Source organism: Quercus lobata, chromosome 4 (genome assembly GCF_001633185.2).
Source record: "Quercus lobata isolate SW786 chromosome 4, ValleyOak3.0 Primary Assembly, whole genome shotgun sequence".
Lineage (NCBI taxonomy): Eukaryota > Viridiplantae > Streptophyta > Magnoliopsida > Fagales > Fagaceae > Quercus > Quercus lobata.
The window spans coordinates 89,195,733-89,266,626 of NC_044907.1; the positions used below are offsets into that span (position 1 = coordinate 89,195,733).

The 70,894-nt window shown below is 36.9% G+C and overlaps 8 protein-coding genes, 3 long non-coding RNA genes and 1 pseudogene across 13 annotated transcripts; 3 read left to right on the top strand and 9 right to left on the bottom strand.

Annotated features, from left to right (window-relative positions):
* Positions 1-15,905: 15,905 nt before the first annotated feature.
* Positions 15,906-20,051, bottom strand: LOC115986105 (annotated as a pseudogene).
* Positions 20,052-27,074: 7,023 nt separating this feature from the next.
* Positions 27,075-27,425, top strand: LOC115986106 (putative F-box/LRR-repeat protein 23). Its single transcript, XM_031108965.1, has one exon. It carries the CDS (start codon positions 27,075-27,077, stop codon positions 27,423-27,425), a length of 351 nt encoding a protein of 116 aa, XP_030964825.1.
* A 2,662-nt stretch (positions 27,426-30,087) lies between these two features.
* LOC115986107 lies at positions 30,088-34,624 on the top strand. The gene is made up of 3 exons (XM_031108966.1): positions 30,088-30,381; positions 31,491-34,249; positions 34,348-34,624. Exons 1-2 carry the CDS (start codon positions 30,375-30,377, stop codon positions 34,247-34,249), a joined length of 2,766 nt encoding a protein of 921 aa, XP_030964826.1. The 5' UTR covers positions 30,088-30,374; the 3' UTR covers positions 34,348-34,624.
* Positions 34,625-35,839: 1,215 nt separating this feature from the next.
* LOC115986108 (26S proteasome regulatory subunit 8 homolog) lies at positions 35,840-37,564 on the bottom strand. The gene is made up of 4 exons (XM_031108967.1): positions 37,538-37,564; positions 37,103-37,327; positions 36,545-36,631; positions 35,840-36,100 (listed from the first exon to the last, which is right to left on the bottom strand). Exons 1-4 carry the CDS (start codon positions 37,562-37,564, stop codon positions 35,840-35,842), a joined length of 600 nt encoding a protein of 199 aa, XP_030964827.1.
* Positions 37,565-38,953: 1,389 nt separating this feature from the next.
* LOC115983670 lies at positions 38,954-39,364 on the bottom strand. The gene is made up of 2 exons (XR_004090157.1): positions 39,123-39,364; positions 38,954-39,007 (listed from the first exon to the last, which is right to left on the bottom strand). It is a non-coding gene; the product is annotated as an uncharacterized LOC115983670 (long non-coding RNA).
* Positions 39,365-40,155: 791 nt separating this feature from the next.
* On the bottom strand, positions 40,156-40,666 carry LOC115983212 (ABC transporter F family member 5-like). The gene is made up of 2 exons (XM_031105855.1): positions 40,535-40,666; positions 40,156-40,335 (listed from the first exon to the last, which is right to left on the bottom strand). The coding sequence occupies exons 1-2, from the start codon at positions 40,649-40,651 to the stop codon at positions 40,171-40,173; spliced, it is 282 nt and encodes a 93-aa protein (XP_030961715.1). The 5' UTR covers positions 40,652-40,666; the 3' UTR covers positions 40,156-40,170.
* Positions 40,667-43,372: 2,706 nt separating this feature from the next.
* On the bottom strand, positions 43,373-45,473 carry LOC115983213. Of its 2 annotated transcripts, XR_004089913.1 has the most exons (4): positions 45,371-45,473; positions 44,091-44,161; positions 43,671-43,780; positions 43,377-43,541 (listed from the first exon to the last, which is right to left on the bottom strand). It is a non-coding gene; the product is annotated as an uncharacterized LOC115983213 (long non-coding RNA). The 2 variants fall into 2 exon arrangements; XR_004089912.1 differs by having other exon boundaries at positions 43,373-43,780.
* Positions 45,474-46,461: 988 nt separating this feature from the next.
* On the bottom strand, positions 46,462-48,062 carry LOC115983211. Its single transcript, XM_031105854.1, has 3 exons — positions 47,764-48,062; positions 47,339-47,575; positions 46,462-46,956 (listed from the first exon to the last, which is right to left on the bottom strand). Exons 1-3 carry the CDS (start codon positions 47,824-47,826, stop codon positions 46,723-46,725), a joined length of 534 nt encoding a protein of 177 aa, XP_030961714.1. The 5' UTR covers positions 47,827-48,062; the 3' UTR covers positions 46,462-46,722.
* Positions 48,063-48,533: 471 nt separating this feature from the next.
* LOC115983210 (vegetative cell wall protein gp1-like) lies at positions 48,534-50,934 on the bottom strand. 2 transcript variants are annotated; one of them, XR_004089911.1, is made up of 3 exons: positions 50,131-50,934; positions 49,201-49,291; positions 48,534-48,629 (listed from the first exon to the last, which is right to left on the bottom strand). XR_004089911.1 is itself a non-coding variant. In XM_031105853.1 (2 exons), exons 1-2 carry the CDS (start codon positions 50,868-50,870, stop codon positions 49,288-49,290), a joined length of 744 nt encoding a protein of 247 aa, XP_030961713.1. In that variant the 5' UTR covers positions 50,871-50,934; the 3' UTR covers positions 49,050-49,287. The 2 variants fall into 2 exon arrangements, 1 of the variants encoding a protein (XP_030961713.1); XM_031105853.1 differs by lacking the exon at positions 48,534-48,629 and having other exon boundaries at positions 49,050-49,291.
* A 50-nt stretch (positions 50,935-50,984) lies between these two features.
* Positions 50,985-51,768, bottom strand: LOC115986109 (serine/threonine-protein phosphatase 7 long form homolog). The gene is made up of 3 exons (XM_031108968.1): positions 51,683-51,768; positions 51,177-51,569; positions 50,985-50,990 (listed from the first exon to the last, which is right to left on the bottom strand). The coding sequence occupies exons 1-3, from the start codon at positions 51,695-51,697 to the stop codon at positions 50,985-50,987; spliced, it is 414 nt and encodes a 137-aa protein (XP_030964828.1). The 5' UTR covers positions 51,698-51,768.
* Positions 51,769-56,637: 4,869 nt separating this feature from the next.
* On the bottom strand, positions 56,638-58,649 carry LOC115987677. Its single transcript, XR_004091186.1, has 3 exons — positions 58,627-58,649; positions 56,856-56,946; positions 56,638-56,742 (listed from the first exon to the last, which is right to left on the bottom strand). It is a non-coding gene; the product is annotated as an uncharacterized LOC115987677 (long non-coding RNA).
* Positions 58,650-60,266: 1,617 nt separating this feature from the next.
* On the top strand, positions 60,267-61,102 carry LOC115986110 (high mobility group B protein 3-like). Its single transcript, XM_031108969.1, has 5 exons — positions 60,267-60,333; positions 60,441-60,594; positions 60,674-60,781; positions 60,869-60,926; positions 61,040-61,102. The coding sequence occupies exons 1-5, from the start codon at positions 60,267-60,269 to the stop codon at positions 61,100-61,102; spliced, it is 450 nt and encodes a 149-aa protein (XP_030964829.1).
* The last annotated feature ends 9,792 nt before the right edge of the window (positions 61,103-70,894 follow it).

A 70,894-nucleotide genomic window follows, 5' to 3' on the forward strand; every position in this document is an offset into this window, starting at 1 on the left:
TTAATTTTGAATCCTTCAATCTGACGCACATTTCCAGGAGTGCAAACACCCACGCAGACTCACTGGCCACTCTCGCCACATCCTCGGCACATGACCTGCCGCGGATGATCCTGGTTGAAGATCTAGCCCAGACCAGTCCCATCAGCAGAAGCCCGGCCAGAGTCCATCAGATCAGAAAGAGTCACAGCTGGATGGACCCCATAAAGAACTTCCTTCAAAACGACATCCTGCCGGAGGAAAAATTGGAAGTCGAGAAGATACGTAGGAATGCTCCTCGGTTCTGGCTATCAGAGGACCACAAACTGTATCGGCGCTCATACTCTGGACCGTACCTACTCTGCGTGCATCCAGAAGAATCCGAATCTCTACTTGAAGAGTTACACGAGGGGATTTGTGGAAGTCATACTGGAGGAAGGTCGTTGGCGCACAGGGCACTCACCCAAGGGTATTGGTGGCCGAGCATGCAAAGAGAGGCCCAAGAATACGCTAAGAAGTGCGACCAGTGCCAAAGATTCGCCCCGAATATTCACCAACCCGGAGGGGTTCTCAACCCCCTCTCTAGTCCATGGCCGTTCGCACAATGGGGCCTCGATATAGTTGGACCCTTCCCCAAAGCTGCGGGGAACAAGCGGTACATAATTGTCGGAACTGATTACTTCACTAAATGGGTGGAAGCTGAACCCTTGGCCAACATTAGGGACGTGGACGCCCAAAAATTCATCTGGAAGAACATCATCACCCGCTTCGGGACTCCGCGCACACTCATTTCCGACAATGGTCTGCAGTTCGACAGTAAGAACTTTAGGGAGTATTGTAGCGAGTTTGGAATCATTAACCGATATTCCACCCCCGCCTACCCTCAAGGAAATGGACAGGTCGAAGCCGTGAACAAGGTCATAGTGAACGGACTGAAGAAGAGACTGGACGAGGCAAAGGGGAGACGGGTAGAAGAACTCCCCCACGTCTTATGGACTTATCGGACGACGCCGCGACGATCGACCGGTGAGACCCCCTTCTCGATGACTTATGGGGCTGAGGCCGTGCTCCCAATCGAGAATAACTTTCCCACACTAAGGTCTAGATCGTTTACCCCAAGCGATAACGATGAGTTATTGGAACGAAGTCTGGACCTAGCCGAAGAAAGAAGGGAAAAAGCGATGATTCATATGGCCTATTATCACCAGAAGCTGAGACAAGGGTATGATTCTAATGTCAAACTGCGGCCTCTGGGTCCAGGTGATCTCGTGATGAGGAAGATTCTTGGCAGCGTAAAAAACCCCTCTTGGGGCAAGTTGGGGCCCAATTGGGAGGGACCATACCGTGTCACATCCGTGGCCGGAATAGGCGCCTACTACCTAGAAGATTTGGATGAAAAAGCTGTACCTCGACCATGGAATGTAAATAACCTCAGAAGATATTGTTATTAATGAGAATGGCTTAGCATACGTTTTCTTTCATGACTATCCGCTGCTTGCTGGTCTACTGACAACTATTCATAGTTTTAAACAGAACCTAGTCCTGCATGGCTTCACGGACCACAGACTTAGGGGAAATTAATACTTAAGGCAACCATTCATAGTTTTAAACAGAACCTAAGTCCTGCATGGCTCCTCGGACCACAGACTTAGGGGAAATTATTACTCACGACAATTTTTATAAGTTTTAAACAGATCTAGTCCTGCATGGCTCCACGGACCACAGACTTAGGGGAAATTAATACTTAAGGCAACCATTCATAGTTTTAAACAGAACCTAAGTCCTGCATGGCTCCTCGGACCACAGACTTAGGGGAAATTATTACTCATGACAATTTTCATAAGTTTTAAACAGAACCTAGTCCTGCATGGCTCCTCGGACCACAGACTTAGGGGAAATTAATACTTAAGGCAACCATTCATAGTTTTAAACAGAACCTAAGTCCTGCATGGCTCTTCGGACCACAGACTTAGGGGAAATTATTACTCATGACAATTTTCATAAGTTTTAAACAGAACCCAAGTTCTGCATGGCTCCTCGGACCACAGACTTGGGGGAAATTATTACTCACGACAATTTTCATAAGTTTTAAACAGAACCTAAGTCCTGCATGGCTCCTCGGACCACAGACTTAGGAGAAATTATTACTCATGACAATTTTCATAAGTTTTAAACAGAACCCAAGTCCTGCATGGCTCCTCGGACCACAGACTTGGGGGAAATTATTACTCACGACAATTTTTATAAGTTTTAAACAGAACCTAGTCCTGCGTGGCTCCACGGACCACAGACTTAGGGGAAATTAATACTTAAGGCAACCATTCATAGTTTTAAATAGAACCTAAGTCCTGCATGGCTCCTCGGACCACAGACTTAGGGGAAATTATTACTCATGACAATTTTCATAAGTTTTAAACAGAACCTAGTCCTGCATGGCTCCTCGGACCACAGACTGAGGGGAAATTAATACTTAAGGAAACTATTCATAGTTTTAAACAGAACCTAAGTCCTGCATGGCTCCTCGGACCACAGACTTAGGGGAAATTATTACTTATGATAGATTGGGGGATTATTACTTAAAGGAAATCATCCTAATGCGAGCGCGCAGTCTGGCACCATTGCAACCCACAAATGCACAGCCCAAAAACCCATTTTATTTTTACTGTTTACCTGTATCTACATCGTTGCAAATGTTTAAAGAAGAGCGTTACTGACATACATCCATAGTAAGCAAAACGAACATTTTATATTAATATTCCGAGTACATTAGAAAGAGAGGTCCTTACAAAAGAATGAAAAAATAGGACGACTCTCATTCAAAAAAAAAAAAAAGGGAAAAGAAGGAAAGAGTACAAAGATCAAAAGCCTAAAAAGCTAAGCCTTAGCAGGAGGATCTTCTTTTGGCTCGGGCTGAGGGGGAGGAACCTCGATGGAAGAGTCCGTGATAGGATCCTTCACCATATCAGGCACAGGGGCGGCATCAGGCACCACCAGATCCTGCTCAGAGACCGCTTGGACACCATCAGGATGTTCTCGGATCTCCTGAGGATAGAAGATGTTCTCGGGCAGTCTTAGTGCCGAATCCGCAGGAACTCCTGCAGCATCGAGAGCATGAGCCCATGAAATACTGCAGTAATCCCTGCACACCTCTGGGATCTCCTCGGATAGCCTGGCCTCCGTCTCTTCGGCCCCGAGCTGGCGAGCGGCACTCTTCTCAGCCTCTGTGGCCTCTCGGATCAGCTGGGCCTCTTCTTTGACCCGCCGCAGCTCATCCTCGACCTTTTGCATAGCAGTCTTGAGGTCCTGCACTGCCTGCTTCTCGGTGGCGAGGTTAATCTGGGTCGTGAACAGCTCCTTGCACTGGTCCTCCACCTGGGCCTCAGCACTCTTCAAACCAGCCTCTGCAGATTTGCGCCGGTTCTCCGACTCCTTGAACTTGTCCATGAGTTCAGTGTGATCGTGCTTGAGGGACCCCAAGGTTTTCTCCATCTCCGCCCGAGCCTGGTTCTCGACCTCAGCCCGACTACTGTTATCGTGGCAAAATTCCTCAGCCACAAATACCTGCTGAGTAATCTACAAGCGAAACAAGATTGCTTTAATCTAACAAGGTCAAATAAATTAATGAAACAGTAAAAGGATTACTTACCATCGCGAGATCCCTTTTAAGGGATAGGAAGATCTCGGCTGAGAAAACCGCCTATAAGCCTCCATGTCCCGAGGAAGGAGTAGGGGTTGCTCTAAGGCCTCAGCCACGTACCCTGCCCGGCCTCGGTTGTACTCTCGAACCGAAGCATTGTAGGGGATGGCAACCCCATCCAGCTCCAACTTGGGGCTCCATGTACGCGGAGTAGCGCGCACCTCAGCAATGTTCTCCTCGTCCCGTCTCTCCGAGGAGTTACCCCTTCTGCTCCTTGGAGCACGAGTGGTTTTTTGCTGTTTGGTCGGCTGGGCAACCACCTCACCCTCCTCAGGGGTGTCAACCGGCCTCTTCTTCTTCAGGTCCGGATTAACCTTAAGGCCAGGTTCCGAAGTGCCCTGAGGGACCACAGGAGGAAGGGTTTGACTTGTGATGGAGGTGGTCCCTTCGATGACTGACCCTTCGATGACTGACCTTTCCCTCGGGAGGCCATCAGCTCCTTTAGAGATTTTCCCTTTCCTGCCATGGGCTCCGTCTCTTCGTCCGAAGTATCGTCCGAGCAGATAACGATGGAAGGAACGCCAACTGCAGAATGTCGGTCCCGCTCTCCTTCAGGATCGGAAAGTTCCACCAAGGGGGTCTGCTGAACTTCCTCCTCAAAATAAAACTCGTCTATCTCTTCCTCAAGGGAAAGACGAGATGATTCAGCTTCCTCTTCAACCTGAACGGCAACACCAGGCTCGTTTGGCGGAGGTAGCTGCTCTGCTAAGTAGGGATTTCTAACACCGGGCAACACGACTGGTGGCAGATCGTGTTCAGCTAGGAACCCGTCCTTGGACACGTCAATCCTAGCCAACCTCGGACTGCCAGCCCTTATAGCGTGACCGATAGCCTGGAAAGAGCTGCTCAGAGGTTGATAGCCCAGAACCAGATGGGCCGCACGCAACTATCCGTCCTCGGAAACGTAGATCTTCGACCTAAGAAGGTAGTTCAACGCGGGCACGTTCACAAAGTTTAGCCGAGGGGCGACGTGGACTTTATCTGCAAACAACCAAGGAAAATGGGGTTAGTTCAGGAAATTTTCCAATTACAAGGAAAGCAAAAAAATAATAATAACCCCTCAATACTAAATCCTTTCCCAAAAAGGACCGATCCTAAAGACGCCGCACCTGGGTTTCCTGCCTGAGTTGGACAATGAATACCGTCGAACCACTCCCCAGAAGCAACAAGGAAGTCATTCTTCACGGTCTTATTGGATATTGGGAGACAAGAGATCAACCTAACGTCCTCGTTCCGGGATTTAAGATAATACCCCTCATCCCCGAGGCGGTGACATTCGTACAGATAAGCCACATCGTGCCAAGTAAGGCCTAGATTCATCCGCTCGTCTAAGACATCTACACAGCCTAGTATCTTGAACATATTCGGGGCACACTGATACGGCGTCAACCTATGGTTGAACAGGTAGTCCCTTGTAATCCTACGCATGGGAAGTGTCATCCCTCCCTCTATGAAAGCAATCATGGGGATAACGACTTCTCCCTCACCTCTATCTGTCAATACTCCTTCAAGAGGACAGTACTGCAGCCCAACCCCCGGGGGAATGTGGTATTTAGCCCTAAAAGCCTCCATAGCGGCTGGAGTTTTTACTAATTTCTGAAATCTACCCATCTGAACTGAACTGGGGAAACGAAAGTAAAGACTGAGAAGAAAAGTAGAGTCCGAGGAGGGAATTGAAACGGCGAGATGAACGAAATGTACCGATACCTTCACAAAACGCTCAATGGATCGCCTGGAAATCTCTCTTGGGCGAAATGCTTCACAAAAACGGCTACGGCGGCGTAACGGACGCAAGTGCTCGTATATCTCTGGGATTCGCTGGAGTTCTCTGGAGTCCTTTGAGGTTTATGAGATGCAGATAAAAAGAAGGAACTGAACCCCTCTGACGTCTTATATAGCCAGGAGGAGAGAGAAAAGATCACTCCTGCCTAAAAATAAGAGAAAAAACGATGGCCGTTCGATCCATGCCACACCGTTGGATGAAGGGAACATAACGCCTCCAGAAGTTAATGGCCGCGCCTCGTAAATTGTAGCGCGTCAAAAGTAACGGTCCGCACGCGCGCCTCATGCTCTCCTTATTTCCATCCTCTCACTGACATCAAAACCCCGCTTTTCTCCTCGGAAGGAGATAAAAATTGGAGTTTTGAAGGGCTATTGTGGGGCTCGGCCCAAATATAATGGGCTATTCCAGATTCAGGCCCATCCGAGGAGCGTCCTGTCCGAAGAAAAACCATGTATGAAGCGTTACTCAATCCCAATAACGCCAAGGAAACCTGTCCGAGGAGTAACTCCTCCTCGGACATCATGAAGCCCAGACGAGGAACTCTCCCCACCCATCTCAGTTCATCCTCCCAACATATAAAATGAATAAAATCCAAAATATCTGACAAAAGCTACCACCACATTAATTGCGCCCCAACCACCCTCTTGGCCGCATTAATGAGGAAAAGACCCCTGAACAGTACCACCTTGGCCTCTGCAACTCACAAAAGGAGTGATGAGGGCGGCTGATGGGACAGGTGCTCAAGTAGATGCTTAGATGATCAACAAGTGTAAAGTGGAGATGAGAGGAGGAGAGCTATATAATGTAGTGGAGTCCCTCAAAGAAGGGGACGGAAAAACTGTATTAGGAACGGAAGGAATAGAATCATACAGGAGAGATCCATTCTTGTTTTTTCATTTTCTGCAACAATACTGTCCATGTATTAGACCGAATAGGCTCACTGAGGCTAAATTCTTTGACCCATCCTCTACAAATATTTATTGTGGGTTGCGCTTTGGGCCAAGGCCTGATCAATAGAATTTGGGCTAGGAAAATCGTGCAACTACAAAAATATTTTAATTATATAATTAAAATTGACAAAGTTTAGCTACAAAATTTGTTGTAATCTAAGGATCTGTTTGGTTAGAGGAGTGGAAAAGTGAGAGGATAGAAAATGGTGGGAAGATAGAAAAGTGAGAGGATATAAAAAATTTTAATTTCTCTCTTTTTTTGTTTGGTTGGGAGTGGAAGAGTAGAGGGATGGAAAAAAATGAGTTTGAATGAATTTACTCATATACCATTGTTAAAGAATGATGTCCAATTAAAACAAAAAAGTGACAATTAACCAAAAAAAAAAAGAGCAATCACCCAAATTTATTTTTTTTAAAAAAATCATTGCCCCCCCCCCCGCAAAAAAAAAAAAAAAAAAAAGAGAATAGAAAAAAAGGGGCAACGTTATTGCCCAAAAAAGAAAAAAAAAAAAAAATATATATATATATATGTTACTGCCCAAAAAAAGAAAAAGCAACTAGACGAAATCCATGTGCACATGCACATGGGCATTTTTATCAATCAAGAAAAAAAATGCATTTCTACTCATTTTCTCTCTATTTTGGGGAGAAAATATTTTGGTGGGACTAGGGAGAAAACACCTGGACCCCACCATTTATTTTCTTTCCTCCCTACTCAACCAAACACACTCTAAAAAAGTTTTCATTCCCATTTTCTCTCCAAAGTTTTCCATTCATCCTGTTTTATCTCCAAACAAACACATCCTAAGGTTACAACTTTACTCAATATCATTAACATTATTACATATTTTGAAAATAACAAAATTTAGCTATAAAACTAGTTGTAGTCTAAAGTTACAACTTTACTCAATAAAATTAACATTCTTACATATTTTGAAAATCTAACAGTTGAATTGCATATTCTTTACACTCTTAATACATAAATCAAATTTTGTGTCAATCGGATATTATTTACTATATAATCTATAAGCTTATATTTTTTGCATAATTTTAAACTACAAAATTTTGCAATTTAAACAATTTATTGATGACATACTTATTGATTTTTAATTTTCTAGAAATTTTGTAATCATGAAAGATATAAGAAGAAATGTAATCTAATGGTAGATTTATCAAAATTTACCTTCAATAAAAAGATATTAAGTAAGGTTGTAGTCTAAAATTTTAACCAATTCTGTAGCTAAACTTTATCCTTTTGAAAATCTAACCGTTGGGTTCTTTAATCTCTTAATACACATGTCAAATTTTGTGCCAATCGAATATTATTTACTATATGATATATATAAACTTATATTTTATGCATAATTTTAAACTACAAAAACTTGCAATTTAAACAATTTATTGATGACATAGCTATTGATCTTTAATTTTCTAGAAATTTTGCAAGCATGGAGGATATAGGAAGAAAATGTAATCTAATGATGAATTTGTCAAAATTTATTTCCAATAAAAAAATATTGAATAAGGTTATAACCTTAGGCTACAACTAATTTTGTAGGAAAATTTTGTCCAATTAAAATCAAACAATACAAAATAATAAATAACTAAAATTACTTCATGTTATATTGCGAAAACAATTATCTAAAAAAGTTATATTGTGAAAACACATTAAAGTTTTAGTGTATAGATATGACATTAATATAAATAATTATAGACAAAAATACAAATGATACCATTTAATATGGGAAATTGTTATTTTCATCATATAAATTTTATTTTTGACATTTTGGTTTTATAAGTTTGAATTGGACTTTTTTTACCCTTTAACAATAGTTTTATAACAATTTGGTTAGTTGTCAAGTTTTTTAAACTATTTTATAAGCTAAGTGTCTTGAGATATTAGATTAATTACAAAATAGTTTCAAAAACTTGACAACTAACGAAATTGTTTTGAAAATCCTGTTAAATGGTAAAAAATAGTCGTTTGAGTTTGTTATTACTGTTAGTCCTTCCATCTTTTATATCGGTTAACTATTAAAAGGCAATTTATAATGCTAACAAATTATGAAAATTTCTTTCTTTATTTTTAAATGCAATATAGAATAAAGAGCAATTATCAATTTATCATAGAGCATATGTCATAAGTTGAAATTCTATTCTATCTACAAAAAATATTTTTTTTTTAAAGTGCTACGTCCACAATATTTTTACAATAAATTATAGGTAATTAGTTGTTATTGGTTCTAATTTGAACCTACCATTGAAATTACGTATTTGCCCCACCAATAACAACTCAACCCGCAACAACTTGCTACTTAGATTTTTTTTTTTTTAGAAACCTGCTACTTAGAATTTATTGTAAGAGTATCGTGAAAATGTTGTGAATATAACATTTCTCTGTATATACATTCTTGTAACATCTATTTTTTGGACTAGGATTGAATCAACAAGTGTCTGAAATGTTAATCAGATATGAGGAAGGGTATGGGAGTTTTAAATAGCATATGGTGATTAAAAAAATGGTTTACATACCATATGGTTTACATGCCCCTGAAAACCGGCATGCAAGGAGAGGGTACCCAAAAGCTTATAAACACATGGTAAAGCTTATATTTAATCCATGTGAGACACTAGGATTATAACATGTTTGTAGAGGTGTGCATCAATCCATCAACTCAACGAAACTGACCCAACTCAACTAATTAATCTTTACATTGAATATCATTTAGGCTTCTCCTTGCATTCGATTTAACAAGGTAGGGATACCGTTAGCTGTATTGACAAGAGAGAATGGAATCAAAATACTTGCAAATGCTGATGGTCTACGGCTTTTGCGTTCTATTGAAAATCGTGCAGTTGATGCCTCCAGAGGATAGAAGGCTTATAGTTCATGATGGGGGATTTTTTGAAAGGTATGTTTGTTTGTAAAATTCATGAGGTTGAGGACGCATTTTCAAGCTCTTATTAGTTAGCAGATTATAGAAGTTAAGGACTTTATGGACTTATTATGCACTAAAGATTTTTATTAAGTTGTGTTAATTATTTTCTTGGAAAATAGTACCTACACGATGTTTGAGCAAACAGCTCTACAATGCCGTTAGATAGGGCATTCTCATGGAGATTGATAATGATGTAAAGGGATAAAAAAATGGATAATTTTTTTTTTCGTTATGGTTGTCATCTGCTTTGTGCCAAAACTTCAAAACTTGCTAGGTCCCAATCTATTGTTGTCACATTAATTAACAAGGTAATGTGACAACTATCTTCTCAAAAAAAAGAAGAAGAAAAAAAAAAAAAGGTAATGTGACAACTAGAAAATCTCAAGGTAATGTGACAACTATCTTCTTTCATTACATAATTATTTGTCCTCAAATATCGCTCTAGCCCTTTCAAAAGAAAAATGCCTCTAGCCAGCCATCATTTAATGAAAGAATTAAACATTTTTGGTACTATAGTGAAAAACAAAACAGGTTAGTACTACCACAAAAGCTTCATCAGACAACACTTGCTGTCAGTATTACAAACTCACAAAACTTCCCTTGTCCAGCTATATAAACATGTAGGAGTGTTCTACGATGGTTGCTAGTGCACTGAATTCCCTAAATAGCTGTTGGTCAATGGTCTTGAACCATACGTTTTGCAGCAAAACAAATACTGCTGATATGCCTATCCTCTAAGGTATAATGTTGGCCTCTCAAATCGCCAAGCAGGTTGCCATAGTCTTATCTTGTACATTCTAATAATCTAATTTAAACACCCGGCCAAACATTTATGCCCCTCTTTCTTTGCCCACATCCTCTGCTTTTGGAGTGCCTTAAAATAATCTTCCTTCTTACATAGTATGCAAAACAATGATCTCAATTTAATTCTCTTTGCAAGGTCCCTTACAATAGTCCTTGCACAATTTCCCCTATATAAGTTAAGACTTAGTTAAAAGTTCAATGTGGACTAACACTGTGTATGAATTAATGTCACACCCATCATACACAACCCAAAGAATTTCAATAAATACAAAAATTAGATTGATGTAGGACAAGCCAGAATTTTGAAACAAGAAATTGAAGAACAGGGAAAATCATGATAAATAACCTAGGAGCCGATACTTAGGCTTGCTTGAAGTCAACATCAAGCGAAAGAAAACCACTAGGAGACCACCTACTATTGGCTAAAGTCGGTATCAAACCTACTGTTGCCTAATTCTAATCTATATCTATCTATATCTATATAATAACTAATAGTCGAAATATTTGACTTTTTATTGACCGTTCTTCATTGCGTCACGTGGCTACATAAATTACTGACACGATTACTTTAAAACACTAAACAATTGTATCTTTTTGGTGAGGTGACTTTTGGAGAAAGAAAAAAAAAATACAACGTTTTGACTCTTGGGTAGCACTTTACTTTGTCTCTAAAAACCTCTAAAAAAAAAAATCAAACACTTTACTTTGTCTCTCTCCCTATACGCTCCTCTTTCCCTTTCTCTCTCTCTCTCTCTCTCTCACTTTCTTCTTAAATGTATTTCCTATGCACAATTTTGAAACAATTTCTCTCTATTTGGTTGAAAAACTCAGAAAAATGGCTTCATTTCGTCAAAATTTCCCGGTTCAATTTCTCCAAATGACTCCACCAGCTTTGAATCTTTCTACTCAAGATGCCCCAAACGAATCAAATTAGATCTCCTTGGTAAGATCACCTTGAATACTCAATTTTTGTTGTTGTTGTTGTTATCCTAATTTATTTGCTAATGAATAGTTTGTGGTTTTTTGTTTCCATTCTGAACATTCTTGAATTAGGACGAAAGACATAATAAATTTGAGGCTCAAATGGTTGGGATTTGGGGTTTCTAATTAGGGTTTGCTGTAATTATAGATTTCACTTCCTAATCTGTTTTCCTCTTTGTACTTTTTTTGTTTTTCCCAGGGAAACACCATTACAGTGGGTAGATATAGATTTTATACAGTTACAAATAAATTTCACTTTATATTTCTTTAGACAAAAATCAAAAACAAAAAATTCAACTTCCTTCTGATTCTTCACCCTCTCTTTTTAAACGGTGGTGAACCTTTGGTTTACACAAAAACATTTTGGGGGGTTGTAATGCTATGTTCCATTTTAGTTTTTTGATTCAAGTTATTGTCAAGTTTTTGAGTCATATTTCAGTCTAGGAAGTTTTAATTCTCTTTTACTGGACTCACTTTTTTCAGATCTCCAATTGAAACTTCCAAATTGGGTGAAGGTGCGTTGTTCAGAAAACTTTCTCAAACACCTCACACAGTCGCATATCTTTAGAGAAACAAAAGAATGCCTAAATTAATCTATAGAAGCAACATTTTGCCTGGGTAGTTACAAAAAAAATTCTGTGGTTTCATATCTTTTCCCAAAAAAAAAAAAAAAAAACTTCTTTTCTTCTTCCTCTGTTTCTTTATATTCCTCTCTCTCTGTTTCCTTACATTCTTTTCTCTCTCTCCCTCTCTCTCTGTACTCTATTCCTGCAACAACTTTGAAACATTTTCTCCACACAAGTTTTTCCCTGTTTGCAGAAATACTCAGAAACAAGACTTCTTTTCTACTTTTTAAAAATAATTAAAACAACTAAATCAATATACATAGCAGCGAAAATTATCTGAAAAAAGAAAAAGAAAATTGAGTGAGAGAGAGAGTCTATAAGATTTTGAAAGGTAAGTTTTTACAAATTTTCCCCTTTATATTTCTGGTTCTTAATTTATTCTTCTGTTAATAAATGGTTGATTTTGTATTTACATAATTTAAATTTTACTATTAATTGGCTAATGAAATTTGAGGGCATTTGTCGAGAAGGAGGAGGATAATTTGTGCTATATGTTCAAAGTCCAGCAAGATTTGGTTTTTGAGATTAGTTTATGATTAGTTTTACAAAAGAAATACAGTTGACAGAAATCTGGATAAATAATTAATGAAATAGAAAAAAAAAATATATATATATATATATATATATATAGATATAAGAATTTGTTTTTGTTGCATGTAATACTATAGGTGTTGAACAATTATTGTATTACAATGTTAGGGGTGAATTCATTGAATTTTGTGTCATTGTTATTCTGTTTTAGTACAATGCAGCCATACAGATGCATTGAGAGTTGAAAAGAGTTTTAGTTTCAATTGTTTCAAGCATTCGAATTTAGTTACCTGCTTGGTAAATCTTTGTTTTAAGGCATTGAAATAAAAAAAGATATGTTATCTATTTGTTTATTATTTTGACTCAACCTATTATTTGAGGATTGAATATAGTGAAAATGGCTGCTTTCCTAATTGTTGCCAAAAAAAAAAAAAAAAAACAGCAATTGTTCACTTTTTTTTTTTTTTTTTTTCATGGGTTTGGTTTGATACTCTTCAAAATTTGTATTACATGCTGAAATTGGTAACATAAATGCGTATATGTATGTTTTGTTTGAAATGTAATTTTCCAATTAGTTTTTGTTTAGATGGTTTTCCTCGCCCCACAGTGTTCACATACTTGTGTTGGAGGTCCTAAATTCATTGCCTCCATAAATTTTGTACGCATTTTATCTTTGCATCTTATAAGCCTTGAAAGAAATGAATGGTAATATCCCTTCTCTGATCTTGAAAAATTGCTGGTATGTCAAGTAGCGATTAATTAATTCGTCAATCTTACTTATTTTAAGATAAGTGCTAATCAAATTTAGAAGGTTTGCATATCAAGCCAAGAGCAGCAGCTTTTGTAATTAGATTTTTTTGAGATTAGCATGGAGTATTTCAGTTACAAAGGAAGTGGGTCTACCATAAGCCAAAAAAATATATAAATACATAAATAAAGAAATTTGTTTTTGAGATTACATCTGATGTAATTTGCTGGAGCTTAACATCTAAGAGAATGTGGAGTGCATGATATTGCTCCAATATTCATGTTAGCTGTAAAGGATTAGGAGTTAAGTTTTAATTTTGGAAGCTAATAACCTGTTGTTTTACTAATTTACTTTGTTCAAACACAATCTGTATTTTGTATGTTTCATTCAAGCCATAAATTGAAAATTGTTGTAAGACCACTTTTTTGTTTCTTTCGTAGGAAAAAAAAAGATTCCATCATTGGTATTGATTTTTTTATTTTTTTTGTATCATCCAACTTAAAATTCATTTAAAAATCTGTAATATGTCTTTTAGTTTTGCATAGTGATAAAGGTGTTCATTAAAGCTTGCTATTTGTTAAGTCTCTCTCAACCCTCTCGCTGAATCTTTGCCTCAAATTTATAATATCTAATACCATGCCCATCCTACTTAATCATATATAACTAAGTTATATAATATTTTAGACCAAGTTGCAATTTCAACAACTAATACTATCATAGGACTCCTCTAACATTAGATAGGGTAATCAATGAGACCGTTTTATTAAATCAATCTTCCAAAGTGTGTTGGTTCTCCCAAAAAAAAAAAAAAAATCTCTAACAGGATGTTTAGGAATCAGATGTATGGATCTCACATGTATGGTATAATAGCAAAAACAAGGGAGGAAAGGAAAACCCAACCATCAACCAAAAAAATGCTTGATAAAACCCACCTCCTTAAAATGTGGGGACCTCCATTTGTTGCATCAAAAGTCCAAATAAATTGGTAGGTGTTGATGGTCATTTCACTAAAAAAAAATAATTCTACAAGTCTGTGTAAGCCAAGTCCAATTATTTTTGACCCATTATACATATTTTGTATCATTTTATTTTTCTTTTGCATGGCTTATTCCCATTTATCTATCTATTATCTATTATAAAATTTGAATCCTTACCACCGGTGGATGCAAAAGAAAAATGATATGTCGATAACATTTTCACACTATTTTCATAATAAATTGTAAGTGGTAGGTTGTTATTGGTTGTTATAGGTGAAAAAAATGCAATTTAATTTGTTGATACAAATTAGAACCAACAACAACTTACCACTTATGATTTGTTGTGAAAATGTTATGGTTGTAGCACTTTTTTACACAAAATGGTGACATTAGTATCTTTGATAATGCATAAAATAGTGACGCATATAATATTTTGTAATAAATATCCACTATGAATTCTATCATTATAATAAATATCTACTATAAATTCCTTTAAATACTCCGACAATTTTTTTCCATTTCTTTTTCTATGTGCCAAAAATAAATGAATTTTTTTTTTTTAAAATGTCTTTAAATGCACACAATAAATTCCACAATTATAATAAATATCCACTATAAGCTCCTCTAGATACTCCATCAATTTTTTTTTCACTTTCTTTTTCCATTATCTATTATTAAATTTGAATCCTAACAATTGGTGGATGCACAAAACGGTGACATGTGTACTTTTAGTGGTGAAGGTGTTTATTAAAGCTTGCTATTTGTTAAGTCTCTCTCAACCCTCCCTCTGAATCTTTGCCTCAAATTTATAATATCTAATGCCATGCCCATCCTGCATAATCATATATAACTAAGTTATGTAACTTATATTTTAGACCAAGTTGCAATTTCAACAGCTAATACTATCATAGGAATTATATCTGTAGCCTTTTTATAATTTCCTATATTAAAACAAAGTTCCAAACATGTTTATATCTATAATTATTTATAGCTGTGAATTGATTTTCTCATGCTTAACCTTTACCACTCCAATGCAAAGAATTATTGTAGTTCTTAGCCTGTATGGATCGTATCATTTGAGTTTGCTTTTGCCTTCATCTCTATTCTTCTGCTTGCAATATTCCAGCTAAATATAGGCATTTTTTGTTTCCCTATATTACTGTAGTTCTTAGCATGTATGGATCATTCTTCTTCAATTGGTTTATAGGAAAGATATGAGATTTTGTAAGGAGAATGCTTGGGTCAAGATTGTCATAGCATTGAGTAACTGTGATAGCTAATTGCGGTTGCTATTGGTTTATGTGTAAATTAAATGTCTAGAACTAAGATAGATGTGACAATAGTGTTTATTGAAATTCTTTATAAATTGAATCTTTAGCTACATGATTTACAATTTATATGAAGTTGTATGTTTTTATTGTTGCAAAATTTTATTTGGATTCTGGCTTTAAGCCTAGCTAGGTAAACATACAACAGTTGCAATTCTTTGTAAATAGTTTTCCCTTTCTTTTTTTTTTTCGTTCTTTTAGATTTTCTCTTCATGGGCAAATCAACCTCTTAATGATTCCTTTAGCCTTTTCTTTTTATCATAAGGTTGATTAATTATTTTTTTATTTAATTATCCCGTGCATCGCACGGGTTAGCGACTAGTTGTTATAAGAGTCAACACCTAGAGTTGGTTGGAGTAAACACATTATAGTTCTTTAATAGGCTAGTAAACCCTAATAATTCTAATCGTTGTAAGAAACCCTCATTGAATTATTACAAAAATATCCTTGACTTTAAATAAAAATACTAATAAACTGTATTAAATACTATGGCCTAAAATAAAATACAGTTAACTCTAAAAAGCATTTAAAATAAAATTATCCCAATTATATATATTTTCTTGTTGGATGATTTCACAACTACCATTGTAAAGATTAGGCACACCAAGCATCTGTTGATTAGCATGGCTCATCTCAGATCTTGCAACAAATTATCCGAGTCTGATCAGTGTTTGAAAAGAAATATAGCAAAGGTACAGGAAACCTAAGTTAGGAAAATGCAGAATACAATGAATGCTTCCATTTACCATAAACCATCTCTCATGGTTAAAAGTGCAACTCCACAATAGATATTTTGAACTTTTTTTGTTATCCACTCATATCCCAAAGGATTTCTAGACCAAAATTTACAGGAAATAAAATTCACCAATAGTTTTTCATCTTTAGGATTTAACAACCTTGTCCACATCCATAGTGTGTTCCTTCTCATTGCTATTGCTAGATGACCAATGATTATTTTTCCGATCATGTGATATGGTTGCTATGTAACGCTCATCACCTACATATACATCTAAGGACGTGACTTTTGCTTAATGTCCATCGAGTGTCTTCACAGGCAGACCAAATCTTAGTTGTCATGTCATTAGAAGCAGTTAGCAAGAAATATCCTTGTTGAGGCTCAAACTTTACTTGTGAAATCTGGTTGGAATGTGCTGGTACGGAATGCAAAGTATTTCTCTATATTAAATCCCAGATTCGACAGGTATTGTCCTCAACCCAGGTGGCTAAATGATAGCCATTGGGAGAGAAGCTAACTCCCAGAATTGGCTTGACATGGCCTTCCAGGGCAAGAAACTTTTCCCATTTGAAGGTCCCAAACACAAGCGATCACATCAAGTCCACAAGATGCAGCTAGTGATCCATCACGACGGTAGTCTAGCCCATAGACACTCCTAATGTAACCTTGAAGAATTGATTCCATCCCAGTTTTCACATCCCATAACCTCCAAGTCTTGTCGAAGCTAGTAGTACCCAAGTATTTTCCTGATGGATGGAATGAAATGCGTGCAAGGCAGTCCAAATGGCCCTCAAATGTCCACAACAAAGATCCTTTAGTGCTCCACACAACCTTACAGTAGAATCAGCAGAGGCAGTAGCTAGATGATCATGCATAGGAGAAAATGTGACATCAGTAGCATGCTATGTTTTCCCTTTAATGCAGAGACCATTTCAAAATCTGTGTCCCTTTGATGTAGAAACCAAACCTCTTTAACTTGCCTTGATCCCCAATAAAAATCTCTTGATGCTTCAAACTCCAATCCAACTTTGCATTTATTTCCCTTTTCCTCTGCGCACGTGTAATACGCTTAGCTGCCCGCAGCACAAGGGAGTACTTAGCAAGGGTAAAATCTGTTACACTGTTTTCATAACTAAAGATGTCAATATAAAAGCTATGTGTGTAACAACCACCGCCCGCTTTGCAATATCAACTCTGGCATTCCTGAGAGCTGAAGTGACTTGTATATAAAAGGGATATTGAATAGTTTCTTCATCAATGTCTGCTTTTGCTTTTGCAGAAGAAGCCACAGCCTCTTCCTTCTCCTCCTCCTCATGAGGAGCTTTCACCAACAACTTTTCATCAGCATCTAGTTTTGCCATAATCGTCGTCAACCTCTCATATCTTTCTATCTCGTTTTCTCTAAAAAGGGTGACAGGTTCACCAAGCTTGCGAAGAAGACAAATCTGGACAACCATGTCATAAGTAATAGTAGGCACGGCTAGAGCTTTAACACACGACTTCATCATAAGCCTCTGTATCAATTTTTCCTGCCACTCTCTCACCAGTCTACTCTCCTTGCGCTGTTGATGAAACGGTGATGCCTAAGAACAAGAAATTAGAGAACAATAGAAATAAAGATACATAACTTAGGAATATGGTACCTACATAATCATGTCCTGCACAATGGAGGCCAAGCTGATGTTTATGGGTCCATTCATCCCATTCATCAAATTCACTACAGGTTTATGGAGTTTTCAACTCTAACAAACCAATCTACTCGCCTCCCTCCACCCCTATCGCTTGTAAGTTGGGTTCCCCCTCCTACGGATTGGGTCAAGCTTAATGTTGATGCTACCATATCAGCTGCCAAGGTAGCTCTAGCAGTAGTTGCTCGAAACCACAGTGGTTTGGGCTAAGTTGCAAAATAATTGCTCGCCTCTACTAGTTGAAGCATCATCAATGCTTTGGGCTGTCCAGTTAGCAAAATCAGAAGCATGGTCCGAAATTATTGTTGAGGGTGACACTAAAATTTGTTTCGAGTCCTTATATGCTGACTGGTCAATCAAAACTGTGCTGGATAACTCAATGTTTAGCTGAATCTTTTTCTAATTGTTCCTTTAGTTGGGTTAAGAGAAACTGCAATGTCGCATCTCACAAAATCGCTATAAGTTTGCTTGAAATTCCAATGTTTCCTTTTGTTTCAATAATGGCAATCTGCCCCCTTTTTACATTTTTCTTTTCTGCCTGTAAGGTGGATTGCCCCTTTGTAGTTCCTTTTGACTAATACAAATTGCAGATTATCAAAAAAAAAAAAAAAAAAAAAAAAAAAAACATAATTTAGGATTATGTAAAAGCGAAAACTCAAATACTAAGATGTAGTGTGGACAGTGGACTCGTCTCAAAAATAGTACAACCATAGCTTACAATAATAATAATAACCTCTACTAAGAAACTAGAATAGAAGGCATTGTCAAATGACTCAAATCCGTTCACTTTGTTAACACAATAATGTCTCTTGTCTCCGGAAGTTGAGTTTACGGCTTTTTGCGTAATGGAGAATGCAAAAACAGAGATAAGAGGTAAGGTAGACATATGTCAAAACTAGTACAACCATAACTTCAATAATAATAATAATAATCTATACTAAGAAAATGGTACATTAGGCTTTGTCAAATCCATTCACATTACATAAGATCTAAAGCACTTGAAAAAGAAGAAGATATTCTCCAATAATAATCCATGTGGTTAATATATATATATATATATATTGCACTATTCATTTTTGTTTTTTCTTTCAAATTGGAAATGTGAATCTTAATTGTCACACCCTAATAATGCATAGGGTGGCTACTTGATCTCTCTCTCTCTCTCTCTCACCCCTTCCCCCCCCCCCCCCCTTTTTTTCTCTCCTGCTTTGTGGATTTGGTTTAGATCATTAAAGGTTGTGGTGGGCCTTTTTCACAATTGCAAGCTAGGCTACCTCCTGCCATGCTATGGCCCAATGGTTCTAGGTAGGAGAGTTAGGACTGACTTGACTGCAATACACCCCAAGCCAGCTTGTGCACAAGCTAAAACTCCTTTGCTAAAACTTTGGTCACATGCTCATGACAGAGGAAACTGTTACAGAAAAGTTATGGCAAGCAAGTATAATATAACAACAACAAAAGGAATATGCTTACTGTCAGCTAGAAAACAGAAAATACTAAATGATGATCTCAATAAAGGAAGAAGCAATGCAACAATGTAAATGCAACATAAATAAGATGATAATAATAATGAAAAAGGAAATAACACCAATGCGTGATCAATAAAATGAAAGGAAGAATAGTTAGTCTGCCATGCTTGATTTCCCTACGGAGTTAAGTCCAGGAATGGAACCACTCTTCAATGTAGGCAATCTCACAGGAAGATCCTGCCACGGAAATTACCCACTTTGAGAGAATGGGCCTAAATGACTTATCCTCAAATTCCTTAATCCTTACTAAAGGGTAGGCTTTTAGAGGGAGAGAAGGGAATAGCCTATTGGTGCATGCCTACACTCTTACTCACTCTCTATTTTTCTTTCTAATCCCTTTTTCCTTTCTAAGTTTTTTGCTCTTATTTTTCACTCCCTTGTTCTGTTGTTCTCTATTGTGTTGTTATGTTCCCCTTGCTGTTATTCACTATGCACGACTAAGGCTCCTTTTATACTGTCTGCCGTGACTGAGATTTTACTATTTTGCCCCTTAACTGCTTTTGTCCCGGTATGAGTATCCTTTCTAGACCACCCTCTGGTCTGTCAGCTACCCAGCCATCACCACTGACTTGTGCTCGCCATGCCACATCTCATTCCCAAACAAAGAGTCTTATTTTCTTTGCTTCTTATCGTGGGATTCCCATCCAGATAAGGGTGGGTATTCTCTTGATTATGGGTTTTTCCTTCTCTAATCCATTCCTTACCAATTTTGCGAGTCGATTAACACTTCTGCCATGCCGTTTTGTTATTCCTGTCATGCTATTATTTGATTCGTGCTTGCTGGGCCTCTTTTGGGCCTGTTGTATGTTTTCCCTTTTGCTCAATTCCAACAACCCATCATTATTGGGCTAATAGTCATGTTGTTTTGGACTCCCTAGGCCCATTTCATTGCTTCTGGGCTTCCTTGGCCCATTCCATTCTTTTGGGCATCTTTGGCCTGTTCCATTTCCTTGGGCATCCTTGACCCATTCCAATTCTTCATTCTCACGAGCTTTTGCTAAGTCTTTTGGGCTTCCCCAGCCCAAATTACCATATCCTTTACTTTCAGGGTTTATGGGTGTAGGTACCTCGGATGGACGGATCTTTAAGCCAAGGGCTTTGCCTTGTAGCCTTTTACACCGCACCCTTTGGAATCCCACATCGAAAGAAAACCCCCCCACTTGCTGCCTTATAAGCTGTGAAGTTAAGGGAGTAGTGTACCATCAGTCTTAATACAAGGTAAAGCCCTTGGCCCAAAGATCTGTCCATCCGAGGTACCTTAAGACTAATGGTACACTACTCCCTTGGCTTCACAGCTTATAAGGCAGCAAGTGGGGGGGGGGTGGTTTTCTTTCGATGTGGGATTCCAAAGGGTGCGGTGTAAAAGGCTACAAGGCAAAGCCCTTGGCCCAAAGATCCGTCCATCCGAGGTACCTACAGTGGGCTTTTCCATCAACCCCTTACTCACTTAATTCTTTACTTTGGGCTTCTCTGGCCCATTCTTGCTTGCTTTCTATTTCTCGTAATACCCATGAGTTTACTATGCTTGCTTTCTATTTCTCGTAATACCCATGAGTTTACTATGTCTTTCTCTGGGCTCCTTTGGGCCCACTTGCTTTCTTTGAGGCACTTTTGCTATTTTTTAGGCCTATGGTCCATTATTTCTGCCATTCGGGTTTAATGGTTTTCTTCTCAATTTACTAACTCTTTTTCTCCCATATTGTTGGGCTTCTTCCTGTTATTGGGCCTACTTGCCAAAGTGGGCAACAACATTCAACTCCCTGAGCATATGAAGTGCTCTTGCAGTTCATATGCGAATAAAAAAGAAAGAGACTTTTCTTCTTCCCTTTTCTTTGTCTTTTCTTCTCTTTTTTTTTTTTTTTTTTCTTCACAAGCTTTTTCGAACAGTGGACCCCGCTTTATTTTCTTTCTTGCCGTGACCAGTGTTGTTTCTTTGAATTTCCCAGTTTAGCAGTTATTCTGAAACACAACTTCTGTTCATTAATACCGTGCTTTATCTGATAGATGACCCATTGCATCCTTTTGTGTCAGCGTTAATATCATTAGTACTTAAGCAAATTCCTTTCACGCCACTGACACAAAACACCTTTCTCTTCTCCCTTTTTACTGCGTCTTCTCCCTCAAACACTTTCACCCATCCACTCTGATCAATCATCCTACCATGTCGCCGGCAAAAGGCGATGGTTCTTCCCGCCGCAAGGGAAAAGAAATTGCCTCCGATGATCCTGCCAGGAAAAACGTAAGCGAAGACGCTCTTCACTCCAAATTGAAGTGTTCTGATAAGGAAGAAGGATGCCGTGACCCAGATAATGAATGCGCTCCTTTCATCGATCCTTGGTACGATGTCCATGCCCATTTCCTAAAGGTGTCCTATGAGTACTTGCCTCTGTCGCCGGGTCGCATGTGGCTCACCGTTTGCCTCGCAACACGAAGGTGTCATGGGCTCTTTTGGCTTCTTCGTTCCCCGATCTTGTCATTCGCCAAGATACTTCACTCCCTGTGCAAATTCTCTTCAAGTTTGGGTTGGGTACTTTTTTGGGTTGGAAAGAATGGGTAGACGATGAGTTGTTCGATAGGGTTTCATGGCGACATTACAACGGGCCGATGTGTTGAAGGCCATTGTATCGTCACGCTGCTTGTCCAACTATAGAGACTTGTTCAATCTCCACCATTTGGTCTGTTGGTAATGCACTGCTACTCACACCTTCTTTCTTTCCTACAACGAGATCATCGTGACCTTGGAAGACGTGGCAAACCAACTACTTTTGCCCATTCTTAGTGATGTTGACCTTGGTGCTTTAGAGCTTTCTCCGAAGGAGGAGGCTGTGGAGGCTAAGTTGAGAAAGGGAACGAGTGGCAATGCTAAGTTGTCACATTGGGTTAGGGCTTTTTCCAAGGCTTCTGATGTGGCTTGCCATGCGGCCTTTGTCACATTCTGGCTCTGTAAGTTCATCTTTGGCTCTCATCCTCAGTATGCTGTGAAACCTTTATATTTTCGATTAGCTATTAAGATATCTGCTGGGGTGAGTCTGCCATTGGCCTCCATGTTTCTGGGTCACCTATATGTGCAGTTGGATATTTTGTAGAGTGATGAGAAGTGGATGGGTTCTTGCCATATTGTCTCTACTTCTGCCCATAACACTATCTTACAGCATTTGTTATGGGAGCGTTGTGCTAGGCATTTGGCAAGATGTAGGCCTGTCCGTTTTTCCAAGGAGAGGAACCATTCATGCCCAAAGGTTATTACTGATTTTTTTGGTCGTTTTGCGTCTGATTTTTTGTTGGTTTTCCGTTGGATTGGATTGAAGCTATTCAAGTTCGAAAGGAACATGAGGGCCTTAAGAAGATCTCCAAGAGGAGCAAAAGAGGATGGAAACTAATTCTGGTTTCTAGAAGAGAGCATACTATTGCTTTGTTGAGTGGCTAACCATTTGTAGAAATTTGGACGGGTATGCCCTGAAACTCCACAGTGATGACAGAAATGTAGCTTCTTTTTTTGAGACTTTTTGTTGTTTTCCCTTTTAGTCCTTGGGTTTCTAGCCTCTTTCTTTTCAATGTTAGGGGGTGCTCCTAAAATGGATTTGCCTTTATCTAAGTTCTCACTAGCTATTTTAGTTTTAGATTCATTGTTTTCAGAATTAACATTATCAGCAGGTGAGACAAACACAATTGTACTAGAGGAGGCAATATTAGGAGAAGAGAAATCATACCCCTAACCGGTTTTGTCAGAAGCAGCTTTCTAAAAGCTTAGCATCTCATCGAGATTTTCACTCAAAGTCCTCTCCAATTGAGCTTTAACTTAAAACAGCTCTGTTTCAAGCTTCTTGGTCCTTTCAACCAAGAAATTGTTCTCGAATCGCAAAACTCCAATAGTTTGATTTGCTTCATCAACCTTGGTAGAGAGCTCCTCTCGATCTAGTTCCACATCACTCAGCTTCTTGGTGGCCAACCTATCCAGTTTCTCATGCTTCCCAAAAGCCTTGTACAATTTTGCATAGGTTGTATGGATGTCATCTTGTTCATCCATTTTCTCAAACTTAGATTCCACCAAGTTCACTTCTTCATCTACTGCTTCTACGATCCCCTCAGTAGGATCCACTGTGGCAATGAAGGCATTCAAGATTCCCTCGTCATCACTGTCATCTGACTCAATCTCATGCTTGGTGTCACTCAAGGTAGCAGCAAGAGCCTATACAGTTTCTCATGCTTCCCAGAAGCCTTGTACAATTTTGCATAGGTTGTATGGATGTCATCTTGTTCATCCATTTTTTCAAACTTAGATTCCACCAAGTCCTCTTCTTCATTACTGCTTCTACGATCCCCTCAGTAGGATCCACTGTGGCAGTGAAGGCATTCAAGATTCCCTCATCATCACTATCATTTGACTTAATCTCATGCTCGGTGTCACTCAAGGTAGCAGCAAGGGCCTTGTTTTTCCCAATTGACTTTAGATATGTTGGACATTTTTGTTTCATGTGTACAAAACCTTGACATCCGAAGCACTTTGGTCCGAAGGGAATAGTGTACTGACCACCATCCTTAGCATCCTTCTTTCCTCTATCTTGGTTTTTGAATTGAGAAGAACTGAATTGCTTACGGTCCTTATTAAATCCTTTCGCATTGGTATTCTTCATGAACTTCTTGAAATGCCTAGTGATGTTGGACTTCATCTTAGAATCTTCATCATCTAAAGACTCATCAATCTCATTACTTTTGGCCTTCAGTGCCATGCTTTTATTTTTGCTTCCTTTCCCAATTCTAGTCAAACCCAATTCATAATTTTGCAAGTTGCCAACCAGCTCCTTCAAAGGAATTTTGTCAATGTCTTTTGATTCTTCAGTGGCAGTGATCTTGGCACAGAATCTCTTAGGCAGAGATTTGAGCACCTTTATCACAATCTTGGGTTTAAGAATCTGTTCTCCAAGATTTAATGTTGAGTTGACTATGTCCTTCAGTTTGGCATAGAACTCATCAAATGACTCATCCTCCTCCATCTTAATCTCCCCAAAGCTTGTAGTAAGCCTTTGGAGCTTAGAATCCTTGACAGCTTTAGTTCCTTCATAGGTAGTCTAAAGAATGGTCCACACTTCCTTAGCAGTTTTAGTTGAGGATATTTTCTTGAACTCCTCATTGGTCACCGCACTGAATAGGGCATTCAATGCTCTGTTGTTGAAGTTTGCTACTTTGATCTTGGCCCCATCCTAATCAGCCGGCGCTTCCTTTGGCTTAATCTAGCCAATCTCCACAGCTTGCCACACCTTCTCATCTAAAGACTGCAAGAAAGCTCTTGAAAGTTCAATTAGTGTATAAAACACTATGAATATTTAGACCCCTAATTAACAAATTACCAATTCAAGCTTAATATCAAACAATTAATGTGCGGAATATGAATAAGAGCTTAATACAGAATTGATAAACAATCTCAACCAAATAAAATCACATCCACAGCAGAAATTAAATGGCAAAGATTAAGGGAAGAGAGATGCAAACACAAGGACAACATAACGATGTGTTATCGAGGAGGAAACCGAAGCCCTCGGCGTAAAACCTTTCCGCCGCCCTCCAAGCGGTAAATAATCCACTAAAGAATGTAGTTGGGATACATGAGTAACAGAAGACCCTCCAAGCCTAATCTACCCAGTGTACTTAAGCCCTTCAAGCTCCTACTCCAACGAGGTTACGCCGAACCTATCTACTTGACCATAGCATCAACCAACATGAAATTGGTCCCTTCTTAATTTCTTTCCAAAGCACCAAACAACCTTCTCACAGATATAGGTATGGTGAGAAAAGGTTTTGGTAATGTACCTCTCAAGGATGTAACAATGGAGAGGAAGAGAGTAGAGGAATTTGAAAAGTCTCTATGTGAAAATTGTGGATGAGTCAATCTTGTTTTTCTCTAGGGTTTCTCTCTCAAAATTCTCTTTGGAAGCTCTCTACATTTCATGGGTATAAGGGATATATATACTAGGGTGAGAGTGGAATGCGAAGAGTCAGGTTTTTCAAAACAAAGCTAGCTGGCTGCTTGACTGAGTCGCGAGTTCAAGCCGCGAGGTAACTGAATAACCAGTCTGTACTTTTTATCTTGTAGTGCTCTAGTTGGCATGATGCTTTAACTTTTGGCATGCTTGGCACGTGTGCAACTTCTGGTGGCTTGCAAGCCGCAAGCCACCAGCGAGATCCAGTCGTGAGTCCCTGCTTCTTTGCACAATCTTAAACATTTTTTCACACTCTCTTACACACTACCCTCACATGATTTCCACCTAAATACAGGGTTACTAATTGCTAAAATACAAGCAAATTTGGCACGGAATAAAGCCAACAAGATGGTTGATAAAATTCAACCTTACAACTCTCATGCATACTTTCCAGTATGCATAGTTAGTGCCATCAAATAAAGAATGTATAATAAGATATTGTCCTCTATTCATGACAAATAGGGATCAATGGATCACATAACAAAGATTAAACCTAATCAGAGTTAGGATCTTCACTTATTTTATGAATGGACATTTAACTCTGCACACCTCTTCAACCACCAGCACATTTTATCAATGTCCCTCCCTTGAGGGAATATTGGATTCTGGAGCACTGAGAAAAGCAATTATCAGTTCTAACTCCTAATCATTAAAGTCTTGAGGAAATTTCACACCCCAGCTCCTCCTAGCCTCCATGGAATGACTCACCAACATGGAACCGACCAATGCCTCTTTATCTAAAGAGCACTCATACAAAGCTGGAAGCATCTCCCTAATGGTTGATCACCACACCATTTGTCATGAAAAAACCGAATACATTTATCATTACCAACTACAAAATGAATTTACTCAAACACAATGAACCAATTATCAATTGACTAATAAGGTAAATTTGCATTTCCAATAATTTGTAATGTGATTTGGATCAAATTGACTGTTCAAACGAATTTTGCATAATAGTGCCTATTGTTCAACTATATGTACATTTAGGTTCCCTTCATCATCTTTAAATCAAAGAGTTAAAAATCCATGAGGCTTTTGTAATTCATTACAATCTTACTCTATTATAATTAGGTGTAATTTGTGCAGAAGTGATTTCTCTAAGATGGTGCCAAAAATACAATCTCATTATATAGTATTGTTATTTTTTCGATAATTCTATAGTTACAACAGGGGAATGGGGGATTTGAACTTTAGATGTTTATGTGGAAACACCAGAAGGTTGAGTTACAAGGCTCTAGTTAACCTCCCCCCCCCCCCCCCCCCCCCAAAAAAAAAAAAAAAAAAAATCATTTTATCTGCGAGGTATTTTTCAGTTGGGGGGATGGGGGCTAAGGAGCAGATATGTATCCTTTGTTTTCTACAGAGTGGTTACAAACTTCAAATAGTTTGCTTGTGTTTTTCTTTTTTTGAACAATTTTTGTGTGCACAATAGAAAATAGACAGCACACCAACATAATTATATGATTTTTTTTTGTTTGAGAGAATTGATTTTCTAAAAACCTATCAAAATGGACTAGAGGTCCTAAAGAATATTTCTTTGATGACTTTCTACAGTTCACAATTTGGTGGGTTCAATCTATTTGTTTCTAATAAGGAATTTGTAGATGCAGAACTCTTCTGCATTATTTTATTTCCTTGTCTGTTTATAACTCCCGGTTCTTTTTATTTTATCACATCCTTGGTATTTTTGCAGTTCAAGTCAGCTTAGACGCCTTCATCTTGTATGTTGCTATGGTCCATTGTCAAAAGAATCTCTGGAAGCTGTGGGGCGCTGTTGTCCTCTCTCTCAAATGAAGTGTAATGAGGAGGCAGCTGATGAATGATGGCTTGCTGGCCATACTTGATGGTTGTCCTCAGCTCGAATCACTTGACCTAAGGAAATGTTTCCATGTCACTCTGTCAGGAAATTTGGGAAAATATGCTGAACGGATTAAAGTCTTGTCGCATCCCGATGATTCCCCTGATAACTATGAATTCGATGCTGATGATGGATCTTTTGATGAAGGCTCGTATATTGTCTATTCCTTAGATTCCACTAATGGTGATGAATTCGTTGATGACATTCATGATGATGGATCTTTTGATGATGATGATGGATCTTCTTTTGATGATAATGATGACTCGGGCTACGATCCCACCAACTCCTACTAATGATTTAGGATATTTTTATTTTGACTAGACCTTTTGTATAGTGTATCTTAACAAAATGACTTTTGTGCTGTACTTATTTTGAATATTTAGGGTCCGTTTGGATACAGCTGAAAACTGAAAATTGAAACTGAAAACTGAAAAACACTGTAGCGAAATAATTTTTAAATGTGTGAATAGTATCGTGGGACCCATTTTTAATGAAAAAGTTGCTGAAAAGTGAAATTTGTGGGTCCGTAAACAGTACACAATGTGCTGTGATTGGTCCAAAAAAATTTGAAAAGTCAAAGTTTGCGGCTACTGTTCATTGAACAGTGCATGAACAGTAGCCGCTTGTGGGAAAATCGCGTGAAAAAAAAAAAAAAAAAAAAAAAAAAAAAAAAAAAAACTGAAAAACGCAAACGCGGATTGGGCAAAAAACGCCCAATCCAAACGCACTCTTAGTATCAGTAATACTTTCCTGATTAGATCTGAAATTTTAATTTATAATCTCTATCCTTGCAAACACCGTCTTACATTTCAGCAAGTTTTATACATCTACTTTTGAAGGTGGGAAAATTAGAGTCAAACAAATAGTGTAAATCCTCCTAGTTGGATTTACTTGAAAAAATATTTGGGATCCATCTTGTGACTTGAGTTTTATGTCAAGCAAATTTCACGGAGCCTACTGTTCTCAGTAATTCATGGATATATAAGTCCTCCTGTTATATTTTGTTTTAAAATCTTTTTTGGAGAGACTTTCGGGTTTATATGAACTACAATAACATTCTTTTTCCTGCTATTACTTTGCCCCCGATAATTCAATCACTTTTTTAACTTCTCTTAGTGGTTGTTTTATTGGAGATAACTTTAATAGATCTACATTTTGATATTTTTTTTAAATAAAAAATAAAAACATGTCATCACTTATCATACATTTTAATTAAAAGGGAAAAAAAGGCGTTGTAATTATCCTTTCAAGTAAGAAAAGAAACAAGTTTGCAATTATGCCATGAATTTTCTCACAACAAAAAGGAATCTTGTTTAGAAATTCTCATCCACAATAAAGAAGCAAATGATCAATAGTCGCCTCACTCGTACAATATTAGTCTATTAAACCGATATGTGTTTCCATAAATTCTCTATTGATAGAATTTTTTTTTTTTTTTTAAAGTGTGGGTTCAAATTAGTTTAATTAGTAAAATCTCCAATTTTCATATAAAAAATCTAGGATTCGAACATTGCTTATACTAAAAATTAATTTGTGTTTTAACTAGATAATAGAAAACAATTATCCCATAAAAAAAATTAAAAAAAAAAAACAATTACTATGAAAAAGACTCTTTAAAAGTATAATCCATATAGAGAATGCCACTCTAGTTGACTGGCAGATTTAAAAAATATCATTGCAAACATCATGTCTCTTGCTAAAGATTTTGCTGTTTGTAACTTTAATTGGATCTCTCAAGTACTTAAAAGATGGGTTCTAAAAGTTTTCTTTCATTGGCCCATTAATTCTTTATTTTCCTGATAAAAGCCCATGGGCTACATGTAATAATGCTATTGTAAAAGCTTTGAGGACTCCTCTTTTCTGTGATTAACTTTATTACCGAATGCTATAATACCATTATGTTCTTCTTCTTTTTTTTTCTTTTTTTGTTAAGAAAAATAGGAGTGTGCAGTGCGCTAGGTTATGCTAGCCCCTAAGCAAGACGCTAAAATTGGACAGGTACAACCAACTCATGTGGATGTCCATCAATAGACTCTTGTTGACAGCGGGACTCAAACCTAAATGGGTTAAATGAAATGTCTGAACCTTACCAACTAAGCCAAGATCCGTTGGCTCATTACGTTTTTTTCCGTAATTGAAGGTATATTTTTGGAATTAATTTTTTTTTTCTGAGAAATGGAATTAAAAAATTACACCATATTTATTCTTTAAAAAATCAAATCAAATCAAAGGCGAAAATGGGTAATTACCCATAAAACCCCAACTATTTAGTTAGTAGGGTCCGTTTGGAAACTAATTGCCAAACTAGCAACTCGAGCCTCAGAGGCTCGATTTAGGGGCCCAAAATCGAGCCTCTGAGGCTCGGTTTACGTCCTTTGAAATGGCCTTGACGTGGCAGGAGTGTACGTGGAACTCGAGTTTTTAAGTCTCGAGTTCCACGTAGGTGCCACCTAAACTCGAGTCTTTGAAACTCGGTTTACGTAAAAATTTAAACCGAGTCTCAAAGACTCGAGTTTTAACCAAAAAGAGACACGCGTTGAACTCGAGTCTTTGAGACTCGGTTTTAACTTTGAAACCGAGTCTTAGAGACTCGAGTTTCAAAGCATGATTTCCCTACTGTGTGGTCTTATCAAGTGTCTTTGCTGTGTGCTCTGTGCTAGGAACGTGCTCTGTGCTAGTCTATTAACTGAATACGTGCAGTGCTAGTCTATTAAAGCTTGTGTTGAAGGACATGTTTTGTCTTTTGTCTGTTGCTTGTGCTTGTCTATCTACTATTTTTGTGCTTTTGCTAGTCTTTGTCTGTTGCTTGTGCTAGTCTTTGTCTTTTGTCTGTTGCTTCCTATTTTTGTGCAGTGCTAGTCTTTTGTCTATCTACTACAGTCTTTGTTGCTTCCTGCTTTTGCTAGTCAACAGTCTTTGTTGCTTCCTCCAGCAGGTAAGATGAGTACGTTGCTGAAGAACATGTGAATATAATTTGTCTGTTTTGAAACATATTCAAAAAATATGTTAAACTAGCACAAGCACCAAAAACTTCTCTCAGACTATGTTGAACCTAAAAAAACTCTCACACAACTCTCTCACATGAAGAACAACTTGTCTCAACAACTCTCACCTTCAGCAACTTCAATCACAGAACCTCTCTTAAGAACTCTCACAGAGACTCAACCTCTCATATATATTTAGCAGCAAAACATTGCTTCTCTCACTCTCATACAATCTCAGCAGTACATTTGCACATCATTATGTCAAGTAAGGGTCTCCTCACTCTCTAATTAGTTGTTTAGTGTATATAGCTGCTTTAAAAAGTGTTGCTTGCATTGTTTTAGTGTATATGCCATTTCCTAATAAAATATTTGTTTGTATTAGGCAAATATATTTGTTTCCTGATAAGATATTTGTTTGTATTAAAATATGTATATTTGTTTCCTTATAAAAAATACGTATATATATTTATATTTATACAACTATATAATTAAATATTTATATATACATATTTTTATATTTATATTTATACAACTATATAATTAAATATTTATATAAATATATTTATATTTTTATATTTATACTAACTATATATATAAATACTTATAGAAATATATAAATATTTAATTATATAGTTGTATAAATAGGCTAAATATAAATATATTTATATAAATATTTAATTATATAGTTGTATAAATAGGCTAAATATAAATATATTTATATAAATATTTAATTATATAGTTGTATAAATAGGCTAAATATATAAATATATTTATATTTATATAAATATATTTATATTTATACAACTATATATATAAATACTTATATAAATATATAAATATTTAATTATATAGTTGTATAAATAGGCTAAATATATAAATATATTTATATTTATATGTTAAATTAGATGATATGTCTAATTTGATTGATCATGATTATATTCACATTAGTGTTTTTCTTTTTCTTTTTTTGTCTGATGAACCCTGCTCTATGTTATTTCATCAATAGTAGTGTAATAGGGTATGGCATTAATTTAAAATTACTTGAATGATGTTGTTACATAATTGCACTCATTCATTTGCACATCCTCATGACTTTTGTTGTTTGGTTTGATATTTTTATTTATATTTTTGTTAGAGCTGAGTTTCAATTTTGTAATGGGGGTGAGTTTTGTCTTCAGTTTTTTTATTTGTTTGAGTATGAAATTATAATGATTGAGTGTGTTTGTATGTGATGTGGGGTGAGTATATGCAATTGTTACACTTTTAGAAGTTGTGATTCTTGTACTTTGAGTAGATAGAAAAGTTTTTGTAATTGATGTGAAATGAAAGAGATCAAATATGTCACTAACATAAATTTAGTTGGCTCTCTAATAGGTGCACAATCTTTGAAGAATATTGACATAAATGTATACTTCGGTGGACACCTTTACAATCCTGAAGGGATTGACGGATTCCCATTTAGAGGGGAGGGTATCGAATGCTACTACATGATGTTACGTCGTAAGTTGAAGACGTTGACTGATTTGAAGAGGAAAATAATGGACGAATTGAAATTGAACCCTGCTTGGTATGACATCAAGATTATTTATCGTTGCCCACAAGAAGTTCTTCATGAACGGATAAATTATGGGTATATGGCGATTAAAGAAGATAAACATGTAAAGATGATGTTTAATAGGATCCAGAAAATGCCCCAAGTAAATGCTGCTGAGTTGTATGTAAGTTTGGAGGCGAGTGTAGACAACAGTACTGAGGTGGTGCAAGAAACATCTACGGCTTTACAATTTACAACCCTAGATGATGGATGCACTACAATGGGAGGGTATGCAATGGGAGGTTATACGCTGTCATCTCAAGATTATGTTGCGAATACTGGTGGAACCCTCTACTCTCAAGAGACACATTTAGAGGAGGAAGACGAAGACGAAGACGAAGATCATGCTGCGAATGATGGTGAAAATAATGATGATATGGATCAGTACGAAGAGAGGATTGAGCGAGGTGACTTTGAGAACGATGTGGATGAGCATGAAGTCGTTCCTAATTTTGAAGAGGAAAATATGGAGTACCATAATGAAGGTGATGCAGATGATGATGATATTGGTGTCCAGCATGATACAGATACGACCACTGGCTACAGACCTCCTGCGGACTCATTCTACGCAAATACTTGGGAAAATATGGTTGATCCTTCACGTCTTCAGATACCATATCTTTGTACTTGGCAAGATGGGATGCATTTTTGTAAAGGGTTGACTTTTGCAAATAAAGCTGCGGTGAAGCGTGCATTGATAATATATGCAGCAAAGGATAATAGAAATTTCTCCATCCAAAGGTCGAGCACAACTGAATTGTGCGCCGCATGCATTGACGACAATTGCAAGTGGTACGTTGGGGCATACATGAAGCCTAAATTCAATGGTCTGTGGATGGTCACGTCTTATGTGGGTCCACACAGTTGTATACCCTTTGGGCTGCGAAGAGATGGTAGAATGATGGATTCTAATTTTGTTGCATCAGAAATTGTGGGAAGATTGCGAAAAAAGCACACTGCTACTGTTGATGAGCTTTGGGAGATCATCCGTACTAAGTATGATCATGAGCTTTCTTACTATAAAGTATGGGACGCAAAACAAAAGGCAATTGCTAAGATTTTTGGGGATTGGGAGGAGTCTTACCAAAGGTTGCGAAAGTTGTTGGCATACTTGGATCAGGATTCGGGTACCCAGTATAGCTATCACACCATACCTAAGCCATTAGAAGGTACTACGTTACTGCGCTATGTATATTGGGCATTCGCTCCATGCATTGCTGCATTCCAGTATTGCAGGCCAGTGATCAGTATTGATGGAACTCATTTATATGGTAAATACAAAGGGGTATTGATGATTGCAATGGCAACCGATGCTAATCAAAAGGTTTTGCCTATCGCCTTTGCTGTTGTGGACAAGGAGTCAGGGGCTAGTTGGGGGTGGTTTTTAGAGTGTCTCAGGACTTCGATAGAGCGTGTTATTGAAAACAAGGATATTTGCATTATTTCTGACCGACATAAAGGTATCAAATGCGCCATTCGAGAGTGGCCTAGAGGGCAAGGCGGAAGAGAACGGGTATATCATCGATATTGCCTTCGACATGTTGCTAGCAACTTCAACACACATTTTAATAACCCGACTCTAAAGGCATTGGCCTTGAAAGCTGGATATGCGACTTGTGATGCTAAATTTGTGTCTATAATGCAAACCATTAAGGAGGCCGAGATTAATTTACTGAGGGGTGTAGACCCTACTGATCGCCGGATTATACGTTATATGCCATACACATATCTAATGAGTGAGGATGTAGACAAATGGACCCAGTCACATGATGGTGGAAGACGGTACGGGGCAATGACAACCAATATCTCTGAGTGCTTTAATGGGGTTCTTAAAGGTGCCCGCGGTTTGCCAATTGCTGCAATGGTTGAGTTCACTTATTTTAAACTTGTTGCATATTTCCACGATCGACATAAACAAATTACTTCTGATCTCTCTCGAGGTAAGGTGTGGAGTGATTATGCAATGGAGATCTATAGCAAAAATGAACAGAAAATTGCAGGACACACTCTGAGGAATTATAATCATGCAGAGGGTATATATCAAGTGGTTACCCCGTATAACGACCATAGAGCTGGAGGGGGAAATCACAGTCATGATGTGCGCGTATTTGATAGAACCTGTGGTTGTGGAAAGTGGCAAAACTTGAAGATCCCTTGTTCACATGCAATTAAAGTTCTTAAAAGTCTGCATCTCGATGCGCCCAGCTACATTGACCCATGTTACAGTCTGAACAACGCCATTCTCACATATTCACATAATTTTGTGGTGCCAAAGTCAGAGTCATTATGGACAGACGTTCGCGGACCACGGTGGGTGCCTGACCCACGATTGTTGCGGGCCAAAGGTCGTCCTACGATGTCAAGAATAAGGAATGAAATGGATGGGGTACGGCGAGAACGGGGAAGCCGGAGGGAAGATCCGGAGTTGAGGGAGATTCAACCGAGGCAACGATGTGGAGTGTGTCATCAAGAGGGGCATAACCGTAGATGCTGTCCCAATTCCCATGGGGCTTCGACAAGTGGTAGTGCTATGAACTAGGCAAGTGACGTCACTGTTTTTATATAATATACTCAGAATGTCATTTGGTTTTTGTTCTTTGCATTTGGAAACTAATAACCGTATTTCATGTTTGTCAGGCAAGCGGAGACTTGATTTTCGTAAGTGACATTGTACGTGGGACTTGTCGTTATCTTCTGTATGGACAAGCTAGGTGATTATGTAGAGTATGTTGTATCAGTATGGACAAGTGTTAGGTGACTATGTATAATATGTTATATCCGCTAGGCGAATATGTAGACTATGTTGTATTAAAGGTTTTGTTATTTTGTTTATTGTTGTAAATTACGAATAATTGAACTCTTTGCTATCCATTTTACTCGTTACATTAGTTGCGTGATGCAGCTCTTTCCTATAATACGAACAATGATACTTTGGCAAGTTCAACCACAAGGCCCTTCTAGTATTGAACTGCCATTGTGTGCTAAGACTTTTGTCCAACAATAATTTTATTGAATAGTTACTGTTTTAATTTGGTTGTAGAACTTTAATGTATGCTCCCTTCGCCTATCATATGCTAGTATGTAGTTGTTTGATGTGTTCTGGACCCTGCAAAATTTGCTGTAGGGGAGAAAACTAATTCTGGTCCATGCACCTGCGGCAAAAAAAAAAAAAAATTCCATCCAAAAGAACTCAAGTATCTAAGACTCGATTTCTATTTATGGAAACCGAGTATAAAATACTCGAGTTCTATTGGGATTTTTTTTTCCTTTTTTTTTTTACCCCAATTTGAGAACTAAAAAACGTATAAAATACTCGAGTTTTATCGGGATTTTTTTTTCCTTTTTTTTTTTACCCCAATTTGAGAACTAAAAAACGTATAAAATACTCGAGTTCTATTGGGATTTTTTTTTCCTTTTTTTTTTTACCCCAATTTGAGAACTAAAAAACGTAATTTAATGTGGTAAATAATTCTGGTAACCTGCGGCCAAAAAAGAAAAAAAAAAATTCCCAGTGGAACTCGAGTATGTTATACTCGATTTCCATAAATGGAAATCGAGACTCTAAGACTCGATTTCCATTTATGGAAACCGAGTATAAAATACTCGAGTTCTACTGGGATTTTTCCTTTAATTCCCAGTAAAACTCGAGTATGTTATACTCGGTTTCCATAAATGGAAATCGAGTCTTAGAGTCTCGATTTCCATTTATGGAAATCGAGTATAACATACTCGAGTTCCACTGGGAATTTTTTTTTTCTTTTTTGGCCGCAGGTGACCAGAATTATTTAACCACATTGAATTACGTTTTTTAAATTACTCGATTATTTACCACATTGAATTACTCGATTTCCAAAAGAGTTGACATTGTTTAAATTCAATAAAATACTGGCAATCTTTACAAGAATGAAGCTTATTTTGACATGCTTGCCAAATACTTACAATAAGAGATGAATCTGTTTAAATAGTTGAGGTCACAATAAAGAAAAGTACCAAAAACTAAACAACCCAAGCTGCATAATGAAAACACACACGATACCTTTATTTTATTTGATGCTTCAAATCCATCCAGCTGGTTGAGAAGCTCCAGCATAGTCCGCTGCACTTCACTGTCACCATTGCCACTACCAGTTTAAATGCAGAAAGTAAAACGGTACACGAGGCAAACCTCCTTTATCTCTTTAATTTGCTGGTCAAGACCGCCAACCATGTCATATGTGGAATCTGGAACCTTTTCAACTTTCATGAGGTTGACCAATGGATCAACTTTGCTTTGCAAGATTAAATGAAGCACATAACTGTCATTACGGAGAGCAACTCTTGTTGATGGAGTTATCTTGGAGATATCGATATTTTTATCAATGTCAACAACATATTTCCGTTCAAGATGAACCTGGGAAAGAAGATGAGATTGTTTAGATAAAAATGTATTCAAACTGTTTTCAAACCATCTCTTATTAACAAAAAGGCACTCCTTGTGCATGTAATACTCTATTCTCTTGCTAAAATATCATGACGTTTCAAAAAAATAAATAATTAAGGCACAGCTGCAAATTTACAATAATTAAACACATATTACATAAAAATGTATCACAAAAGAATATTTAACAAAATAAACAGAGATGCCAGTGGTATTTAAAAAACTTCAACAAAGTGTAGGCACCCCCATGTGCTTCATAATCCATACAAAGAACAGAGCTGTTGGCTGTGTGTGAAGAACAAAGCCACGGATCAATTATATTCAGGGTGGTGGAGTGAAACAAAACATTAACATGGACACACACTACTTCCATAGCTTCCGCAATGACATGTTTTCCTCAGTCTCCTTCTTCATTACCTTTGCCACTACCATCTCAAAATCTTCTTGTGTTACATTAACCCTCCTCTCCCACAGAGCAAACATCCCAGATTCTGTGCACACAGCCTGCAACAAAAATAAAACGAAAAAAAATCTGTGACAATATGATTATGCACAGAGAAAACACACAATCTTTCACTTTTGAAGACTTTAATAGCCCAGTGCAAAATCTCGTTATGGAATTAACAAGACTATACTTATCATTCTATCCAAATCCATCCAAAAGAGTTGAGATTGTTTAAATTCAATAAAATACTGGCAATCTTTACAAGAATGAAGCTTCTTTTTTACATGCTTGGCAAATACTTACAATAAGTTCCAAAATCTGTTTAAATAGTTGATGTCACAATAAAGAAAAGTACCAAAAACTAAACAACCCAAGCTGCATAATGAAAACACACAGGATACCTTTATTTTATTTGATGCTTCAAATCCATCCAGCTGGTTGAGAAGCTCCAGCATAGTCCGCTGCACTTCACTGTCACCATTGCCACTACCAGTTTAAATGCAGAAAGTAAAACGGTACACGAGGCAAACCTCCTGTATCTCTTTAATTTGCTGGTCAAGACCGCCAATCATGTCATATGTGGAATCTGGAACCTTTTCAACTTTCATGAGGTTGACCAATGGATCAACTTTGCTTTGCAAGATTAAATGAAGCACATAACTGTCATTACGGAGAGCAACTCTTGTTGATGGAGTTATCTTCGTGATATCGATATTTTTATCAATGTCAACAACATATTTCCGTTCAAGATGAACCTGGTAAACAAGATGAGATTGTTTAGATAAAAATGTATTCAAACTGTTATCAAACCATCTCTTATTAACAAAAAGGCACGTACCAGGCACTCCTTGTGCATGTAATACTCTATTCCCTTGCTAAAATATCATTACTTTTGAAAAAAATAAATAGTTATGGCACAGCTGCAAATTTACAATTGAGTGCATTCATATAGGAATATTACTTACCTTAACTAAAACGTTATTCTTCCCCATTACTTTGACAAATAGTGTGTATATATATAACTTTAAGCATGGCATCAATGTTAATATAAATGTGCTAATCTCGACTTTCAACATTTAAATCAAGTTAATTTTATTCTTAGAAATTGGTTTTAAAAGTGTACGAACAAAATTGATTTGAAAGTAGAGGGACAAAATTGATACTATTAAATGTGGGGAAAAGATAACGATGCTCTATATAGAATTAAGGTTTAGGAACTATTTTTAAAAGCATCTGATAAAAAAATTGGGAGATACTTTTTGTCCTTAAAAATGATTTGGTAAGAAATAATCTAAGGGCATCTGTTAACAAGACCCAACTAAAACTAAAACTGTGACAAATTTATAAAAACCAACAAATTGTAGTTTGGCCATTTTATTATTATTATTATTATTTTTTGGAGGGTGGCCATTTTATTAAAGTTACTAAAAAAATTCACACCTAATGATGACATTGGCTTGATTTTGAAAGTTAAGTGATTAAATTGATACAAATAGTATGTCTAAAAAAAAATATATTGATACAATTATAGAAATAGTACTTGAGTGTTAAATTAAATTTAGCCCAAATAGTTTGAAACCAAGTTAGCAATTTAACATTCCATTTATTTTATTTGTTTACAAATCTTTTTTCTTTTTTTGGGTTAAGAATCTACAAATCTAGTTCAAAGTTTACATCTATCGTTGCCAATGGTTGCAAGTTTCAGAACAGCAACAACAACCATCTTTGATGCAACCACTATCACATACAAAATTTTAAGATTCATTCCAAGAAGGTTCGTGGTAGGCACCCCAACGAACCAATGTACTTAGTCTAACACAATACTAGCTGTGTCAGCCAAAAAATAATAATAATAATTAACAACCAAAGCAGTAGTAGCTAGCTACCGGTGGGTTTAACGTCATTCTGGGAGGCTACCATGTCATACTTGAATGTATTTTATGAATTTAGGCTTCATTTATTTAGCACACTTCATACATTCAATAACTCTGTTGGATTTATGGTAAAATGATATCTACAACCAGGTTTTCAAAAGGGGGTATAATCAAATAGTCCCTGAACTCCTACCTTCATGTTTTCCTTACATTATATGGCTTTCGAAAGCATAAATGCATGTTGTCGGGGTTCTGCAATCATTAGTAAAGGAGAACAAATTGCTAGAACAAGATTTTCAATTACAGCCTTAATTTCAAGTAATTCCTATAATTCTATTTAAATTATATACATGAGGACAACTACCTGGCTCACAACAGGCCACCTTATCTCCTAGGCTTTTTTACAAGTAAAAAAAAAATTTGAAACATTGGAGGAATCTTCAATGAGGAATATGGGTGAATCAATCAATTCCACCTCTTATATTTCTTCGTTCCTTTTGATTTTTGTTTTGCCTGCTGAAATGCTTGCCTTTTCTGCTTCTTCAGGGCTTCCTTCTCGGCCTATTAGAGGAACAAAATCTAAATTTCAACTCAGATTGCTACAGCAGAAGCTTATGAAGCTATATCATTTCCTTTCCTGTTTCATAATGCTGGTAATAATAACAACAATGCTTACCTTAGACATCTTCGATTTGGCATTAATTTTAGGAGCCTTCAGCATATCAGCTCGGCCTCACGTTCTACCTCCCTCATCCTCGCATCAAGATTTTTCTCAAGATAATACTGTAATATATACACAAGGTCATAAAGTACTAATAAATTTAGCAATTGGATAATTGCACTGCATGGAGGACAACGTCCAGACTCCCACTAAGCTATGCACATGGGATATGATAATTTTATTTTATTTTTCATTTATAGTTGCATAATGGGCTTAACAATGTCAATAATGTATCTCATGATATGATCACAAATTAGGCCTCAATGGGCTTAACAGACAAGCATACATATTTACACAGGCACAAGTGCAACCCTATGCCAGGAAAAAAATTACACATGTAGATCACTGGATGCATTGAAATAGATCCAGTTTAAGTCATACATCTAACTTCCAAATGATACATAAAATCCACAAAATATTTGTGTCTTCCACCCTTCCTAGAATCTCCTTGGGTCCAACTAAAACTCAACAAATAATCTTTTTTTAGACAAAGGGGTGGAAAAGAAACACCAAAAACCATGCTGAAAAATCAGGCCATTGTCATTAAGAATGACATAGACAAAATCATGTAATGGTTTTTAGTTGTATATTTTGTCTATCATCTCAGCAGTTTTCATTCAGGAAATCACAAGACTTTGTCCAAAAATCCTCAAACTATCACCGGAAATGAAATCCACCAGATTGTGCTGCACTTTCTTATTTCCATTAAACTACAATAGTACTCTTTAACATTATGAAATATATACAAGAGACTAGGAAATTCATGCTGTTGATAATTTCTGCTTTCCATTAAAGTACAATACTACTCTAGTGTATATACAAGAGACTAAGAAAATTATAAATTAATTTTCCAGTTACAGTTTTTTTGTCTTTTTTTTTTTCTTGATAGGTACATGTTCCAGTTAAAGATCTGAAGCACAAAACAGAACTTGTTATGGCACACATAAATGCCAGATATATGTCCACTACGAGAGAATACAAAATCGCATAAGAGCATACAGTTTTAGCTTACCTTCTCACCACCACTCAAAAGAGAAACCTTTCTATCAAGCATATCAGCTTTAAAATTACAACGCCCAAGGAGTCCCTTTATGTCATCACTTCTCCAGTCCTCTGCAGCTTCTACTACTGTCTCAAGCACTGTTTTATTGAAATGAAGTGCCTCAGCCTAAAATAGATGCGGGTCAGTGTCAGTTAGCACAAGCAAACAATTAGCAAAACATACAAACTGCCAATTATATAAAAATATATATGAAGTACATGTATATGTTTGTAAAACCATTGGAGCTTAGAATTAAGCATGAAAAAGTAGAAACACCATGATCATTAGATAAATGGGAGATACAACATTGTAGACACTAACACACCTGATTTTGCTCAAAATAGTTTGGCAGGACATTATGCTCCCCAAGCAAAACTTCACCCCCTCTTGGCTTCTCAAAATCCAAATGATAATTTCGGCAAAGTGCTTTTTCCACATCCATTTCGGCAAAGTGCTTTTTCCACTCTATGTAAAAAAAAGGGTGTGATAAATTTACAAGTAATATAATTACATTAGGAAATCAAAGTGACTCAAGCAGCGCATGACGCTTCATGACAACTGTAATACAATGAATAAAGTCGAAAATCATACAAAGTGAAACCCAATAGAGCTAACTTTAATGCTAAAAAACTCTACACAGTGACACAACAACTTACTGCAAGAGCCTTAGCTGAATCTCCTTCAGTTAAAATGAAGGTACATTTATCAGCAACCCACATAAAAAGCCTACAAAAATTTTGAAGCTACGGCTGTATAAATATAAATTGAGTTTGTTTTCCTGATAAAAATCTCGTTATGCTAATTCAAGGTTGCAATATTTGGGAAACAAGCATACCTTTTTATTCAATTAAGGTTTCAAAACCTTCATTCAGATTAGCTCCAACATATTTGACACTACTTGAACGTGAGAGGTAGGGTCCAAGGAAACCGATGAAAAGGCTGATGAGGTTCTAAAGTTGGATATTCTGGATTGTTGGACTCCAGAAAATCATTACAGATGGTCTAAACCCAACATGTTTAACACTCAGATTCAGTCCATCCGTAGTGATTTTCTGGCGTCCAACAATCCAAAATATCCTACTTTAGAACCTCATCAGCCTTTTCATCAGTTTCCTTGGACCCTACCTCTCACGTTCATTCATCTGCACTAATATCCACTGCATGTGATTGAATCCCCACCTACAAAGAGTCATACAGTAGTCTGTGAGATATATACATAATTACTTCCCTAGCTAAGATCATATACCAAGAGCTCAAGCAACTAAAGGGTACAAACCATCAGAGGATAGGATGGCCCCATAACATGTGACTGTTCAGTACGACGTGGGGGAAAATAAGCAGCATCTCTTTGAATTCCATATTTACAAGAGTCCTGCAAATCAGATTGTTTAAGAATGAATAGATACAAGTCAATCGTTTGAAAGATATTTGAAGAGAATGCACAAACCTCTAATCTCTAAAGCCCAAATACTGATCAGCAGAGAATGCACATATACATAGGGAATTTTTTTTTTTTTTGAAAAGAAGAATTGGTTAACTATTTCACATTGTACCGTAGATATCCTAAAAATTCTATAAAAGCATGAAAGCATGATATGGTGGATGGAGGGGAGGCACATGAAATGAAAAGAGAATATGCCCATCTTTGGCACTTGGCAGGCCCCCAAACTATGGAGCAAGCTCATTATAGATAAGTGGACCACTAACAAACGAGTGGATTTTTTCATCCTCTAGTACTTTTTTTTTTTTGGTTGATCATCTCATCCTATGGTACTTTGATAAAGACATTTCCTTCCCCTCACTAATAGACAAAAACCTAATTAGGTTACTCATCTTTATTGGTTGGAAAGGACATTGTGCATTAAAGGGTCCCTTTCGTCAGTACTTATTTGATACATTTTGCCACCCCTTTGAAACTGCCTGTCTTACAATTACAGCAATGTCATAGGAAAACACCAAAACCTTCCTCCCCTCCCCCCCCCCCCCCCCCCCCCCCCCCAAAAAAAAAGAAAAGGGCTTTCCTTTTAATTTCTACAACCCATCATCAAGCCTATGGTTTATTGGCCAAATAACTTAGACCAACTCAGAATGTAGATATTACAAAGGATATAGGAAATAAAGACAACTAGACAACAGTCATTTATCTTAATATGCGTGTAGTTGCTTGGTAGGATGAAATATCTATTCGAGGGCACTTCTTTGACGTTACTTTCACTTTAGCTTCTACGGCCATTAACCTACATACATGTTGCATTATTTATTAATTTATAGTTGATTTAATTATTTCTATAGAATTCAGGCAACAAGATAAGAAGGCAACAAGAGAATTAATGAGGTTAGTTTTGGTTATATCTTTTTTATTTAAAAGACATTGCATTAAATGATAGTCTCTTAAAAAGCTAGATATTCTAAATAGGACCAACAAAATGAGACAGAGGGATTACTTTTCATACTAACTCAAACCATTTAAACTAAAAATTGAAATTCTATTGAAATACTTCTTCCATCCAAAGGAACCAATAAAGATTGATCCTCATCTAGGAAGATAATACAAATCCTATCCTTGCTAAACGGCACAGCCAAGGTATTTCCTAACAGCAGCCTGTAGTCCAATAATTTCTAAACGAGAGAATATTAAACGAGAGAGAGAGAGAGAGAGAGGAGCTCTAGCCAAATAATCAAAGTAAAAGAATCACTCCTGAGAGAATATTAAGGAATTGAATAAAACAGCCACCCATTGCTTAAACAAAAATGCCAAATAACTCAATTCTATGACTCCAAATTATTAGGCATGCGCTTTTAATAGGAAAGAATTCAATTTCGTTAATAAAGAAAGAAGACCTTGGGCTTACAATGATGAACACAAAGGATCATAAGAATACAAATAAATCAAATGCTCTAAGAGAACCATCATTGATTAGTTTATATATATATATATCACAAACAATGACAGTTTTATGCTAAGAAATATAACCCATCCTCCTGGAGAATTAGAAATATGACACTATTTTTTCTGCTGTTAGAGATAGGCCTCCATATTGCCCAAGGGAGACAGGAGAGACATGCAAAAATGCTATTTGATCAAAACTAAAATGAACAAGGTTAGCAAGTTGCCTTTTTCAGTATTTAAGTCCCTCAAAACTTCCAAAGAAACTAAGATAGAAGATTTCAAGGATAAATAAATAAAGAAAAAGGAAAGAAGAAGAAAACATGAAGCTTTATTCCTCCCTTTTGGAAAGGTGTAAATCTCTGCAAAGAAGGGAAATTGAACCTGACAATTCATTAATTGACCTCATTAATGCTCTCACCATTAACATTATTGAAACTTTACCCTGTGGAAGTAAAGCATAAAATATGTTCAGCAATTGCAACCCCCAGTTTAAGAAAATTCAGGCCAAATCTCTTAGCATCCCAAGTAACTTCATAACTATGACGCTGATACTTCTACAAAGTAATTTTACCTCCAAAGTAACTAATCCCTAGATATGCTTTGATTTCAAGCTCTCAATAAGTGATTTGGCTTTAAGAAGTTCAAAACTACTAGTTGAGAACATATAGTGGAATAAAAAGCCTGCATTTCAAGCCAATCAAAACAAGATGAGAAGACTATGGTTCATCCACAAAATCAAGAATGATTTCTTCTGAACCAGGAAAAGATACTATATACAAATACACTTCCGTTTAATTACAGTTCTAATAACATGTTCCTTTGTACACGACGCTCAAAAGGCACTTCCTCTAGTGTTCATTTCAACACTACAATCAAATTGAAAAGAAATTCTACTTAGAATAATAAACTGTCCATTTGCTTTGAGACAAATTAACAAGCAGAGACAACCATCAAAATAAATATAATCAATTCTAGTAGAGAGATATCTGACCTTAAACTTGGATCGCTCGAGCAAGGAGTGATGAACCAACCTTGAGCACAACTGTAACCAGAGTAGATCAGCTGTAATAACAAATGGATTAGTAGCAATCTTGTATTAGTAAGACCTAATATATAACCCCATCGAACAATTTTAAGAAGCAGAGTCACATATATTGGACCATGATAATAATATATAATAATGAAAACAAGTTGCATCTGAACACATGAAAACAAAATGATATATTTATATATAATATATGTAAATTGGCTGTTCCAAAAATAAGTTTTTCTGATTTATCTTTTTTTTTTTAAATGTGTTTTGTGACTTCTCTATTTCTCAACAAAAAGAAAAGGTAGGAAACGCAAAAACCAAGCTTCAATCGATATCTAATCGCACTTAAAAGATTAAATTTTCTGATTTCCTACATTATCAATATAAAAAAAAAAAGAACAAAATACAAAGGAAAACTTCAAGTGAACAATCCTAAGCACTTAAATCTAATTGCATACTTCAACCAGTCTATTCTATCATCCTGGCTGTTCTGTTTTCTAGTCCTTTCTGAAAACTTGTTCCACCTCAAGATTCTTTACATTTGGAATCTAAAATATGGACGGAGGAGTTCCTTTAAGTTCGAGAGCATGTGGCTTTAAAAAGATGTTTTCTAGAGAAAACTCATGGCTAATGGAACAGTTACAATTTCAGCAGTTAAGTCGTATGCGTTTTCTTCTTTGAATATTTTTTGGCTACATCAAACTCATTTGACCAAGTTTCAAATTATTTGGACAACATATTTGACATTTCAACATTTAAGTCATTCTTCTGTTAAGGTGCAGCATGCAGGAAGGAACATATTTCTGAACTCTGGAAGGAAAACAAAATTAGCTACATAGCAATTAAGTTACAACACCCAACACATTTTCTACTATTGCATAACATAGATATAAACTCATGTCTAATTGGGAATATATTTTCTCATCTTGTTTAAAACATGTACTAAAGAAAACTAATACCAGGGAAATTAGTAATACAGAAATGTTAAATATATGTAAGAAATTGTAAATTACTTCCCCACCCCTGATATTCATATTCGTTCAGGTTCTAGACAAGGCCTACATAAAATTCCTATATACCAAGTAGCAGATTAAAAACTGACATCCACCTACCAAAGTGGCCCAGCACAATTAAGAGTCTTCAAGGTCTAAACTAAATCAAACTGCAATTTTGATCGTATAACACCTCAATGCATATATCAAACTCAGAGATAAAGCAATCAAGACATTCAACCAGACCTTATTTGCAACTGGACCATGTGCAAGGTAAGGTTTTTCATTGCGTAAATGGTGGAAGCCATAAGCAACTTGGGCATCCATTCCTGCATGAGAAACGGATAAAACATAAGAAGATTCACGATAACAAATTAAAAATTCCTAAGTACAAAGAATCTCAAAATGGTTGCCAGTCAGACCAAATGTTTACAAACAAAACTCTTCTTACTATTGCAAGGTTTTTTTTTTTTTTTTGTTTTTTTTTGGGTGTACATAAAAGCATTAATTTAAGGGAACATGTTTGGTACCCTAAATAGTAGCAATGATCCTGAGATTCAATCTACTCTTAATTTTACAGTGTGGTTTCTGAACAAAGTTTGCAGTAGAAGCAATGATTCAATCATTCTTCATTGAACATGATGATTTCTAAGAGTTCAGTTCCTAGGTGAAAAGCCAAAGGAATCAAGATGGATATAGGGATGCACATGAGCACCACTAAGGAATTAGCTTGGCACACAAAAGCCTCCTTTGGTAAGACCCGTTTAATGAATTACTAGGTGCTCCAGCATTCTAGATTTAAATTCAATCCATGGTAATGAGCAGAGAGATGAGCATATATCATAGAAAGTTACCATTCTCCCACCAAGTCCCTAAGTCCCCAAAGTTGTCTTTCGATCTTAATGATTCATCTTTAAAGGCTTTAATCTTGTTCAAAAATTGCACTCAATTTCTATAGAAATTCTACATTTTACAGATGTCAACATTCCTGTCATAATTAACACACTATGAAGGATTAAATTTCTCTTTAAAACTTAAAATTTAACCTATATTTTTACTAGGAGTAAACCCTTTGAATCCTGACACATCACTGGTGAGGTGATTTAACTACTAAAGCAACAACATGACATGACACCTCATGAGGGAAATTCATACTTTAAGACTTTTTTAGCTTAGCAAAATAAAGTTTATCTTTTTCCATAAAAAAGATAAAAAGTTTTATTTTGATCATCTCACATCAGATATGAAGCTTATGTAGTTTATCAAGAATATATTTGGTAGTTAATAAACAATTATATATTTATAAATAACTCCAAAGAAAGCCACAGTTTTAATTTCTTGGTAACAAGGTTGCTCATATTAAGAAGGAAAGCTGAAAGGGAAATATCATAACAATTATAAATGAGTTCATTAAACTAGAATTCATTTTAAATTACTGTAATTTAACTATAAATTCATACATATGACAGTAAGAGACACCTATTAGTATTTATAAAATTCTAGAGAACATTTATACAGAGATTATTCAACAAATGACAGATGAAAGCATCAAAACTTTATTTATACAAGGGCATTAGATCTGCATCAACTACAAGCTCTTAGTTGTAAGTAAAAAAAAGGACATGTGGATAGGCAGGAACACTTGTACCAGAAAGAAAAATAGTTCCTGGTAATGAGCAGAACTGCACAATTAGCTTTCGAGCAGAGACTGCAATAGGGCAGTCAAGCCAGTAACCTTCACGTGAAAATTTTTGCCTAAGTGCCGCATATAAGTTCACAAGCCACCCAATATGACCACTTGAAATCAAAACATCACGCCAAGCAGGACCAGGCTACAAGCAGCATGAAAAGCGAACCCAAAAAATGTAAATGACTATAAACATAAGGAGCTTTAAATTATTATGTGATCTAGCAAGAGGTTTGTACAGAACATAAAATGAAAATTATAGACAAACATGGCATTGATGTAGACTATATTATTAAATTGTTAAGATTGGCTTTTTGATCCAAGTATAAATCCCTTCTGTTTTTTCTTTTTCCTTTTTTGATAAGATGTTTTGTTGGAAAACAAAAACAACAACAAAATAAAACCTTCTTCTTCTTTTTTGTAAAGAAATTTTAAGGAACTTATCTATCAATTATAAATGCTTTCAATCAGCACGTTTAGTTTCAGATCAATCTTACACACACACACACACACACACAGATCATTACCTGCACTAAGGTACACTCAGATCGCTTAGATGAATCAATATCAAGCCTAGCTCCAGCAGAGAAAACATTTATACTGGTTTTCGTGCTATTGTTATTTAAATGGAAATCCCAGTTCAGGATCTGAAGCATGAGACGCAATGCAGCATTACAAACTTTAACCTCAGGTACTTCAGATTTGGATTCCACTATCCTATTAGTGACACTTAAAGCAGCATCTCGAGCCCAACAGTAGAACATCTATCATTAAATAGTATCAAAACAATGACAATGAATGTCAGAAAGGGGGAAAAAAAAAGAGACCTATTAAAGCAGTCCATGTAATGACAACAGCTCGTTCTGGAAGGAAAAATACCATATAGTAGGAAAAATGCTTCTTTTTTTTTTTAATATTTTTAAAAAGGAGACAAAACAGAAACTGAAAGAACCTTCAAATAGTCAATCTCTAATGACCGCCGGCATTGCTCATGAAACTCCCTCGGAAGGCCCATGGGCACTTATTCTTGGGCTCTCCCTTAATCTTAAGCTTTCAAAGATGATATTGTTTCTCTAACCACACAATGGTTGCGCCATCAAATTCCAACTATGTTCTCCACCCAAATAGAAGGCAACGAAGGAAATCCTATAGGTTGCAATCAGAAATAATTCAAGTAAATCATTTTTCAAATAAAGGTCCTCACACCAAAAATCATGCCAAAACCGAATTCATGCACCATCCCCCACAAAGAATTTTATATAACACAAAAAAGTATCCCAACCTCCTTGAATGCCCCAAAGACAAAACCCCTATGAACCTCTAACCTAATCCATGATCCAGCCCCCCCACCCCCCTCTTCCCCTAAGCTTCACCATATTTGGGAGAGATAACACACCTTCAAAGCTACTCCCTCTCTACTCCAAATCTCCATAACCATTTGCCTAGGAGTGCCTAATTAAATGTGCTTGACTTATGCATCCCCAACCCTCATCCCCTTGAAAGAGAACACACAATACCACAATCAACTTAATGAAACTTTCCAGCAACTTCCATATCCACCCCTCCCCCCCCTTCTTGCATTTTATAAGATTAAACTTAGAGAGTGGATTTAGTTAATAGATAACATACAATTATATATAGAGTAGTGCTCATGCAACAACACCAAGGATAAGCTTACAAACTTACAATGAAATAACTGTTTTGCTAATGTATCAGTAGGCATATATTCTGCAACAAGTAACCTCTCATCACCGTCACAGCAACAACCAAGTTCATCATTTACCCAGCTGACCCAGCCTTAACCAAGCTTAAACATTTCTGTTTAAAAGGAAAAGGGGAGGTGAAGAAAAGAATAATCAATATAGACAATGCTAACTCCAACTGCTATGACACAATCCTTGTTTTCAATGAGTGTCTTGATTTTATATTTTTCTTTTTCTTTTTATCCTTTTCAATTTTAATTGTAGATCTTCCACATCCACATTCCTTGATTTCTTCTTATGTCAAATGTGGTTAGAGATATATTAACAAAAGCACATTTTTTTAGGGAAAACAAGTGAAGAAAGAAAAATTATGGAACATTTGTGTAAAATGATATCAGTTACCTAACCGGATCAATCCAAACCAGCCTTAACACAAGCTCAAACATTATAAAGGAAAAAGGCACATAAGAAATAGACACACTTTTAACGAATCTATTATAAGGATTCTAAGTGTAAAGCAAAGAGTGCCGTTAAAGATACAAAAGTATACTTGCTAAATGCATATAAATGCAGAGGCAGTAATACTATGGAAAACACACAAATAGAGATACATACAACCCCTGAGTCAAGCCATATCAGATAAAATCAATATTATGTTAGGTATAAAGCCAAGGATTGATGCATACCATCAGGTGTATCTTCTCCTAGAGGGGGTACTATGTTATTCTCAGGCATTCTTTCTTGCAGTCCAGGTGTCTCTTCCATGTCCATTTCTACCTGCCAGAATTACATGTAAAATGAATCTTAGATCAAAGCAATTAAAACACTGACTAAAAAGTTCTGCTTTCCATAGGAAATTAATTAATAAGAAGCACAACACCAAACAATGAGAGGCTATACGAGATATATAGATACACAAACAGAGTAGATTTTACAATTTTTTTCCTTAAAAGGCTAAACTATTCCTATAAATTATACAGCAAAAGAAATGATCTGTCAGGAAGATTGCACTAACTATAAGCACCAACTATTCTGTATAAATAAAAGTGAAGAAAGCTTTAAATTCATACTGACAAATCTTGAGTGGTATGGAAACTAATTTTGATTGGTCCGGATTGAGATGACTATAACAGCCCTAAAATCCAAAAAAAAATAAATACAAATAAAATCATTCCTCAATTTTGAGATAAGTTTTTCTACTTCATACAGAGAATTACTAAATGCCATCATTGGGACCCCAACAAAGACACCTTTTACCATGACCAGGAAAAAGCAAGCAACACAATTGAACCACTAGACCATTCTTGCGCTAGAGCATCATTTAAACAGACTTTACATGCAGGATGCCACCTAATAAAATGTATACCAATTTGAACAGGAAATTTGACAGCTTCACAATAACATAGAAGAACACCTTCCTCAAAATATGACAGCTCAGAAGCACACCGAGACCTTACACACAAACAAGACACTGAAAACTACACAAGTAAGCTTGGCAAAACAAGTGCCACCAGCACAATTGACCTTACACCTGACACATTGCCACAGGGACTTTTCATAACTCACTCATAAGTCATTCCTAATATCTGAAACACGTATATTAAGCTTTCAGATACCTTTTTTGAATCTTACGCCGTCTCGTATAATGAGGAGGAGGTCTTGCATGTCCTTCGTCAGATGCCTCAGGCCCAACATTGTGTCCATGTTTGTGCCCCCCTGTCCCACACGGAGGTGCCTTTGATATGCGTTTAGGCCGAGCTTCAGCCGCTGTAGGTAACCCAACCGCCTGCTCAGCCTGAACATGGGGTGCGTCAATGGCTGAAGAAGGGGTACTAAACGAACTATGGGAGGGTGGCTCCTGCTGCATGTCAGGTGGGGTACCCAGGTCAAAGGATGGAATGGGTGACAGCTGAAGAAATGACTGTGGGGTGGGTGGACGGACGTCAGACCCATCACAAGGAAGTGGGGTGGGTGGAGGGATGGTGGGGCAAGGAGATGGATGGGGGGTGGGTGAAGGGATGGTGGGCGTAGGGGCTGGATGTGGGCTACGTGAAGGGATGGTGGGCGTAGGGGCTGGATGTGAGCTAGGTGAAGGGATGGTGGGCGTAGGAGCTGAATGTGGGTTGGGTGAAGGGATGGTGACGGTAGGGGATGGATGTGGGGTGGATGAAGGTATGGTGGGGCTGGCAGATGCATGTGAGGTGGATGCAGAGGGATCGGGGGCAGGGACAAGCTGGGGGGTAGCAACAAGCGGACGAGATTGACATCCGGCCGGAGCTGTGCTCGTGCTTGGGCCGGTAGGCATAGCTGCCTCCTCAATCGGGGCCTCAGGGATAGGAGGTTGGACACGTGTCATCGCCTGCACTGCCGTCAGCACCTCAGTAATGTCGTTGTGGTCCTCGGTGCCCACTGGATGACGCCTCAACAAACGGACATATCCTTCAATCTGCACATGGAAAAACCACACATATTAGACCTGCAATACGAAATCAACAATGCCAATTGATAATAAAATAAATGTTGGTTCTGCTACTAATAATTGCAAATTAAAGGGAGATGAAGTGCTAAGCAAAAAATGTAGTAACAAACATCATGCTCTCTAAACAGTGGTTTCATGGTAAGACACACAATCTATAACATGTAGAAGACATTGAGAAGTTACCAGCAGAGTCACTACAGCACCAGGCCTATCGATGAACCTCCGAGTCACCCTTTTGAACCAGTCGTGGTACTCGTGCTCTGGAGGCATATCACCAAGCACAGCTTCGCAACGCCGATCAAAGCGATTACCCCACTCAAGGATATGCGCAGCATGCTTCTGCATCCAATTAACACCGATCTTCCCCCTCAAATCAATGCCATGAAGCACTTTGTCAGTGTTAACAGCGCGGGGAATTTCTTGGATCATCCCGAATTGACGAACAACACGATCCGGTGTATGTTTCTCTACTAGGTGGAAACATACAAGCGGCACCCTTGCCGTCCATACGGCCCTCCCTGCAACACACCACGGCGGGAGGTCGTCAAAATGAGCTTCATATGGCTGCCACACCACCTACAATAGCCAAAAAAGAAGTACACAACACATTAGGGAACAATGTTTATATTTCAAAGTTCACGAAACCTATATGGACGTTCGTAAAAGCGTAAAATAAGGCATTTTCATACCTGGTCTGGCAACATGGAAGCTAGTTGCTCGCGATACCTGTCCCTGAAGATGTGGGCGGGCCTATTTTTCTTGTTTGGGACCCACAACCACCTACAATCAAGAAGAATGGATCAATAAGTACTGAGATAATGTTAAAACTATAATGTAATCACATATATTAAATTAAAGGAAATATACGGAAATTGAAATTTGAGGGCACTTTGTAATCACTTAAGATGAAGAAATAAGAGGAAATTGAAAGTAAGGTGGAGGGTGAGGTCATGTGAATTGCAGTAGTAATTAATTCAAAGTTAGCTTTTTTATACTTTTTATTTATTTATAATTTTATATGCTTATATTTCTTTATATATTATGAGTCAAAATCCATATAATTTATTGAGTCTTAAAACTATAAGTCCATATTTCAACTAATATATCAATTTCAAGTCTAAAACTCTACCCAATAATTATAATAATACTATTGATTCTCAAAAAAAAAAAAAAAAACTATTAAAACAATTTTTCTATTAAAATATTCTAAAAAAATTACTATTAAAAAACAGAAATATAAAAGCTCAAGTTAAATATTGCAGTACTAGTTTTATTACTTATATATTACGTGTGGACCCACATAAACAAAGCCTAAAACTTTTTTTTTGAAGTCTCTTTGTCATTTCCAACAACTAGTCACATGCTAGGTTCACAAAACAAGAAAGAAAACACAAAACAAGGCAATGAAAATTCAAAATAGAATTGAAGAAGGACTAGCGAACGAAGAGAAAGAAGAAGAAGAAGAAAAAGAAGAAAGAAGAAAAAGAAGATGAAGTAGCAATAGCAACTGCCTCGCCTCAGCCTCTCCACACAACTTGACTGAAAAGCTCATATGTTTAAATAGCTTTCACACTAGTGTTTTATTTTGATCTTTCTTAAATACAGTCCTAATGAATCAGGATGGGCCACATATATTCTCAATTATATATTTCTTGCCTATTAGTGACACTTAAAGCAGCATCTCGAGCCCAACAGTAGAACATCTATCATTAAATAGTATCAAAACAATGACAATGAATGTCAGAAAGGGGGAAAAAAAAAGAGACCTATTAAAGCAGTCCATGTAATGACAACAGCTCGTTCTGGAAGGAAAAATACCATATAGTAGGAAAAATGCTTCTTTTTTTTTTTAATATTTTTAAAAAGGAGACAAAACAGAAACTGAAAGAACCTTCAAATAGTCAATCTCTAATGACCGCCGGCATTGCTCATGAAACTCCCTCGGAAGGCCCATGGGCACTTATTCTTGGGCTCTCCCTTAATCTTAAGCTTTCAAAGATGATATTGTTTCTCTAACCACACAATGGTTGCGCCATCAAATTCCAACTATGTTCTCCACCCAAATAGAAGGCAACGAAGGAAATCCTATAGGTTGCAATCAGAAATAATTCAAGTAAATCATTTTTCAAATAAAGGTCCTCACACCAAAAATCATGCCAAAACCGAATTCATGCACCATCCCCCACAAAGAATTTTATATAACACAAAAAAGTATCCCAACCTCCTTGAATGCCCCAAAGACAAAACCCCTATGAACCTCTAACCTAATCCATGATCCAGCCCCCCCACCCCCCTCTTCCCCTAAGCTTCACCATATTTGGGAGAGATAACACACCTTCAAAGCTACTCCCTCTCTACTCCAAATCTCCATAACCATTTGCCTAGGAGTGCCTAATTAAATGTGCTTGACTTATGCATCCCCAACCCTCATCCCCTTGAAAGAGAACACACAATACCACAATCAACTTAATGAAACTTTCCAGCAACTTCCATATCCACCCCTCCCCCCCCTTCTTGCATTTTATAAGATTAAACTTAGAGAGTGGATTTAGTTAATAGATAACATACAATTATATATAGAGTAGTGCTCATGCAACAACACCAAGGATAAGCTTACAAACTTACAATGAAATAACTGCTTTGCTAATGTATCAGTAGGCATATATTCTGCAACAAGTAACCTCTCATCACCGTCACAGCAACAACCAAGTTCATCATTTACCCAGCTGACCCAGCCTTAACCAAGCTTAAACATTTCTGTTTAAAAGGAAAAGGGGAGGTGAAGAAAAGAATAATCAATATAGACAATGCTAACTCCAACTGCTATGACACAATCCTTGTTTTCAAGCTATTATAAAATGAAGAAGTTGATCATATAATTATTATTTTAACACTTTTCCTTAATAAGCATTAATTTTGAAATGATGCATTTCTTTTCAGCGTATACGTAACATATTGGTTCATTCACTATGGTACAGTTAAGTTTTTTGATATAAGTTTTGATGATTACTCTCCGGAGGAGGATCAAGGCCTAGACTACAAAACTGTATGGTCTAAACAGTGCTGAAATTTTTAGTAGACACAATTTGCTGGTTTAAGAGAGTTCGGTTAGAGCTGTAAGATAAGGCATCAATTGAATTATGTGTGACAATAACCCTGCAACCTGTTAGTCATTTCAATATGACTTCAGAGACTAATATGTTACTGTCACAATTTGCTGATTTAAGAGGGTTTGGTAGGACCTGTTGGTCATATCCAATATGACCACACTGTCTAATATTTACTTTTTTTGGTGGCTTTTGGGGATCATTATAATTTTTCTGAAAAATCCAGCATGAAACCCTGTAGCTCTATGGTGGCTTTTGGGGATCATTATAATTTTTCTATCCATTATGTATTTGTTGTTTGAATTACCTCTGTTTAGACAGATTGATAACATTCACCAGGTGTTCTCAAGAAACATTGCTGGATAAAGCTGACAGGTTAGGACAGCCTAACTATCAATTCCATATTAATCTGATAAGATTTTTTAATGTCACAAATCATAAACTCAGATTGAATGTAGGTCTGCCAATAATGTAGTTATGTTTCCCAATTCGCCTTAGACTAATGTAAATGACTCTGCTGTTTTTGTTATTTTTGTTGCCGGAAGATTAGGCTTTGCAAAATCTGGAGCTAGGAGTTTAGCCTTTGTAGATGATAACAGTTTTGAGTATGATGATATTATTGTATATAAGGGCCAATTCTACAAAAAGACAATCAAATCAAAAAGACAATCAAATGATACCCTTTGGCAGAACTACATGGTCCAAATAAAAGTAGCAATGAACAGGGAAACAAGGCAAGTTACGAACACGTCTATCAATAAATATTGTAAACATGACAATTACATTGACATGCAGTTAAGTATTTTAACTATATCAAAACCTTTGCAATCAAAGAGAAACATACATAGGTGTAGAGGTCAAGGGAAGCAGCCACCGCCGTGGATCCGTGCACCACAGCATGCTCTCCGGCCAGTATGACTAATACCTTACATATTGTATCAAAACCAACATTGGTCTCCACGAACTGGTTCTTCAGATCTCCATTCAGTGTAACAGGTACACCAATCACCTGTCAAATTAATAGAAGTTCTATTAATAGACTGTGGTATCATAAAAATATATCTAGATTAAAATAACAAATGATGCAAGGAATAAAATTGCAACAAATATCCTTATTTGAGGCATTCACCTAGTTCCAATAATGTAGGTTCAAACCATATTGAAAACAAAAATAATCTTATGGAAATGTGAAAAGAGAATTAATAATGGAATACAGTGTGTTGTTTCACATTAAGCTTTCAGATACCTTTTTTGAATCTTACGCCGTCTCGTATAATGCGGAGGAGGTCTTGCATGTCCTTCGTCAGATGCCTTGGGCCCAACATTGTGTCCATGTTTGTGCCCCCCTGTCCCACACGGTGGTGCCTTTGATATGCGTTTAGGCCGACCTTCAGCCGCTGTAGGTAACCCAACCGGCTGCTCAGCCTGAACATGGGGTGGGTCAATGGCTGAAGAAGGGGTACTAAACGAACTATGGGAGGGTGGCTCCTGCTGCATGTCAGGTGGGGTACCCAGGTCAAAGGATGGAATCGGTGATAGCTGAAGAAATGACTGTGGGGTGGGTGGACGGACGTCAGACCCAGAACAAGGAAGTGGGGTGGGTGGAGGGATGGTGGGGCAAGGAGACGGATGGTGGGTAGGTGAAGGGATGGTGGGCGTAGGGGCTGGATGTGGGCTAGGTGAAGGGATGGTGGCAGTAGGAGCTGAATGTGGGTTGGGTGAAGGGATGGTGACGGTAGGGGATGGATGTGGGATGGATGAAGGGATGGTGGGGCTGGCGGATGCATGTGGGGTGGATGCACAGGGATCGGGGGTAGGGAGAAGCTGAGGGGTAGCAACAGGCGGACGGGATTGACATCCGGCCGGAGCTGTGCTCGTGCTTGGGCCGGTAGGCATAGCTGCCTCCTCAATCGGGGCCTCAGGGATAGGAGGTTGGACACGTGTCATCGCCTGTACTGCCGTCAACACCTCAGTAATGTCGTTGTGGTCCTCCGTGCCCACTGGATGACGCCTCAATAAACGGACGTATCCTTCAATCTGCACATGGAAAAACCACACATATTAGACCTGCAATACGAAATCAACAATGCCAATTGATAATAAAATAAATGTTGGTTCTGCTACTAATAATTGCAAATTAAAGGGAGATGAAGTGGTAAGCAAAAAATGTAGTAACAAACATCATGCTCTCTAAACAGTGGTTTCATGGTAAGAAATACGGTAACATGTAGAAGAGATTGAGAAGTTACCAGCAGAGTCACTACAGCACCAGGCCTATCGATGAACCTCCGAGTCACCCTTTTGAACCAGTCATGGTACTCGTGCTCTGGAGGCATATCACCAAGCACAGCTTCACAACGCCGATCAAAGCGATAACCCCACTCAAGGATATGCGCAGCATGCTTCTGCATCCAATTAACACCGATCTTCCCCCTCAAATCAATGCCATGAAGCACTCTGTCAGTGTTAACAGCGCGGGGAATTTCTTGGATCATCCCGAATTGACGAACAACACGATCCGGTGTCGGTTTCTCTACTAGGTGGAAACATACAAGCGGCACCGTTGCCGTCCATACGGCCCTCCCTGCAACACACCAGGGCGGGAGGTCGTCAAAATGAGCTTCATATGGCTGCCACACCACCTACAATAGCCAAAAAAGAAGTACACAACACATTAGGGAACAATGTTTATATTTCAAAGTTCACGAAACCTATATGGACGTTCGTAAAAGCGTAAAATAAGGCATTTTCATACCTGGTCTGGCAACATGGAAGCTAGTTGCTCGCGATACCTGTCCCTGAAGATGTGGGCGGGCCTATTTTTCTTGTTTGGGACCCACAACCACCTACAATCAAGAAGAATGGATCAATAAGTACTGAGATAATGTTAAAACTATAATGTAATCACATATATGAAATAAAAGGAAATAAAAGGAAATTGAAATTTGAAGAAATAATGTAATCACTTAAGATGAAGAAATGAAGAAATAAAAGGAAATTGAAAGTAAGGTGGAGGGTGAGGTCATGTGAATTGCAATAGTAATTAATTCAAAGTTAGCTTTTTTATACTTTTTATTTATTTATAATTTTATATGCTTATATTTCTTTATATATTATGAGTCAAAATCCATATAATTTATTGAGTCTTAAAACTATAAGTCCATATTTCAACTAATATATCAATTTCAAGTCTAAAACTCTACCCAATAATTATAATAATACTATTGATTCTCAAAAAAAAAAAAAAACAAAACTATTAAAACAATTTTTCTATTAAAATATTCTAAAAAAATTACAATTAAAAAACAGAAATATAAAAGCTCAAGTTAAATATTGCAGTACTAGTTTTATTACTTATATATTACGTGTGGACCCACATAAACAAAGCCTAAAACTTTTTTTTTCAAGTCTCTTTCTCATTTCCAACAACTAGTCACATGCTAGGTTCACAAAACAAGAAAGAAAACACAAAACAAGGCAATGAAAATTCAAAATAGAATTGAAGAAGGACTAGCGAACGAAGAGAAAGAAGAAGAAGAAGAAAAAGAAGAAAGAAGAAAAAGAAGATGAAGTAGCAATAGCAACTGCCTCGCCTCAGCCTCTCCACACAACTTGACTGAAAAGCTCATATGTTTAAATAGCTTTCACACTAGTGTTTTATTTTGATCTTTCTTAAATACAGTCCTAATGAATCAGGATGGGCCACATATATTCTCAATTATATATTTCTTTGTTCTAGGGGTTTCTGTTGAACTTTATATTCTCAGTCATAATGCTAACTCTCTTTACATGAAAACATCCAACTATATAAGTAACATATTATATTCCTTTTTGATTGGCCTTCCAACTGAGTTTTCTCTACTTCTTTTAATCATTACGTTGTTTCGATATCTTCTCTTGCTTCTTATAGGCACAATCCCCAAGTTCCAAACTGAAAAGGAATATTTAGATTTATATTGTTTGAAATGGCTTTCATCTTGAATAGACAAATCATTGATGGGATTGTGGCTGCATTGTTGACAGCCTCAATCCTAGTGGAAATATGCATATAAAGATGGTAAAACAAATTTCCACATATAGATGCATTTGTGTTTGTGTGTGTGTGTGTGTAATGCATTGTAGTTGTCAAATATAGAATCATATTGGGAATCAATTATTATTATTATATTCTTTTTTTGGTATTGTGCATCATAATGTGCAGACATTTTGAAAATTTATATAATACTATAATTCATATAATAATTATACATATATAATAAAATTAAAGCATTTATGCTGATTCACCTCTTACTCATTATATGTAGTGTCTTTTACATTCTTTATAAATAACCTAAAGACTCTCTCTATGAGTGTTACTGATTACAATAAAACCTTTATAAAAAACCTAAAGAGACTACGACTTCAAATAGCAAATAAAATTCCTCAAGAAGAAGTTAGAACCAAATAGAAAAAGAACTCAAAACATAATATAAGACTCGTGCTTTGGTGAAGACAGTATGTTATAGCAGTATGAGGTAGAGACTTACTTCAGGGATAGTGGACCACGTACTGAAGGACCGTAAGCACCCACTGGCGGGCCTCGCTCAACTGTCGGGCACAAATAGGGGAACCTGGCCCATGCCCAGTACTGGAGCAACAGCAAGCACCCACCAATCTGACTGGTGTCCTCGCTTGCCCTGCATAGCTCTCGATACAACCATGCAAGGCAAGCACTTCCCCAACTGTACCTCCGTGGATTGTGAAGGTTTTCCAACTGCTGCACCCACATTAGATGCACCCTATCGCCGGATTTGTCCATGAATATTGTGTCCCCCAATAGCGGTAGGATGTAGCATCGTGCGTACTTATGCAGCTGATCCTCTTCAGCATCAGGCGGCAATGGGTTAGCAACTTCCTCCAAAAGGCGGTTGATGAGAATCCTCTGCCCATCAAGTTGCTTATGGTTATTTTGAGTTACAAGTTGAAAACCAAGGAAGTCCCGGCACACATTCACCCAAGTTTTTTGTGTGCTCCCTGATATAGCGTCACCATCAACAGGAAGCCCGAGAAGAACCTCCACATCCTGCAATGTGATGGTCACCTCACCATGTGGCATGTGAAAGGTGTGAGTCTCGGGCCGCCATCGCTCCACTAAGGCCGTTATCAGGCCATTGTCAATCTCTCTACCTGGGACCCACAGGAGTCCCTCCAAACCAACTGTGGTGATGATGTTCCTCACTCGGTCGTCCACCATTGGAGGTTGCTTGGAGAACTCTGAACTACGACTACGGCAAGTAATGGACCCTGGATCCTGCACATAACAAAATCATGGATTAATATAGTATATGCAAATACGTGTACATTGTATGGATTAAATGCATGTGCACAAGTTACTGTTTTAGTTGAGTGTTTTACCCGCCCATTCCAAATAGCTTCGGACCGATGCGTCGCCTGCTGTGTCAACACCGAGTCGTCAATGGGTCCAGGCTGTGTATAGTCAATGCGTCCAGCATTTGCAGCAGCCATACTGAAGAAGAATGATAAGCAGTTAGTTTCAAAATTGAACACACAATATGCTTAAATATATAGGTATGACTTAGAGCAGCCATAATGAAATGACGACTATGGTTGCTTGTTCATAATTGCAGAATCATAGCAAATTTCTTAGAACTTTGAAGGGAGGACTTCACCGGGAATTAGCTTACTAAACCGGTATTTTGGTAGTTATTTATTTAATTTTTTTTTTTCGGTATGAAAGTTTCCAACATATATCTACTAAATCCTTTTCATGAGAATGATTAAACCAAAATACTCCTCACATGTTTGTGTGTATACTGGCTTTAAAGTAAAAGAAACAACAAGAGAATGAGCCTAATCTGTTCATACATGCACTAATTCAAACATAGTTTGAATTGAATTTTTGTCTATCAATAGAGTATAAAATCATAAATTACAAATTAAGTTTTAACTATTTCAAGTATCTTGCTTTATATGGTAGTCGATATTTACACTATTTATGCTGTAGGTAACTTAGGTTGATTTCAATGGATTTAACTATAGCATATTGCTTTGCTTTGCTTTGCTTTGTATCTCACAGTCATATGATTGTGGACCATTGGGTAATCTTAATTTGTTAAGAATCAAATATGTTAATATATGGGACGCTTTTTAGTGCTAAATACTAACTATGAGCACCATGTTTGGGATTACAGTGCCAGCACTTAGGGGAAAGGACTACGGCAAGACTAAAATGCGTTATCCGGACTACACAGAGACAGAATAAGGTTGCCAGATGAAAAATACATAAGGCCTCCAAAAATGTTTTTAAGTGCACAAGCATCATAATTATCTGTTCTAACAGCATATATATATGAGAATGCAGGACTTGCGAGTAGGAAATGGCCCCATACCAAAGATGGGAGAGACTGTAGTGGTAAGCCACTAATTGTGGAGAAGATTGTGGAGAAGCCCAGTGACCCCCCCAAGAAGAAGCCTACTACTACTACTACAGACAGGTACTCTTCTTCTCTTCCCTTTCTCTGTCAATGCAATCTTTTCTGGGTATAACACTGTTTTTTTTTTTTTGTTTGGCAGGAAGAAATCAAGTTCAACAGCGCCGAAGGCAAAGAAAGCAAAAACTGACAAGAAGTCTAAGGATCCAAATGCCCCCAAGCGCCCACAAACTGCCTTCTTTCTCTTCATGTATACTATCTCTCAGTCCCTCTCTTGCACGTTTGGATTATCTTTCCGCGTGTGTGTGTGCTGAAATGTTTTCAATTTCTGTGTCAGGGATGACTTTAGGAAGACTTATAAAGAAGAAAATCCCGATTCGAAGGGTGGTAAAGAGGTACAAGTATTTATTAATTACTGCCCTTGCTCTTTATTTTTTATTTTTTGTTAGGTGATTAAACTTTGGACAGGTTGTTCTAATCTTCTTGTTTGACTTACAATGAATTGTAGGTAGCAAAGGAGGGTGGTGAGAAGTGGAAATCTCTAGACAGAAAGAGAGAAAAATATTCCTAGGACATTAATAGGTGGAAAACAATAATTATTGACTATGGAACAAGATACAAATGCAGCAAATGAAAGGCAAAAAAAATGGCAGAAGAAGAAAGGACAGAGTTACCTATAGAAGAATTAACATATAAGTGCCTATATCAAGTCATTTTTGGACTTGTCCTATCTTCTCCTATCCACTCTTTATGGTGTCCTTTTCACAATGGGCAACTACGGATTGCAACAAATAGGAAGTACTTATCAAATTGTCGCCATCTTCATTGACAAGAAACACATCACTAAGACAAAAAGTCTACTTGCATCTAGATTCAAACTTTTAAACCTGTAACACCAACGCCTTATAATTAGCAACTATAATTTCAAGCCATCCGTACTAAGGATAGAAGGTTGCATAAGTTATAAACTTATAATGGTCACGTTTCTGCCACACTGAAATGAAGGAGTTCCTTCTGTAGGCCTTTCTCGAAAGTGTATCCATGTGTGAGAATTTGCTTGAGCACAAAATATACTTCCCTACATACTAGAATTTGATATCTGGTTTAAATGAGGCCAACAAAAATAAAATAAACCAGTAAGAAAACCATCTCCTTACAGGGGAAAAAAAAAATCAAATTTTCTAATCACATTTCATCACTTGGCAATGACTTATACATAGCCGAAACATATAAATAAACACTGAGAAAGAACCATGGTAGGCATTCGAGTTGTTTTCTTTATATATGACTGAGCTTTGGTGACATTTTTATACTTCAATATGGTGTTTTGATTCTCCACCCAATAAATTTCTGTGCGTGCTGGATATAACCAGAATATTTTACCTCTATAACAAATTCAGTACAGAAACCAAAATAGAAAAAAAAAACAAAAAAAAAAACGAACTGATTACATTGCAAAATGCATAGGGGACTCACCTTTTTTTCTTCTTTTTCTTTCAGATGGTGGAGACTGAGTTACAGCGGACAGGGACGTGCGACAGTGGGTCGGTGAGCGAGAGAGTGAGAGGGTGACTGAGCGGTGAGGCTGAGAGGGTGAGTGGGTTGGGGCCGGCGTCGGCGTCGGCGACGGTGACGCTGAGAGAGTGAGAGAAGGAGAGGGTGAGTGAGAGTGGGTCGGAGACTGAGAGAGGGGTTTCAGAGGACCGGTGAGGCTGAGAGGGTCAGTGGGTGAGTGGGTCGGCGTCGGCGACGGTGACGCTGAGAGAGTGAGAGAAGGAGAGGGTGAGTGAGAGAAGGAGAGGGAGAGTGGGTCGGAGACAGAGAGGGGGTTTGACTGATGAGGGAGAGTGAGATTGAGATTGGAGAGCGTTAAATTCAAAAAACGCCTATTAGAAATCGAGTGCCTGAGACTCGATTTCCATTTTGGAAATCGAGTCTTAGACAGTCTATTTCCATGTGTAGTCCACGTGGAAATCGAGTTTTAGACACTCGATTTCCACGTGTACTCCAACGTCTTTTTTGCCATGTCAAAGGACGTAAACCGAGCCTTAGAGACTCGATTTAGGGGCCCAAAATCGAGCCTCTGAGGCTCGAGTTGCTAGTTTGCGAAAATGTTTCCAAACTGACCCTACTAACTAAATAGTTGGGGTTTTATGGGTAATTACCCATTTTCGCCGAATGTGAGGGAAGAAAAGATAAGTTTGGTCAGAATCAGATACGGGTTTCTTTTTCTTATTTTGGATGATATTTTTTGGGCTTTTCGTCTTTCTTCATTGAAATTTTTTTTTTAATAATTTTTTTTAAGAAAAAGGGTTTGTCTATATTGGTTTCTTTAGCAAATAAATTAAGCTTAAAGGGGGGGAAGAATTTTTATTTTATTTTATTTTTTCTCTATCTATGTTTGAGGTAATTCATAATTTCCCCCATTATCTTTGAAACCAATCAATTTTTTCTTCTATATTTGATAAATGAGCAAAATATCTCCAATCCGTTACTTTTTCAATTAAATTCAATGAAATTATAATGATAATAAATGCAATCTTTGACTTTTTTTCTACCATGTGGTGTACAAATAATAATTTCTTTAAAAATTTTCGTTAGATTTAATTGAAAAAGTAACAAATTATAGATATTTGCTCATTTTTCAAATATAGAGGGAGAAATTGGTTGTCTTCAAAGATAAGTGAGGGAATTGTGAATTACCCTAAACATAAAGGGCAGAAAATGTGTTTTCTCCTATTTTAAAATTTGATTCTTATTCAAATTAAAATCAATTATTGAGTAATATGGTTCTAATATGATTATGATTATGAATGTAGTCATGAACTCTCAAGATTTTTTTTTATTTTTTATTTTTAATGTTGTCACATAAGTTTTTGAAAGCTCATATTTTTTTACACTGTAGCATCTAGTTATAATTTATTGTAATTATAATTATGATTAAAAATTTCTATATTTAATAACTTTTTATTTGGGTTCTTGTTAAGCTTAAATCCAAATATAAGTAACATATCCTTTGAAAGAAAGTAAAGATCGAAATTGAATAAGAAGGTTCAAAATACCTCCACACACACTACAAATTATTTAATAAATCATCTGTATAAAAAATAATACTACAAATTATTTGCAAAAGAAAAAAAATTCACCTTTATTAAGTCATTACAAGCACTAGTTTAAAATCATTACACAAATGGTTTAGAGTATTGTAACTCAATTGACACCTCTTAGTGTCTCCAATAATGAAGACATTCAAAGTTCAATTTTCTCCTCATACATTGTAATTATCAAATTATTTAAAAAAAAAATACATGAATGATTGTTGTCCACACGCTATGCAACTCACATGCTCTCTTCACAAAGTTTCTCTCAATTCCAAAAATTAGTGTATTAGGTTAGATTAGATAGAATGTTAACATTGTTGATGGCTATTTTGTGAATATCCTATAAACTCATATGAAATAAAGCCCAAATTCTTTCTGGGCCTAATATCTCTATTTTAAAGCATTTTATTTCATACATGGCACAAGCTCATGTATCTTTTAATGAGTAATTGAATGAATGTGGTTTAGAGGAAAAAGAATAGGTCTATTTGGACTTGTTCATGAACCCAAACTTGGGCCTCACAAAGTAAGTTAGGTACACTTGTAGATGACAAAGGTTGGATGGCTACAAACACAAAAATGAACACTTATTAAAAATGCAAAGTTTAGCTATAAACATGTTTCGAGTCATCTTTTTCAACTCATTACTTAACAAATTATATGAGTATGAGAGTATCTATGTGTATTATTTAAGTTTAAACAAGTTACATGACTCATTAAGAAAGTTATATGACTAAAATTACACATGGATGATCTTTTTAATTATGTTGGAAATGTTTACAAGAAGGATGCCCACTAAAATTACACAAGGTCTAAAGCAAGTTATATTTCCCTTTTCATTTAACATAATGCTTTGCAATCATCAGTAACAGGGTTTATACACGTTCCATTTCCTCAACCTCAAGGGAGGAAAAACATTTGGTGTTATGTGATACGCATTATTAATTTCAACTGTATGTGATGGTTTATTTATTCGAATAAAGACATAAAGTTTATGTCTATGAATGTGAGTAATTTGTTGCCTTATTGTGTTTAAGTACATCAAGTTCGATTACTCTTTTCTCTTTGTTGCTATTACTCAATTTATCGTACAACTCTTTAGATGTCTCTGAAAACAACTTGTCCGCTGAAATTCCCGCAACAATTGAAAATTTCTTGAATTTAGAAAACCTATACCTATAAGGGATTTCCTTTGAAGGAATCATACCTTCATCCATGGCTTCTTTGAAAGGCCTTGAACGTTTGGATGTTTCGCGAAACAACTTATCAAGCGTTATTGCAAAGGGTCTAGAGAAACTTTTATTTTTAAAATATTTGAACATTTCATTCAATGATATTAAGGGTGCACTACCAATAGTTGGAGTTTTCAAAAATGTGGATGCAATATCAATTATTGGAAACAATAAGCTTTGTGGGGCATTCCACAATTGCAACTACCTGCATGCCCCAAAGTTACAAAATCAAGAAAGTCCCTTGCTTCTAGATCAATAATCACAACTTTTTGTGCAGTTGCATGTCTCCTTCTAGTTTCATCCTTTCTTGTTCTTTATTGGAGGAAAAAATATAAAAAGAAACCATCTTCTATAGCCTTAAAGATGGATCTCCTTCCAAACAAAGGAGTTCTTAATCAAGAAAAAATGTTAGTTGCAGTAAAGGTCCTAAATCTTCAAACTAAAGGAGCTACCAAGAGTTTTGTGGCGGAATGCAAAGTCTTAAGAAATGTTTAACATTGAAATCTTGTGAAGATTTTAAAACGTTGCTCTAGTATCAATTATAATGGCGATGAATTCAAAGCTCTAGTATTTGAATTCATGACAAATGGGATCTTAGATATGTGGCTACATTCAATGACAGATTGCGAAAATCAATCAAAATATTTGAGCTTTCTTCAAAGAATAATTATTGCAATTGATGTGGCTTCTGCATTAAATTATCTGCACAATCATTGTCAGCAACAAATCATTCATTGTGATTTAAAGCAAAACAATATTCTTCTCGATAGTGAGATGATTGCTCATGTAAGCGACTTCGGTTTAGCAAGACTCCTTACAACCACCAGTGATTCTTCCCAAAAGCATACTAGCACAATCTGTTCAAAAGGATCTATTGGCAATGTTGCTCCAGGTATTACCTCTCCTATTTAGTTTCAAATCCTTAACGATGCAAGCATTTTGCTTTTCAATTTGTCACTTTATCAAAAGATAAGATTTAACTCCTTGAATTTTGGAGCATATAAGCTTTTTAATATTCATACAATCAATATAAACATATTAACACACTCTCTTGCTTACTATTTCTATCTGTCGAAACAAATATTCACGTGAATACATACAAGCATGGAATTAATTTTACATTAAATTTAAAATAAAATAATTAATAGCAAAAATAAGATATATTCTTTGAGAAATGCCAAAGTTAATTTGGTGATGGACATTTATCCTTTGACTAAGCTTCATATCTTATTTTTACGCATATATTTCCTTAATCAAATTGAGCATGCAAAAACAATTGTAATTTGACCCCTCGCGTAAAGTTTCATACACCTTCCTACCATTATGGAAGTAATAGCACATGTCATATTATTTTTCAATATAGATTCGTTTCATTTTCTGGACTTTGCATTTTGTAGCCCTTAATCCATATTTTCATTATAGACAGAAAATTGCTTAATATTGTTCCATTCCATGAGTTGTAGAGTTTGGCATGGGTGGTGAGGCGTCAACTGAGGGGGATGCATATAGCTATGGAGTCCTTGTGTTGGAAATGTTTACAGGAAGGATGCTCACCTATGATATGTTTAAAGATGGTCTTAATCTTCATAATTTTGTTAAGATGACATTACCAAAAAGACTTGCTCAGGTTGTCGACCAGATGCTTTTGCCCAGAGGTGCTGTAGAAATGGGAGCAACAACTTCAACAATGATGGCAATAGAAGAAGATGAAAAAAATGGCAATGAAATTGAAGTAGATGAAGTAAATTACATCGTGGACTCTTGGTGTATTGATACTAACATGCAAAAGTGTATACTCTCAATCCTTAACATTGGAATCATATGTTCATTGGAATCCCCAAAAGAGAGAATGGGTATGGAGGAAGTCATTAAGGAACTAGTATTGATAAAAAAAAAAAAACCTTTTGTTGGTTTGGGGATTCACAGAGGCAGACCAAATGGCGCCCGAGTTAATTAGAGGTATTTATAGTTTTGATTAATAACTATCATTTGTAGTGTATCATAGTCATTTACTCTAATTTCATTCACATCCTTAAAAATGCTTTTTAAGAAAACGTGAAGCCTTTATGTCTACTTATTAATTTTGAGTAGATTATTCTAACTAATTGTGCAATTAGATTTTCATTTCTCATTCAAGGTCAAAATGCTGAACAGAAATAGTAACCTTATTTAAACGCATGACCTTTCTATTATCGTGTTCCAATTATCCATGTATAAAATGATGAGCTAAAGAACTTTTTTTGTGAACTACAGGGGCATGAAACTACTGAAAGATAACAATGCTTGGATTAAGCAAGGGATTCAGCATTTCTACTTGATGTTTTATAATTTCATGCTTGTCTAATATCCCTTGTTGAAATGATCAATGGATGATTTGCTTTCTCTTCTGGTGTAGGGGTCGCCTTCATGTGCTGTGGTTTGTTCAACTATGTAATGTGTTTTTAGGTCTTTGTACTTTTTAATCAATTCAATTCCAAAAATTCTTTACAGGAAGGGAATGTTTTAAACTATGTAATGTATATTTAGGTCTTTGTATTTTAGAACTTTATATGCTTATGTGCTGCATTATTCTAGTGTTCAAAACTTCAAATAAAAGTAGTTCTTTTTAATTTCATTTTAAACTTAAGTTTCAATTTATCTAAGTTTCAATTTATTTTATATAATCTTGAGCAAATTGTTGAAAGAACAATCATCCTTCACAGCCTAGTATAAATTCTTCAAGGATCCAATTTAAAAAATATTTTTTACAGTTCCTGGCCTAAATTACTGGAAAAATAGGATTGAGGCCATGAGATCAATAGAATGGCAGAAACAAAGAACAGAACAAATCCCCAAAGCTAGGCCAGGGTTGGTAATGAATTTTGGAAAGTATATCAACATGGTCTCGGGCTAAAAACAGGTAACCTGGTGAGCAAAACATCAGAGGGAATCCCATAAGATTGTTTTTCTTTGACGCTTTTGCTAATCACTTCACACCTTTTGCACTTATATAGAATATTCCATCAATTCGTCAGCAACATCCTTAAATTTAATTCCCTCATCATTTTTGGGTCCCTTAATCTGCAAATCAAGACCCATGTCCTGTATCTTCAGAGCAAGAACTTTTGGCCTCAATCTTTCAGAATCAAGCTCATCTTTTTTAGTTTTTTTTGGTTGTCTGAATAAAGCGTTTCTAAGTTGTAATCCAAATCCAGCCAGTGAAATTAACTTAATTAATTTAACACATTTCCATTTTGCTATGTTCATATGTTCACTTAACACACGTTCATATGGTATAGATTGTACTAACATATTTGACTAAAAAATTTTGGTTACTGCTACTACTACTAACATTACTTGACCTCATTCCGCTTCTCTTCTTTTTCAAGTTCATGGAGATGACTTGGCTTCTGTACTTAAAAGTTACACTATCAGAGAGAGAATCATTTAAACCACTAGCTTTGCTTACCTTTGGTAAATTTTCTTTAATCAATTGGGACATTATATTTGTACCTGTACCATTTAGCTCAAAAGACATAATTAGTAAAATTGAGCATTCAAACATACCTGTGAGTCTGTGACCGAGTTAATGAACTCAACGATAGCTGAGCTCAAGTAGATGCCAATGGACAGAGCAAGCCAGGAAAAATACGTGGAAAGGATCTCATCCCAACAAGACCTTCCTTAGAGAAAAACTCCATCAGACCCACCGGTGTGTTCACAGGTTGTACAATACCTCCAAACTTCAGATGACTCCCACATATATTCATTTCCTCACTGGAATAAACGCCTACTCACAAAATCAATTAAGAAGTGAAAAAATTAGTTCGTGTCTTTCTTTGAACAAAGACATACACCCAATTCATTTTCATTTCTTTCCTGTTTTCCTATATATTCTCAATTGATTTTTAAGTGTTTTTGGTTTTCTAGAATTTTGCTCAAGACTGAGATTCGTATATTTGTACTAGTAACTAGTTAATGTCCATACAAGAAGTCAAATATAGTGCAAAATTATTCTTAGATTGAAATACAACTAAAATGTTACAAGGATGCATCATCAACTGAATTTTCTAATTATGAAATTGGGTGAATAAAATCTTGTCAATACCCAGGCGAAAAGCCAAAAAACCTGAAAGCATAACAGATATAACCAAAAAAAAAAAAAAAAAGCCTAACAGTTATATGTCTCAAATGCTTCCTCTTTAACCAAACAAAAAGTTTAGCATACATATTCCATAGCACTATAGACTACATAATGTTTCTTTTAGGATAAAAAGCACAAAAGGACCAATAGAAAGACAATGTTTAAGCAGCTAAATGTACTCATTGATTCACATGGGCTGACAATAAACATGTGATTGAACTCATCTAAGGAAAACATAATATCATTCCATATCTAAATATCTCTCAGAGGACAGAGATAGGATGAAATCGCAAGATCAGAAGATAATATAAATATAAGTTGTAAATATCAATTACTAATATATAATAATAGCCACAACCATGAAAGGATAATAATATCAATCCGGTACACAAAAAAAAAAAATGCTTTTAACAATACTAACATGCCTACTGCAACAGGTAAAAGCATGTGTTAGAGATATATATTAGACATATTAGCCCAATGTAATAGGCCCAAGCCCACTCCTGCTTGTACTAGTAGTCTAGGGTTTAATTGCCTATATATATACTCATGTTAGGGTTCATTGTAACACAGGTTATTGTATTACACTCTTCTACACAATAAAGATGTAGCCCTTAAGGGATTCCTCCGTGGATGTAGGCCGTCAAGGCTGAACCACGTAACCCTTGTGTTCTCCATGTTCCTATTCTATGCTTCTCTTCCGCATCTATTCTAGCATATTTAACATGGTATCAGAGCCAAACTTCGTTCTTGGCATCAAACAAACATCTCTACACAGCAAAGAAGAATCACACGTGCATACCACCATCTGAAGTCACATATATTTCTCTGCTGGATCTAGACTCCACAGCATCTCGCAAACACCATGGCTCTGTGCTCTGTCAAAATCCAACAAACTCAAGCAAACCCGTGACATCAATCTCAGATCTGTGAAAATCCAAGCTTCGCCTGATGAAACCAACCACATAGACGTTCCACACAGCCTCTTGCGAGAAAAACCTAGAAGTCCGGTCTCCACTGAACACTGCACGCACCACCACGCGCTAGCGCAGTTTCTACCGACTTCTCCACGCGCCACCGCGGATTTCACAGGGTCAGATCCTCCTATGGTTACACGTGCCACCATGACGGCCTTGTAGCTCGCCGCTCTGCCAAACCACCGAAGTCTGAGCATCAATCTCCCTCGCACGCGCTTTCACCCGCCTTCGGAAGTTCCAGACACACGCCGGTGGAATAGTCACACGCGCCGAAGAGCTGCTGCTGATGTCATCTGACGTCATCGGATGACGTCACCTATCCACGTCAGCATGCCATGCACACCTTAGTCCACGTCATCAGACACGTCATCAGTGTCACCTCGTCAGCACCACGTCACCTAACTGACCGATTGACCCGGCCGACCTGACCCGGACCACCCGGATCTGACCCATGAGCACTGACTGTTGACTTGACTAGGATCCGTTGACTTTGACTTTTTGCGTTGACCTTTGACCAAAAGTCAAAATTTCCAAAAGGGCCTATCTTACTCAGTTTTTTTGCGTAGATTCCAATTTTGGACTCCGTTTCTTCATTTGAAACTCCGAAATTGGTCAATTGGCACATTCTTCATTGTGGTTTCTTCAAAGGCATTCTTCAAGGCATCTCCAAGTGATCTTCTAATGCTTATCCAACCTCAAGCCTTCATCGAGCTTTCGCCTTGAGTTTGAGGGAGAGTGTTAGAGATATATATTAGACATATTAGCCCAATGTAATAGGCCCAAGCTCACTCCTGCTTGTACTAGTAGTCTAGGGTTTAGTCGCCTATATATACTCATGTTAGGGTTCATTGTAACACAGGTTATTGTACTGCACTCTTATACACAATAAAGATGTAGCCCTTAAGGGATTCCTCCGTGGATGTAGGCCGT

Bases quoted from the DNA above. Each gene is read 5' to 3' on its own strand.
- LOC115986106 (XM_031108965.1), top strand. From the start codon at position 27,075: ATGAGGAGGCAGCTGATGAATGATGGCTTGCTGGCCATACTTGATGGT.
- LOC115986108 (XM_031108967.1), bottom strand. From the start codon at position 37,564: ATGGGGAAGAATAACGTTTTAGTTAAG. The intron at 37,328-37,537 runs GTAAGTAATATT...CTTGTTTACCAG, and splicing joins AGAATAACGTTTTAGTTAAG to GTTCATCTTGAACGGAAATA. The intron at 36,101-36,544 runs GTAATGAAGAAG...CTTCTTTCCCAG, and splicing joins TTGAGATGGTAGTGGCAAAG to GTTCATCTTGAACGGAAATA.
- LOC115986110 (XM_031108969.1), top strand. From the start codon at position 60,267: ATGAGCACCATGTTTGGGATTACAGTGCCAGCACTTAGGGGAAAGGAC. The intron at 60,334-60,440 runs GTTATCCGGACT...CTGTTCTAACAG, and splicing joins CTACGGCAAGACTAAAATGC to CATATATATATGAGAATGCA. The intron at 60,927-61,039 runs GTACAAGTATTT...AATGAATTGTAG, and splicing joins ATTCGAAGGGTGGTAAAGAG to GTAGCAAAGGAGGGTGGTGA.
- LOC115983210 (XM_031105853.1), bottom strand. From the start codon at position 50,870: ATGACACGTGTCCAACCTCCTATCCCTGAGGCCCCGATTGAGGAGGCA.
- LOC115983211 (XM_031105854.1), bottom strand. From the start codon at position 47,826: ATGGGCCTTCCGAGGGAGTTTCATGAGCAATGCCGGCGGTCATTAGAG. The intron at 47,576-47,763 runs GTTCTTTCAGTT...ATTTAATGATAG, and splicing joins TAGAGATTGACTATTTGAAG to ATGTTCTACTGTTGGGCTCG. The intron at 46,957-47,338 runs GTAATGATCTGT...TGCTGCTTGTAG, and splicing joins CTGAGTGTACCTTAGTGCAG to CCTGGTCCTGCTTGGCGTGA.
- LOC115983212 (XM_031105855.1), bottom strand. From the start codon at position 40,651: ATGGATGTGGAAAAAGCACTTTGCCGAAATTATCATTTGGATTTTGAG. The intron at 40,336-40,534 runs GTGTGTTAGTGT...CATCTATTTTAG, and splicing joins ACTATTTTGAGCAAAATCAG to GCTGAGGCACTTCATTTCAA.